Below are 72,089 nucleotides of genomic sequence, written 5' to 3' on the forward strand. Positions count from 1 at the left end.
TCCGCTGCTCTCAGCCTCCTCCGGAAGTGCATAAGAGGGTGAGGTGTCTGGATATTAGCCATCCAAGCGGCGTGGTTGCTTATGTCCCTGCCCATCTAATCTTAAATGACTGTTTCCTTTCTGGTTCACTGATCATGGCTCTACCATGATCCTTGGGACAATAAATACCAGTCTGGACTGCCTGGAGTGGAGACCCCTTCCTAACTTGCCAGCCCAGAAGCCTCCTATCTTCTCCCATCATTCATGAAGCTCATTCTTCTGGTTTTGGCTGTTTCACTGCCACTGGTGCAGGTCACCAAAGGTAACCCAGACCTCTCCCGTTGGGCAGTGGGTCAGGGAACCTAATGCCCTTTCAGGGAATGCTGAGGGCTCTAACAGCTTGGGCTGGGGCAGGCTCCCCAGAGACCTTTGGATGACCTCTCTAGCCAAGGAAAAGTTTGAGTTCTGGTACCAATCTTTCTAGTGTCATTTACTTGACCACCTTGAACCACTCTCTCTGGTTGGCTTAGAAGTTGAACAAGACCTTGGGGACAAGGACTTGGAGGAGAGAGACTTGACGTGGAGTACAGAGACAATGGGAGTTTTTCCAAAACATTCCTTTGGGGGATTTAAATTTTGATCTCTCATGGTCTCTGTGAAAATGGTTCTTGAATTTCTGATTATTTGAGGATTCTGATTCCACTCTTTTCATGCAGCCTCAGTTTATCAGGGCTTCTTTAGGTAGTAGGCTTCCCAGAACCACTGCTCCTAATTAGCTTGGCTGTTAAAACCAGTAAAAAGCCCCAGGATGCTATGGAGAAGCAAGTGTGATATTCTTGGAAGTTTTAGAGATACCCTAGAAGACTGGCCAATGTCCAGATGGGTGTATTTCAAGTTCCTGTCCTTTTTTATGGACATAGTCAGAAAGGGTTCTCAGAACAAAGGGAAAAGATAACTAGTTGACACTGGGCACCTGGGCACATTATAATCTGGGAGAGATGAAACCCTGGAGAGAGTGGGGGACCTCTTGCCTCATCCAAGGGAGCCCAGCCGGAAGAAGCAGCCTAGTAGGTCCCAGGCCACTAAATGGGGAGGACTTCGAGGTTGTGACTGGGGACACAAATGGGAAAAGAAAGGATAGTGACCTATAGTCTCTCCTAAACCTAGAAGACACCTCATGAGGTCTCACATGTCTCCTTATTTCCTTTACTACTTCTTGACTTTGGCCTCCTGCTTTCCCAGCCCTCTGCTTTATTTCATGACTAAGCTTGTTCCCCCCTCCTTTTAATTTCAGTCAAGAAGTGTTGGGGTACATTGGGAACATGCAGAATCACGTGTAAAGACAGCGAAGTATTCTACATATTATGCAATGCTGAGGCTAAGTGCTGTGTGGATCCGAAGTATGTACCTGTCGACACTAAGCCCTCAAACTCAACTGGAAGCCAGAGATGACCTTCTGCAGTCTGACAGCTCTTGTGCAACCTTGAGTCTAACATCTCTGGGTCCCGCAGTTCTTCTGTTAAATCATTCTTGGCTGTACCTCGTTTTTGTCCAGCAGATCCAGACAAAATAAATAAATAAGAAGGAAGAAAGGTGTATGGGGGCATTAAGAAGAACAGGATGGATCAGTGGGAGGTAATAATCTCAGTCTTGCACATAGCTCCTAGCCTGCTGGCCCGCTGCAGCTGGTCCCAGATGATATAAATAAAAGAAGTTCATTCTATCCATTTGATTCTTGATTTCTAGTCCAGTGCAACAGAACTTTCTGCAATGAGGGAAATGTTCCATATCTGTGTTGCCCTGTATAGTCACTGCAAGCCATGTGTGGCTAATGAGCCCTTGAAATGTGGCTAGTATGACTGGAAAACTAACTTTTTAATTTAATTTAATTTATATTTAAATTTACACAGCTAAATGTGGCTAGTGGTTATTGTATTGTAGGTTTATAGTCTAGAGCTATGAGGCTGAGACAGGCTATGAGGTTCAATATCTGGGTTTTTTGGGGGAGGTCAAGGTGGCAAGATAGACTGTGGGATGAACACAGGAACCCACTAGCCTGCCGCTTCTCTTTCTCTACTTTCACGCCAAAGGCCGCAGTGCTCCCCTGGTAATACCCGTGTCTCTGTCCTGTTAGAAACTCCAGGATGGTGGCTCATAAATTTTCTTGGAGAAAACTGGTATCAGACTCTGCATGGACTCCTGCTCCATCTCTATCTTTCCCCCCCAGTTGGGCCATGTCATATTGAACTGTTGGCTAGTCCTTTTCCAGGACAGCTCCTGAAAAGGGACAACAGGATTTCACCATCACCAGCCCCATGGCTTTGGTCATGAACCCACGTATTTCCAACCCTTGTTAGTTATCTGACTAATCAAAAAGAACTTGACTCTTTATCCTGAGTTGGAAAGTTTTGTTTGGAGTCACCCGCCTACTATCCAGTCCCTTCATATGAAAACACTGAACCCTGTAGCTTGACTTAGTCATTCCCAGCACACATTTTTGATGAAAACCTCCAGCCTTAAGGTCTAAGTATTGCTGAAGCAGTCAAAGGAAGAACATTAAACTCAGGATTAGAAGATCGGGGTTGATACGCGCTTGATCGCATATCAACTGCATGACCCTAGACAAGCCATTTAATCTTCTCTGCTTTATTTTCTCACCTGTAAAATGAGGATGTAGCTTACCCAGGGCACAGGGTTTTCATAAGGATTAAATGAAATAACACACAGGAAAGTGCTCAGTACAGAGTCTAGCACACATTCAATTCCTGAAAAAATGTAAGTTGGATCTAGATGGATCTCATTCCCTAATTTTCTCCCTTTAGACCCTGCCTGTAAAAAAAATTAGGAATCCCCTTCCCACTTTGCTCCAATTCCTAATTCCCAGAGTTAATTATTCTTAAAATTGAAATGAAGCCCTTGATCCCACTGCTTTTCCACTAATCATCTCAACCTCCTGATTCTGCCTCCCTCTTTACGCAGCCTGGACATCACGAGCCAGCCCCATAACAGTTCTCTTGCAGACACTCTGTTTCCATGCTCCACACGGCATACTGTCCATGTGGTAAAGTCCCAACCTGGTGGAATGCTTGCCTTCTCCATTTGTACACTTTAGCAGCCAATTATTCTTGGAGAAAATTATCTAACTGGCTTCACTGATTTCACTGAAATTCAGGGCCTCACCCCTCAAACAGCATTCCACACTGCCCAGCTAGTCTCCAAGAAGCTTGATTTCTCACTTTCTGAAAAGACTACTGCATGAGGTTTCCTCTCTCATTAATCTTCTACCGCTTCCCCTCTCTAAAATACCACTCCTTGCCTCGTATTTCAAAAACCAGAAACCATCAAAAACAAACCCATCTTCTCTTTACCAAGTCTACATACTCTTGCATCTGGTCCTACAACTCCTGCCTTCCTTTTGTTCACACAGGGGGAATGGTGCCTGCCCCAGAGCAACCAGCCCCTCCACTTGTCCACATGCCCTCGCCTCTCCTCTGCTCAAGGACTTTATCTTCAAGTACTTTTTCCACTTCTCTACTGGACCATTCTCCACTGGACCATTTTTATTATTATGTAAAGATGCTCTAGTACCTCCCATCTTAAAATCAAACATCCCTTAATTCCACATCCTTCTCTGGACAATGCCCCATTTCTTTGCAGTTCTTCAAAGAAAAAATTCTCAAAAGGTTGTCTGCCTTCATTCTCCCCATTTCTCATTCCCCATCATTTTTCAATTCAGTTCAATTTGGCTTTGACCTTGTCATTGAAACTTCTCTTATGTCACCAACTGTCTCCAACATTGCCAAACCCAATAGAGAACCCATTTTCCTCTTATTAATTTGCAAGCAGTATTTGACATAGGGCCACTATCTTTCATTATATACTTTCTTCCCTTGACTTCTAAATTATCAGACACTCATAGTTTTCTTCTGATTGGCAAGGCCACTCTTTTCCAGGTTCTATCCAAGCCCTTCCTTCCCTTTTTAATCACCAGGGCTTGTTTTTAGGCTCTTTGTGCTCTCTCTCTCTCTCTCTCTCTCTCTCTTTTTCTTCACTAGATGCTTTGAACAAATTCCTATCTCTAACCCCAGATTTTCTCAAACCTCTGATATATTTACCTTCTTAAGTGACATCTCCATTTGCATGCCTAATGTGTTCAGAATGGAACTCCCAGTGGAGACCTAACTTCCCCAGTCCTTGTTACTACTTTATTATTTTCCTTTTCAGAAAACAGTAACAACATGAACCCAGTTGCTCCAAACCTAGAAGTCATCTTTGGTTCCTTACTTTGCCTCATTCCATTCAGTCTATCAGCATGGCCTGTGGCTCTGCTTTCAAAGTACATCTCAGGCCCATCCACTTCTTTCCATCTAGTTCAAGCCACTGTCATCTCCATCTAAACTCTTACAATAGTCTCCTAGCTGGTTTCTCATAGAATCTTCTGAATAATTTCCCATGCAGCAGCCAAAAGGTAAATTGTGTTCTGTTGCTGCGCTGTCTAACACCTGACAATGGCTTCCTGTTTCACCAGGGGTAAAGTCTAGATTCTCTGCCATGACCTGTGAGTCCCTGCCCGGCCTGGCCGTGTTTACTTCTGTGGCATCTTTCTTCCTCCTTACACAGAGGTCACGCTAGCCTCCTTTCTGTTCACATCAACAGCCTCTTTCTTGCTTTGGCCTGTTGCTACATGCCATTCCTGCTGCCTAGGAGGGCTCTTCATCTGATATCTGTATGGTTGTTTTCTCCCATCCTCCAGGCCTTGATTTAAGTGTCACCCTCGATTATCACATCTAACAAAGTCCTTTATATCACTCTGCAACTTCTGTCTTAGCACTTCTCAAAAACCAGTAATTATTTAGTTCACTTACTTATTGGTTGTCCACCTGCCCAAAAGAATTTGGATTTCATGACAGCAGGGTCCTTATCAGCTCACCATCCCACCCTTGGTGCCGGGAGCAGAGTACGGATATAATGCAGACTTGCTAACTCCATGGATATTTACAGTCCAAGAAGGTTACTTTTCCTCCCAAGCAGGTCTCTTTTCCCAAATGCTCCCACTTCACCATTGTCTGAGACATAAGACTTTATGAAACATTTTTCCAACACTTTCTATCCTCCCACCCCATTTTTGTTAGAAAGGCTTAGGTGCAAGTAGGGCAGTTAGGCTGGATTGTCTCAGGAGGAGCAGGATGAAGACTTTTTGCTTTGAGGTCAAGAGAGGAGGTGTTAAGTCTCCACACAACTCCAAGAGGAGACAGGAGGTTGTTTCCAAGGGTGTTAGAGAAAGCACCCCGAGGCTACAGGTGCTGGGATGGAGTTGCCAGCATGGAAGACATCCACGGTGGAGAGAGCCACTATGGCTGTGGTCCTGGCAGAAACAACAAAGACCTCCATGGCTGGACCTGTGGGTGGTGGAGATATGGTGATGAGCAATTCTCCAGCTGCCCGGAATTACTCCATGAACAGCTGATGGAGTTCATCAGCAATGTCCTGAGCATGAGGAGCAAGAGCCGTAAGTATCATTGTTCTGCAATAAGGATCAGTTTCTTCCCTGCCTCATTTTTCAGAGCCATGGGGTCCTAGCAGGATCAAGTGGAGGAAAGCAGGAAGCCTCAATAACTGACATTAGACATCTCATCAACTTTGCATGTGGTATCTTGGAGGATAATTTAAAATAAATATAAATGAATATAGTATTTCCATTTCCTGAGGCTTGAGTGTGGTGGAGCACTGGTATGTGACTATGAATATTTCAATGAATTCTTGCCCTGGCTGGTGTGGCTCAGTAGATTGAGCCCTGGACTGTGAACCAAAGGGTCACAGGTTCGATTCCCAGTCAGGGCACATGCCTGGGTTGGGGTCAGGTCTCCAGTTAGGGGCATGCGAGAGGCAAAGACACATTGATGTTTCTCTCCTTCTCTTTCTCCCACTTTCCCCCTCTCTAAAAATAAATAAATACATAATCTTTCAGAAAAATTTCAAAGAATTTTAGGAGAAATACACTCATTAGCATCTATTTATAATTTTTTTTAAAAATTCCAATTATAGCTGACATTATAATATTATATTAGCTTCAGGTATACAACATAAGGATTAGACATTTACATACTTCACAAAGTGATCACTCTGATAAACCTAGTACCCATCTGACACCATCCATAGTCATTAAAATATTATTGACTATATTCCCTATGCTGTACTTCACATCCCTATGACTATTTTATAACTACCAATTTGTACTTAATCCCTTCACCTTTTGCACCCATCCCTGCATCCCCCCTTCTAGCTGGTGACCATCAACTGGATCTCTGTATCTATGAGTTTGTTTGTTTTGTTTATTTATTTTGCTTTTTAGATTCCACATATAAGTGACATCATATGGTATTTGTCTTTCTCTGTTTGACTTATTTCACTTAGTATAATATTCTCTAGGCCCACCCATGTTGTTGCAAATGGTAAGATTTCATTTCTTATGGTTGAGTAATATTCCATTTTATATATGTACCAGCTCTTCTTTATCCACTCATCTATCAATGGGCACTTAGGTTGCTTCCATATCTTGGCTATTATATATAAAAGCATCTATTTCATTCTTGGAACATTGCTTGAAACATGACACAGTTGAAGATATATTGATGTTGGGGTTTCTCTAGCATCCAGCTGTCTATAATTGCCTCACCACACTTTCATACAAGCTTGGCCTTTGTATCACCTTCCTCTGTGCCACAGGCCCTCACCTGGATACTTTTCCTACCTTACTGGGAAAGTGAAGAGATACATGAACGTATCAAAGTTAAAGAAGACTATAAAAGGTGGTGATATAATGGTACTCATTTCTTTCACCTTCTTGTTATATTATTAACCTCACAGGTTAGAGGGAAGAGTAAATAAGATAAAAATACTTTTCTGCCACTCAAACTGCTTCCCATGGTTTCTCTATACAAATGGCCTGTGTTGGCTCAAGCTGCAGAATTTCCTAAAATCTCTCAAATGTTCACAAACCCCAAACAAGCATCATCTGGCCTCAGCATGCCCCTTACTTCTTGCTAAGCAGCCCCAAGTCCAATACTAGTGACAACCATCTGCAGATCACTTTGTAGTTCATACCAGGTGACCCTGGGCAGGACACAGGCAGCAGCTGACCTTGGCTTCACCTCTCAAGAGACCCCAGAACCAACACACTGGGTGGCCAGCTTCAGATAATATCAGAGCACCACCCAACCACCTCTACAAATGACATACTAAAAGGGCAGAATCAGCAAGCACCAGAGCCCTACTACAGCAAATCCCACTCCATGGGGTGAGCCCCTAAAAAACAGCTCCTCCACTATAGTCATGGCTAATCTTCAACCAATCAGTTTGAGGGTCAGTCCCTGCCATTAAAGTGCCAATAGCAATCAAGGCTCAACTACAACAGGTGGGACACACAAGAAATATACCTGGAGCACCTAGCTCAGGTGACCAGGGAGACTGCCACTAGGCCCAATAGGACACCTACTACATAAGGCCACTCTACCAAGACTGGGAAATGTAGCAGTTCTACCTAATACATAAAAACAAACACAGGGAGGCAGCCAAAATGAGGAGACAAAGAAACACGTCCCAAATAAAAGAACAGAACAAAACCTCAGAAGAACTAAACAAAAAGGAGATAAGCAATCTACCAAATGCAGAGTTCAAAACACTGGTTATAAGGATTATTAGTAAACTCAGTGAGAACTACAACAGAGAGACAGGAAAAGTGAAAATGGAAGTATAAAACAGAAAAAAGAACCAGTTAGAAAAGAAGAATACCATAACTGAAATGAAAACTACACTAGAGGGAATCAATAATAGATTAGATGAAGTAGACAATTAAATCAGTGATTTGATAGATAAGCTAGCAGAAAACATCCAGTTAGAACAGCAAAAATAAATAATTTTTAAAAATGAGGATGGTTTAAGGGGCCTCTTGGGCAACATCAAGCATACCAAAATTTGCATCATAAGAATACCAGGAGAACAGAGGGAGCAAGGAATTAAAACCCTACTCAAAAAGATAATGACAGAAATTTTCCTTATCCTGGCAAAGGAAATATACATACAACCCCAGGAAGTTCACAGAGTTCCAAACAAGTCGAACCCAAAGAGGCCCCCACAAAGACACATCATAATTGAAATGTCAAGGGTTAAAACAGAGAGAATTGCTCTGGCTGGTGTGGTTAAGTGGACTGAATGGAGCCTGCGAACCAAAGGGTCACTGGTTAGATTCCCAGCCTAGGACACATGCCTGGGTTGCAGGCTTGGTCCCCAGTAGGGGGCACATGAGAAGCAACCATACATTGATGTTTCTTTCCCTCTTTTTCCCCCTCCCTTACCCTCTCCAAAAAAATTAAATAATTAAAATCTTAAAAAAAAAAGACAGAGAGTCTTAAAAGCAACGAGAGGCATTTAGTTACCTACAAGGGAGATCCCATAAGACTGTCAGCTGATTTTTCAGCAGAAACTTTGAAGGCCAGAAAGGATTGGTACTAAATATACAAAGTGATGAAAAGCAAGGACCTCAAACCAAGATTATTCTTCCCAGCAAAGCTATCATTTAGAATCTAAGGACAGGTAAAGAACTTCCCAGACAAAAAAAAGTAAAAGGAGTTCACCACCACAAAACCAGTATCATAAAAATGTTAAAGGGACTTTTTTAATAATAAGAAGAAAAAGAGATAAAAATATGAATAACAAAATGGTAATAACTATGTATCTATCAAAAATTACTTTAAATGTAAATGAATTAAATGCTCTAATAAAAAAACATAGGGTGGACTTCTGGTAAAGATGGTGGCTTAGCAAAACACCATGTGCCTCCTCGCATGTGTAACCACATAAAAATTACAACTAAAATATAGAACAACCATCACTCAGAACCATCAGAAAGTAAGTTGAATGGAAGTCTGACAGCTATGGAATTAAAGAAACCACATCCATCCAGGCTGGTATGAGGGGCAGAGATGCAGCACAGGCTGCATCCACAACCACATGTGGTGGATAAAAATTCAGGAGGGATATCTCAGGAGCAAGGAGTCCCAGCCCACACCAGGCCTCACAGTCCAGTGTTCCCGTGCTAGGAAGATAAGTCCCCATCATTTCTGGCTGCAAAAACCAGTGAAGGTTGAGTTGGTGGAAGAAATGCTTAAGTCCCAAGCAGTTGCTCATAAAGAACCCACACATGACTTACTTAGATTCACTCCCTCTGAGCTCCAACACCAGGGTAGCAGCTTGAAAGGTACCAGTGGCATACAGGGAGAAACCGAATTGTCTGGCATCAAGATGAGGGCTGGGGGACAGCTTTCTCCTAGACAGAAAGGTAGGCAAGGCACTTTTCTAAACTCTCCCCCAACAGAGCCACAGAGCCAGCAGGTGGGTGCTATATTTCCATCAACTGAGACTCGATCGACTTGGCTAACACTGTTTATCCTGTACTGAAGATCCCCAGAGACTCCATCCCACCCAACTTATGGGCCAACCCAAGCTGCTTTTACATATGAATGACTGGTCTTGGCTCATGCTTTACAACTTCCTAAATCCTCTCAAACAAGCAATGTTGGCTTCAGTGAGCCCCCAGCACCCATACTTCTTGCTAAGTGGCCTCAGACCTGTCACTAGTAACAAGCAGCCTAGATTCACAACTTGGCTTCACCTGGGAATCTCCAAGCCCAGCACAAGTAGCGGCCATCTCAGATTGCTTTATAGCTCAGGCAGGGTGGCCCTGGGCAGAACACATGTCAGGGCTGACCTTGGCCTGCACCACCTAGGAAACCCCAGAGTCTGTGCACCCAGTGGAAGCTACAGACCACATAGCAACACCACCACCCTGCCCTCATACAGCTGATCCTCCACAGAGGGTGGAGGTTGGTGGTCTGTGGTCACAGACAATCTTTCCAGCTGACTGGCCTGGGTAAATCCCTCCCATTGATCTGCCAACAGTAATTGAGGTTCAACTACAATAGGAGGGTGTACTCAGTCCACATGAAGGGTGCACCTAGAGTACCCAGGTTGGGTGATAGGAGAGGCTGTATCATTGGGCCCTCAGGACATCTACTACCTTAGGCCACACTACCAAGACATAGAGTCATAGCAGCTCTGCCTAATACATAGAAACAAACACAGGGAGGCTGCCAAAATGAGGAGACAAAGAAATATGGCCCAATGAAAGAACAGAGCAAAAGTCCAGAAAAAGTACTAAACAAAATGGAGAGAAGCAATTTATCAGATGCTGAGTTCAAAACACTGGTTATAAGGATGCCCAAGGAATTTAGTGAGGACCTCAACAGCATAAAAAAGATCCAGTCAGAAACAAAGGATACACTAATTAAAATAAAGAACAATTTACAGGAAACCAACAGTAGAGTGGATGAAGCCAAGAATCAAGTCAGTGATTTGGAGCATAAGGAAGCAAAAAACAATTCATCAGAACAACAAGAAGGAAAAAGAATCCAAAAAAAATGAGGATAGAGTAAGCAGCCTCTGGGACAACTTCAAGCATTCCAACATTTGCATTAATGTTATGTCAGAAGAAGAGAAAGAGCAAGAAACTGGAAATCTGTTTGAAGAAGTAATGAAAGAAAACTTCCCTAATTTGGGGAAGGAAATAGACATGCAAGTCCAGGAAGCACAGACAGTCCCATACCAGACGGATGCAAAGAGGCCCACTCCAAGACACACCCTAATTAAAATGCCAAAGGTCAAAGACAGAGAAAGGCAAATGTCACATGATTTCACTAATATGTGGAATCTAAAACAAATAAACAAACAAATTAATAGATACAGAAAATATTTTGGCGGTTGCCAGATGGGAAGGTGTTGGGAGAATATGTGAAAAAGGTGAAGGGATTAAGAAGTACACATGGGTAGTTATAAAATAGAGGATGTAAAGTATTGTATAGGCAATATAGTCAATAATGTAATAAGTATGCATGGTGTCAGGCACTTGATCTATCAGAGTGATCACTTTGTAAGTTATATAAATTTCTAATCACTCCATTGTACACCCGAAACTAATATAATATTGAATGTCAATTTTAAGTGAAAAATCAAAAAATTATTTCTAAAAAGTTATATGCATGAAATTGAATAAAATTTATTAAAAAATTTAAAAGCACCCGGCCTGTGTGAAACACACCTGGGAACTTGACAACTAGTTTCTGACCCCACTGTGGAATTCACACTGCAGAGAGTGAGTGGCCCCTTAAGAACTTAAAAATGCCACTGCACAGATTTCAAGGGGTGGGTGCCGCTGGTCTTAGAGAACTGGCCAGGTCTGGCTGTACCCATGTGGGAGGCACTACAAAGGCAGAGACTACAGTCTGTTCTGGTCTCGGCGGGTCTCAGGAGATATCACATAGTAACCAGGGTACAGCTTGGCTCTCAGGCCAAAGGCTGCCACTTTCCCTATCTCCTGGCCTCTTCTATCACTGTGGCTCCGGCTTACTGGCCACCTTGACAGCTCCTGCTCCCTGCTGCCTCTTCAGGCACTTCCCTTGCTTTAGGCCAGATCTCTCAGTGTATCAGAAAAATGACCATCAACTGTCACGTTCCAAAGTCATAGAATGTAGGGACTCGAGGGGAGCAAAGGAACTGAACTGGTCAGAACTCTCGGCCATGTGTGGCATTTGATGATCTAAGAACAAAAACACGTGCAACTATGGAGTAAAAAAATATGCAAACACATACCCATGCACTAATACATGTCTGCACTTAGCTACATGCAAGTATAAATATACTTACACATAGACATACAGGTACATACACAAAATACAAATAACACATGTACACAAAAACATACATAAGAAACACAAAATTTGAGCATGTACAGATATGCAAAAATTTGCACACATACAAATATAAACCCAGGCATGGAAACATAAGTGTGTCATGGCAATTTAAACCATCTTTTTCAATTTTTCCTTATCTCAGTCAAGGCCATTTCTCACTTCTTGGCCAATCTGTGTATGTAAGAATTTGCAAGGGGGCTTATGAAATATTGCTAAGACTTGTAATAAGGAAGGGCCTGAAATCTCCAGGCTTTTTCTGGTTTGTTGCAGTGATAACAGCAGGTACTTACATTGCAGTCACTGGGTGTCAGGCGGTGTTCTGAGCGCCTCATGCGGATTTACTCACTGGATCCCCCTGAACAACCCTAGGAAGTCAGCACTACTATCACTGCCCCCACCCCCACCCAATATAGCTGAGCAAACACTTTCAGAGTCCATTAAATTTTCCAGGGTAACAGGGGTAGGAGACTAACTTCAAAATACAGAATGTTGCCAACATTCTGCTATGTTGTGTCATTCGATGACGAGTCTGGCAGACCTGGATGATGTCGTCAAGGACGCATGGCTACTGCAGCCCTGGACTGAAGCAAACACCCGGCACCTCCATGGCACCTTGGGTAGTGCCCCCAAACTCCCCCGTCCTGATCAGCAACACTGCACACGGAGCAAGCCCTCACAAACACCTTGAGTGGGTGACTTTGACACAGAGAGGTTTATAGTGTTGCCCAAGTAGAATTCAAAACACAACACCACTCCACTCTGAAATAAACTTTCAGTTCTGTGAAATGATACAAAACATTCTTGTAAGCCGAAATTAAAATGGGTTCTTGGGATTTTCTGATTTTATTTTTGACCCATGCTTTGTTGAGGTCCTGGGCTCATGTTCAGGTGTCCTGTTGGGCCACCCAGTCCTAGTCACAGGGTTTGCCCTCTCGGGTCTGTGTCTGGCGATTCTCTCGTGTCACCCACAGCAGCTTTTCTAGACTGTCCGTTTTCTCCACCCCCACCCCCTGCCCCAGCAGAGGAACTCAGTTCCACATTCACTGGGACAGTAGAGGTCGAACTCACGTAAGGTTCCCATGAGTACATGGGAACTCCCCCCACAGTACAAAGAAATTGTAACTAAAGTGAATTGAGTGCTGGCTATCTGCCAGGCACTGTACTAAACACAGGACAGACACTTCGTTTTCACTTAAAGGTCATAAGAAATTGTGAGGCAGATATTATCGTTATCCCCCAAATTAAACTATTTGGCCGTGGTCACTGTCTCAATTTGAGTTCTTAGCAAAGGAGCCCTTTGGCAGCTCAGGGAATGCATAGCCAGGCTGAAAAAATGCGTTGGGAGGTGGGGTGGGAGGAGCCAGAGTGAGAAGTCACCCGAAGACCCAGTTTGGGGAGGATACAGCTGCCGCGGAACCCCACTGCTCGGGACCCTGAGCTCCACCCCTGCTGCCCGACTTCTCCGCTGCCCCTGGACACTGGACGCCGCTGTGGGCTCTTTTGCTGAAATAAATCCTCCCCCGTTCCTGCTTCCTGGAATCACAGGCACCTGATTCAAAAACCAGAATGGGGGCACCTGATTGGCTGAGCCTCTGCCAAGCCCTCACATTCCAGCTGCAACAGAGGGAGGAGAATAAGTATTTGGACTTAGGAGTTGGCACTGCCACTCCCCAAGGTGCTGTGGCGAGGGGACTTCCCGGAAACGGGAAGGTGGGCATGGATGGCAGACAGACAACAAAACAGATAAACATCTACAGCAGCCGCATAGGTAGCAGAGGCAGGATTTGAATTCAGGTCTTCTTGACGTAACAGTTTGAAGTTTTAAGGACAGCGCTATGCAGTCATTCTACAAAACTTTGCTCCTCTCAGAAGAAAACTCTCTCTGCTGAAGTCCCCTGTTCCCATTTAGTCCTTTGACTCCGCTCCCTTCTGCTTCCCTTGGATTTTTCTCTATCAACGACCCACTCCCTCTTTCATATTTTCAATATTTCTAATTATGCAGTGTATTTCTCCTCAGCTTCAATAGTGTTACATCTCTCACATCTTTACACACACATTTCCTCAGAACCTTCTCCTTGGTCTGACCCAGAGAGTCCTGGGTTTGAATCCTGACCCTCCCGGTGCCCCAGGCGCAGTCATTTCGCCTCCCTGAGCCACGGTTTCTGCTTAGTCGTGTGTATCTCCCTGTGCGGTTTAACCCCAGACGATGCTCAACAGATGGCCGATGGTATGATCATAAACACTACTTTCATCACAGCTGGGGGCGGGAATGGGTAGTGACTACAGACTGGTATGCGGGGTATTTGGGGGGGATGGAAATGTTCCAAGATTGGACTGTAGCGGAGGTGGTACAGCTCTGTGCTAAAACTCACTGCATTGTCCACTTCATGAGTGGGTTGTATGGCATTGAAATTATACTTCAGTAAAGCTGTTATAAAATAATGAAGGGCACAAGGCAGCGTTACTTCAGTCGTACCTCCCTTCTCTCTGTGGGGGCTCCTCACATTTTTCTAGGCAAGAAACCCTAGAGGCTTCATCAGATGGCCCTCCCCACGCAGCTGGGCCCCTGCTGCCCCAAGTCTGAAGAAACAGTCGGAGATAGAGTTGTGAGTGGAAGCGCCATAACGGGGAGCCAGTTGGACCTGGGTTCAAATCCTGGATTCCTCACGCGGTCCTCTGGGCAAAAGGTTAACTTCAGAACTTTAGTTTTCAAATCACTGCAATGGGGGAAAACTCTTTCTGGTTGTTGTGAGGGTGAAAGGAGACCACACCTGTGAAATACTTGTCACTAAACCTAGCAGAGAGTCAGCGCTCCTTAGCTGGCTACTGCGGCTACTCTCCCCAGCCTGGGGAGGGCTCTCCCCTGAGGGTTCCAGCTTTTAGCGATGCTGTTCTTCTCTGACATTCTTTACGTATGCTCTCTCAGCCACAAAGCAGGCACTGCAATCTCTCCCCCCTAGGGAAACAGCCTCCTTACTAATCTTCCCTCGCATGCCTCTGCCCCGGTAATGATCTTCAGCACTGGCAGTCAGAGTGATTTTTTCGAGGTTAAAAATACAAATTCTGACCACGCCACCATGGTCCTCTCTACAAGAACTCCCTGCTGCCAGTTTCTTACAGGATGGACTCCAAAGCCCCCAGTGTGGGCTGGCGGCGGCTCCTCCTCCCCTGAGGACCTGCTGTCTGCCTCACCTGCCTTGATGCCGCCCCTTCTGTCACAGATAGTCACAGCTGTTTACTGACCACTGTCCTGTCCTCCGTCTACGGAAGCCTGCTTTCTGCTCTCCTTTCTTCCCCCTGCCAGGACGCCCTCGAGCAGCGTGCTTCACCTGACTGAGACTCAGTTTTGTCATACGTCAGTCTAAGGTTTCCGATTTCTACTTCTGAGGACTGTTCTGAAGGTAATGATGGTAAATATGAGGCTGGCAATAATAACAATAATGAAGAGCAACGATAATAATAGTTAATAATTATTCAGCACCAACTATGTGTCAGGTACTAAGCGATTTACATAAGTGATCCCACTTTAGTAAATCGGGTACGGTTATGATTTGGATTTTATCATAGGAAGCTCAGAAAATTTGCCTTATTCAAGGTCAACAGGTACCAAGTGTCGGGGCCAACACTCAAGTCCAAATCTGTGTGATACCAAAACCTGTTCTCTAATCCGAGTATTTTACTATATATACTAGAATTTTCTCCTTTCTCTTCCCTCAAAGTCTCGTAAGTTCTGCCTGAGGCCCAGCCATTACTCAGCTTCTTCAGAGCTCAGCGGAAGGGGCACAGGTCACAGGCCTTGCCCGCACTCTGGAAGGACTCGTGTTGCCGCCCTGTTAGACCACTTCTCTTGGCCTTACCGAGTGTATGTTACTTATTCAGCCTACACATACTTACTAAGCACCTGCAATGTGCCAGGTGTGTCAGAGGTTTCTAGCTGTTCTTCTGTAGCTGTCTTCCCCTTCTCAGTAAGACAACCCCTGAATTTTAGCTAGCCATGGTTGCCCAGAATAAAGAAAATATTTCTGGCTTCTGTTGAATGGTGAAGCCGCTACACTAAGCTGCTTGCCCAGACTTTTACATAAAAAACAAGCCAGCCCTGGCCAGGCGACTCAGTTGGTTGAAGCATCGTCCTGTGCACCAAAAGGCTGCAAGTTTGATTTCTGGTCAGGGCACACACCTGGGTTGTGGGTTCAATCCCCAGTCGGGATGCACACGGGAGGCAGCTGATCAGTGTTTCTCTCTCACATCTGTGTTTCTCTCTCTTAAAAAACAATCAATAAACATATCCTCAGATGAGGAATTAAAAAAATTGACTATGGTAAATTTAAACAAAAAAAAAGAAACCAAAGTCTGCCTTTTGGAATTATTGTTTGGGGAAAGAATATTTGTTAAAATAGTTGAATTACTCTCCGAATTGTATTCCAACTACACTTAGCTACACCAGCCGATGTGATGGGCACTGGGGTTCCGATGAAAATTTCTGACATCCTAATGAGAAAGACAAAGGTTACACATGTAAAATCAAGTTTAGAAGGAACTGAGAAACCTGTGAAGGTCACAGCACCGTTGATGATGAGACTGGGGGACTGCAGGTGGGAGCACTGTTCGTTGTCCGGGGTATCAGGGAAAGCCTCTCCAAGCAGGCGACGTTTGGGGTGAGCCTGAGGGGTGAGCAGAAGCCAGCCATGGCAAGGTCTGCAGGAGAGACCTTGCAGAAGAACAAATTCCCTGACCTGCCAGTGAGATTGGCAAGTTCAAGGTTCAGAAACGATACATGTGTGTATCCTCCTGTTAAAAAAACTGAGGATGTTTTTGTTTTTTTAATTAAATGTTTCTTGACTTGTGTTTAAGTATCAATCAAATAATGTGCATATGGGTCTCAAAAAGCCAAACGGCTCTTATCAGGAGGGAAAGCCGCTTTGCCCGGGTGCTGGCCGGTTTCCCACATGCTCCCCTTGTGCTTTGTGGCCACATTGGCTACACGCTGTCCTGTGGCCTGGCTGATCTCATACAAATCCTCTCCCGCTATACTTCACTGCCCACGGCCCTGCCAATAAAAGCCAGGCTCATCCAGACTGCAGAGAGCTCTGTCTCTATCCCCGGCAACACAGCCACCTCCTCCTCCTGCGACCTGCCAGCCATGAAACCTCTATTCCTCCTGTTTCTCACCATTCTTCTGGCCACCGAACCGGTGGTGTCAGGTAACTCAGGTCTCCCAGGTGTCTGGGATCCCGGTCATGAACTCCTCTTCTTCCCTTTCCTCCTGGCTGCGGGCTGCAGGTGAAGCTCTGCCCCACTTCCTGTGGCTTTGGGAGGTTTTCCCATTATCACCCCGTGTCCACATCTCTCCCTGATGTTTTTCTGGCCAAGGTGGTGGGATGACAGATGTTCGGAGCATCTGGCACTTGAGGGCAGGATAGTATTCCGGTGGGATCTTGGGAGTGGGCTCAGGGGGACGTCTGGGTGCAGGTGGGGGACTTTTGGGGGCTTTGGGAGATTAGATTGAAGGCTGGGGTGAGTTGTGAGGAGGGAGAAAGACCTTAGGGTTGGCGTGAGGGAGGGAGGGTTTGGATGAGCCGGAGGTGAGGAGCTGGGATGCCCTGATGGTTTGGGGTGGGCTGGAGAGGGCACGGGGTTCTGGGTGAGTGAAGCTGGTGTTGGAGACTAGACTGGGGGTTGGCCTGAGGCTGGGAGTCGTGCCGGATGCTGCAGGGTGTCTATTAGAGGTGCAGTGTGGCGAGGGACTGCTGCTCAGAACTGAGGTTGGTAACTTGCTTGGATTTGGGTTTGGCTTGGAGATGGGGCTCAAGGGGCATTGAGCTGGGTAAGGCTGGGAGTTCTGATTAAGATTGGACTGGGTTTTGAGTTGGGATTAGGTGAATATGCGGTTAAGGGGAATTGGAGATTGGGTTGTAGCTGGAGCTGGGGCTTGTTGGGCTTAAGTTAGAGGGGGCCAGGCTACTGATGGAGAGGCGGCTCTGTTGAAGCGTGGTGAGTCCCCTTCATCCCCTTATATTATAGGGTGTTTTTGTCCTTCTCCCATTATTCCCATGCTCCATTAGGTTTGAGCGTCAATGGCAGTAATTGATCCCAAACTTAGAAGTAGAAGGTTGGGGACTAGGAAGACAGAAGGGTGGAATGTCTGAAAAAAGCTTTTTTAAAAACCTTGGTGTTCCCAGTTTTGGAACAATTGTCTCCATTCCTTCCCCTCTCAGATCTCTTCTCTCCTTTCCTGGGACTGGCTCCAGCATCGCAGACTCAACCTTCTCTCTGCCCTTCCCCCTGTCCTCCTGCTCCGTTTCTGCTTCCTCTTGCCCCCGCCTGCCTTGAGGGATACTAACACGGTTGTTCCTGTACTCAATAGTATCCTGTTGGATGAATGGACAGTGCCGGTTGGTGTGCAAAGATGATGAAGAGAACGTCTTACGCTGCCCAAATCGTAAACGGTGCTGTATCCTTAGCCGTTACTTAACAATGGAACCAGTAACAATTGATGGGATACTGCCCTGGACCACTCCTCGGCCTACTAGAAAACCGAAACGTAAGGGCAGACCTGGCCACAGAGTCGGAAGATAAATGGAAATCGTGGCTAGGAATGACTTTACTTCAAGTTTCTTAGTTTCCACATTCCACTAAAAGTCACAAATCTCTTTCTTGTGCCTGTCAATCATGGGAAATGACACTCCAGATGGATCGAGGGTGAGGAGAAGGCAGACAGGGGTTCGTGGGTAGTGGAGGGACATCCCCGAGGCTGGGCCACAGCAATGGAGTGATGATTACAGTCTTGAAGATTGTTCCTCATCTTCCAGCTGCAGGAAAGGCTATTGGGCCAGGAGTGGACTGAGGAGCACACGTGGAAAGCTGAGCCTGAGAGGCACAGCGGATGCCTGGGGGGGGGGGAAGGATCTCCTGGACTCGGAGAGTCGGTCTATCTTGGGGGCGAATGGACTAGGGGTGAGCAGGGACTGAGTAGAGCCCAAACCCTTGGATTTCTGGGTAAGTTGACTGAGATGCCTGTTGATGCTCGAGAGTGCACAGTCTCAAGGATCAGAAAGTTTCCAAGTACTACAAAAAGATAAAATACATGAATTTACTAATTTATAAATGTATATATTCTTCATTCTCTACATTCTTTCATGGTTTCATTCATTCGTTCACTCACCTCGGCTCTGCCACCCGCTGCTGTCAGACATGCGCGTTCATGGCTCAGGACGTCAGCTTCCCCGCGGGTAAAACCGGGATGAGAGACTCTGTCTCCGGGTGGGGTGGGGAGGAAATGAGAACACGTCGAGCCCAGTGCCCAGTGCCCAGTAAAGTCTCAGTAAATGCTGGCTGTTGCTCTTGTTCATCGATTTATCCAGGCATTTAAGGAATGTGCGCTATGCATCTTCCAATTGCGTTAGACTCAGAGGGCCATAGGAGCGAGTCTCACTGGAACTAAAAATTTTGCCTGGGAGAAGGCTCACCTATGGGGAATGATCAAGAATTCTAATTGGGAATATAGAGGATTCTAGAGGTATCTTCCCAGGCATTGTTATCTTAGACCCCATTCTCTAGGCTTTATGTAGCCGACACGAGAGAACAACGCTGTGTTCGTGCGGTGAGGTCGGAGAACGCGGTGTTCTGTGAAGCGTGGTTCTTGACGCAGAGGCAGATCAGAGGAGTTTGCTCTGACCGGTGCAGACAATTTGCCCTCAAGTCAGTGTGTCCACTCTCAGGCTCTGGGAAGAGAGACTCCTCCCCCTTCTTTAATCCTGATCTTCTCCTAGGCTTAGTCCCTTCCAGTGCGGCGAGGGGTTCATGGGGGCAGGGGAGATACTATGTTCACCTAGAAAGTGTGGCCTCATGACTTCATAGACTATGCTTTGAATAGCTGGGACCTGCAATTTCCTGCCCAAAGAATCCCTGTTCCTGCTTCCAGGGACTGCGAGGGCCTTTCACTCCCAGGCAGGAGAATGTCAGAGGCTGTGGCAGAGCTCGGATGCTCGGGCCGGAGTGTCCATGTCTGTGCGCGTGAACCTCTGCGCTGTGTGGGGAGAGCCGGGCATGGGTGAGAGGAGAGGCAGGCTGTGGGCTCAGCCAGCTGCCTCAGGCTTCCACGTTCCTGCGTGGAACTCTGAAGAATCCAAGAATCGTAAAGTCAGATCTGACGCTTCAGGTGATCATAAAAGGATATTCATAAAAGGCGATTAGGATACATTTTATTTATTCTGTTTGTTTGCTTGATTCACAACTGGTACATATTCAGACATATAATTTATGAGCCTCCATTTGGATTAGCCCAGGGCCCACAATGTTGGGGCTGTGCCAGGAGTTTGGATCCTGCTCTGGCTCACAACCCATCTCCAAACCCACTTCAGAGGCAAGAGATGCGTACCCTGTGCTTCGGTCTCAGGGCCGGTCTGTGCCTGGGGAATCCCAGGCTGTAGCCACCTGTGCCTGAGGCCCTGGGTGAGGCCAGAACACTTCGCAGGCTTCCCTGCCTCCAGAGTTTCTTTGCATTAGTTCCTATTGTCAGAGGGATTCTTTCTTGGAAATTCACCTGACCATGTTGCTCTCCACTTATCTCTCGTGACTGCTGCTTACAGGCTTTCTCTTCAGCTACTCCTCTTCACAGTCCTCCACCTTGTCTGCATCACCGGGCTCACCTCTGTGATGAAGTCCTTTTCCCCCTTCAAAGCCCAGCTGATGCCCATACTCATGAAAGACTTCACATAAGCTCGCTATTTTTAAAAAAGATTTTGTTTATTTATTTTTAGAGAAAGGGAGGGAAAAAGAGAGGGAGAGAAACATCAATGTGTGGTTCCCTCTCATGCGCCCCCTACTGGGGACCTGGGCTGCAACCCCAGCATGTGCCCTGACTAGGAATCAAACTGGCAACTGCTTGGTTCTCAGGCCACCACTCAATATACTGAGCCACACATGCCACGGTAAAGCAAACTACTTTTTAAAATTATAATAATAGTTCTCATTGACACTTACATATTGGGCACTGTGTGTGGTATTTGTAGGCCTGAAATTACTCCATTTTTACAACTGCCCTCTTGTTATCCCATCCTTATTGATGAAGCAGCTGAGATCTGGAGAGGTGGCATAATTAGCTAAGGTCACGCAACATTAAGGTAGAGCAGGGATTCAAAGTGAGTTCTGATTGGCTTCACAAAGTGTCACTCTTATGAAGGTGTGGCTCATATCAAGTTATTGTGTAATTATTTCAGGCACTGCCTGCTTCCCACTAATCTCCCAAACATACGCATGCCAGGCGTCTTATTTACGTCCACATGCCTGCTGTCAAGGGCAGTGCTTGGCACGGATGCGACTTAGTGAGTGTTTCCCGAGTGAATGAACACATGAATGAAGAGTTCACGCCTGAGAGCACGAGTGGACTGGGGTGTGGGCACAAATGGCTAATGTATCGGGTATGAAGCAGGGCGGGGTCTTTTCTGAGCCGCAGGGATCAGAGGACTGCTGCCTCAGGTATATTCGGCTCTGGCTCGCACTGCGAGGAAAGATGCAGAAGAGCTCCCGGGCCTTGCTCAAGTGGGTTCTCACTCATCCAGTAGTTTGCTCTTAAAAGACATTGATTTCATAGCATGGGAGGTGGGCCGAGGTGGTCTCAGGGTTCTCCAATACCTGAGGCCTGGTGTTACCCTCTCCTCACCAAGACCAAGACCAAGTTAACGCCCCGACCAAGTTAATTCATGTGAGGCCTCACCTATTCACTCGGCCAACAGCGTTTACCACAAGTCTCCCATGCTTTACACGGGGCACCCAGAGGCAGCTCTGGGGGTGAGAAAACGGTTTGGAACGCAACACTGAGACACGGTAAGTTTTCAGAAGATGATTATCCCTGTGCCTGAACCTCTGAACCTGGGATCTGGGCATATGAAATTTTTGAAATTCCCTCTGATTATTTCTTTGGGAGACAAGGTCCCATCCTCTGATTTCCCCACAGGACTTCCTTCATTCCTCATAGCCCTCAAACGCTGAGAAATTTTGATCTAGGCGACTTTCCTGTCTTCCCATGTCACAGATGGGGAGACCGAGGCCCAAGGAGGAAAAGTGACCTATGTTCATAAGCAGGTTCAAGGTCACGCGGAGATTAATAGGCAGGTCACGTCTGAGGGGAGACGTGAGATGGGATGGGGCCGATGTGGGTGATGACAGTGAGTGCTGATGCAGAGCAGCGTGGGCTCGACAGGGGGGCAGATGCTAGGTGCTGCAAAGCCCCTGATGAAAGCTTTGGTTGGGCACCTTTGAATGCCCTCTCTGTGGTGCTACGGCTTTTCTCCAGGGGGAAGGTTTGAAACAGGCTTGCCTGCCTGCTCTGCCATCTCAGCCATGAACTTCTACAAACTTCTCTTGGAAGCAAATCTCGCAGCGGCCTTCCTTCTCAGGGAAGACGGGAACGGACCTCACGTCCGGGGGACGTGGCAGGAAGGGTGGGGTGCTTGCTCCAGCCAGGCTTCCCCGAGTCTCTCTCTTCTTCCTCATAGGCTGAGGGCTGATGAAGGCGGGCAGAACACTGGCAGTAAATAGCACGCGCCTGTGGGTGAGAGGTTCAACTGACAGTTATAGAGGCATTGTGACCCCAAAGCAGGATGGACTGGGCACCTGTCCTGGACATTTCCTAGCATTTACACACAAGTCTGCCGGTGCAGCTAAAGCTCAGCTCAGCCTCTGTTCTGCACACCAGTTCCATTAATCTAAGTTACATTTGGTACTTAGATGAGGAAGTCATCTTCAATTCATGTCCAAGATCCACAGGAGTAAAAATATTTTCTCCTTATCTCTCCTCACCCTCACTTAGGCAAAACATGCTCTCTTTTCAAAATAAAAAGCAGTGAATCCCTTTCATTCAGTGCAAGAACTTAGGGCATCATTGCAAGTGTGCCTGGGTGCACAGGTACATTAGACTGTACATTAGGCATTAAGCCAATTTGGACACAGGAGACCCTATGTGCCCAGCACCAAGTACAAGCTCTGGCAAAGGTTGGGTGCTGATAACCATTTGTGGATGAATGTCAGGCTTTTGATTGCCAGGTTCAGAAGTTTGGGCTTAAGAGGTTGACCCAAGAGATAGGGGCTATTACAGTCCATGCAGAGGAAGAAAGAGTAGAAGAGACAATACAAAAATGTGTCCAAGTTTACACTATAGGTAAAGCCGGAGCTGGGATTTGAACCTAGGGTCTTGATTTCCAATCCTGTTCTATTAACCACTCTATAGCTCCTTAGAGTTATTTTATTTATTTGTATTTTAATTAATTGATTTGAGCTTTATTGACATATAAAAGTGTATGGCACTTAAAGTGGCCATTTTCATGATTTGATATATATATACATTGTGAAAATCCCCCTCTCTGGTTAATTAACACATCCATCACCTCACAAATGCATGTATTTCTTTTTGAAAAGAAGAATAAAGTTGGAGGAATCATTCTCACAGATTTCAAGATGTATTTAACTACAGTAATCAAGACAGGCTGGTATTGGTGGAAAGGCCAAGAAGACTAAAAATAGTCACACACAAGTACAACTCAAATTGCCCAAAGCAATTCAATGGGAGAAAGATATTCTTTTAAACAAGTGGTGCTGGAACCATCGGAATTTGTGGGCAAAACAAACAAACAAACAAAACACACATATAAACAAAAGACCACAAATACCTCAATCTAAACCTCAAAACTTATAAAAAATTAAATCAAAATGGACCAAAGATTTAAATCTTCTAAAAGAAAACATAGGAAAAAATTTTCAGGTGTAGGGCTAGGTGAAAAGTTCTTAGATATGAAAAGCATAATTCACAAAAAGAAAAAATCAATTAATTGGATTTAATCAAAATGTAAAACTTTCACTCTGAGAGAGGCCCTGTGAAAAGAGTAGGTGAAAAGACAAATTACAGACTGGGAGGAATATTTTCAAACCACTTATTCGACAAAGGACTTGTATGTAGACCACAGGAGCAACTCAGAACTCAACAGTAAAAAAAATCCAAATAGAAGAAAGTCATGAAAAGACATCTCATTGAAGAAGATACACAGATGGCAAATAAGCCCATGAAAAGATGTTCAATTAAAGAAATACAAATTAAGCCCTTGCTGGCGTAGCTCAGGGGATTGAGCGCGGGCTGCAAACCAAAGTGTCGCAGGTTCGATTCCCAGTCAGGGTACATGCCTGGGTTGCAGGCCATGACCCCCAGCAACTGCACATTGATGTCTCTCTCTCTCTCTCTCTGTCTCTCTGTCTCTCTGTCTCTCTCTCTCCCTCCCTTCCCTTTCTAAAAATAAATAAATAAATCTTTAAAAAAAAGAAGTACAAATTAAGGCTACAATGAGATGTGACCACATACTTATTAGAATAGCTAAGATTAAAAATAGTGACAGCACCAAATGTTGGCAAGGATGCGGAGAAACTGGATCTTTTATACATTGCTGGTGAGAATGTTAAATGATACAGCCACTCTGGAAAATAGATTGGCAATTTCCCTTTTTAAAAAACCAAAAATATACTCACCACACTACCCAGAAAATGCATTCTTGGGTATTGGTTCCAGAGCAATGAAAAATTTAGTTTCAAAACTGTAAATGAATGTTCATAGCAGCTTTGTTTATTCGTAAGGGATTCCTTTTTAAAACACACTATTTTTGTAGGCTGGTTTTAGGTTCACAGCGGGAGTGAGAAGAAGGCACAGAGCTTTCTCATGTGCTCTCTGCTCCCATGCGGCCTCCCCCATTATCGACATCCCCCACTGGAGCGTACATTTGTCACCATTGATAAATCTGCCCCAACACATCACAATCACCCAAAGCCCACAGTGTACATTGTGGCTTGCTCTTGGTGTTGTCCAGTCCCTGGGTTGGGACAAATGTATAATGACACGAATCCACAATTACAGTATCACAGAGAGTTTTTCCTGCCACCCAGACCCTCTGTGCCCTGCTTATTCATCTCTCCACGACCCCACCCCATGACAACAACTGACCTTTTTACTACCTCCATAGTTTCGCCTTTTCCAGAATGTTATAGAGTTGGAGTCATATAGTATGTGGCCTGTTCAGATTGGCTTCTTTCACTTAGTGGTTGCATTTAAGCTTCCTCCATGTCTGTTCATGACTTAATAGTTTATTTCTTTTTAAAAAGATTTTACTTATTTATTTTTGGAGAGAGGAAAGGAGGGAGAAAGAGAGGGAGAGAAACATCAATGTGTGGTTGTCTCTCTTGTGCCCCTTACTGGGGACCTGGCCAGAAACCCAGGCATGTGCCCTGGCTGGGAGTTGAAACTGCAACCCTTTGGTTTGCAGGCCGGCACTCAATCCAATGAGCCACACCAGCCAGGGCAGATAGCTTATTTCTTTTTAGTGCTGAATAAGATTCCATTGTATGAAGATACCAGACTTTATCCATTCACCTACTGAAGGACATCTTGGTGGCTTTCAAGTTTTGGGAATTAAGAGTAAAGCTACCATAAACACCTGTGTGTGGACTTTTGTGTGGACATCAGCTTCAAGTCCTTTGGGTAAATACCAAGGATGTAATTGTTGGTTTGTATGGTAAGAGTATGTTTAGTTTTGCAAGAAACCATCAAACCCTCTTCCAAAGTGCCTGTACAAACAATGTGTGCGAGTTCCAGTTGCTCCACAACCTTGCCCACACTTGGTGTTCGCAGCGTTCCAGGATTTGGCCATTCTAATAGGTGTGCAGTGGTGTGTCATTACTATTTTAGCCCTTTAGGTTTGACTATGCTCCCTGACTCCTCACATCTATATTATTGCTAAGTGGAAATTAAGTATTTGTTTGTTTTGTCTTTGTTTTTTTTTGTCCAGGCAAGCGTCAGATCCTTCGATGCATGGGTGACAAGGGAATCTGCAGAACTTCTTGCAAAAAGACCGAACATCCCTACCTCTATTGCAGAGATTATCGATCATGCTGCCTCCAGTCCTACATGAGGATAAACATGTTCAGCACAGAAGACGATAGTGACTGGAGGTGAGAGATCCACTGGCCAAAATGTCCTGAGCGCTGGTGATCACCGTCCTCACCCTGCTGTCCAAACCCCTCATTAAAGTCATGCACCTGACACTCTTGTCTTTCATCCATTTAACTCGAGGTGCAATTGAGCTTTGCATGATGAGACACCTGTTGCCTTCTGGGTCTAGTCCTATGAGAGAGAAATCTAGAAAAGGAGTGCTAAGAAAAGAAAGAATCTCCAAATCAGTGAAGATAGGGAGAGAATGGACTTGAGCCCCCTGGGGGCAGGTTGAGGGCTAGGCTAGGCAGAGCCTCGACTTCATCCATGCTCTGTGGGGCTTGGGGGCGGGCTAGAACTAGGGGTACATCCATGGGCCAGTGGGTGAAGGTCTTGCAGACAAATATGTCTTAGCTCATGGAAGAACTTCCTAACCAGCTGCTGTAAGAAAGAATAAGTTGTCCTCTCAAAGTGTCAAGTTAGGTGTTATTGGGGAAGGAACTGGAATATTGAATGCTGTTGTTCTTTTTGGTAATTATTAAGGTCTTCTAATTCCCGACAATCTAGGAAGCTTGTGCCCCCAATTACAACCAACAGTGGCTTTTTAAGGTAACATTCTAATTTTACTGTTTATGCCTTACTTCCACTAATATCTAACTTCTTTCTCCGTAGTTCCAAAGGAAAGTAGCTACACTTGCCAATTACTTCTCTTTATTTCTGTGCCTTCCCACGACTCAGTACAATGTGTTTTTGTGTTTATTGTTGTACTGAACGGGCTCTGGCCAAGGTCACCAAATGGGCTCCTTTTTGAAAGGTTCATGGGTATTGCTCCACTAATGTGTCACTCTGCTTCTCGGTAGCACTTTTGACCACAGTTCATTCCCCAGCTGAAAACCTTATCTTGGTTGGCTTCTGTGACTTCTTTGTTTTCTTCCTAACTTTTGGGCTGCGCCTTCTCCATCATCTTCCGGCATTCCTCTGCCATTCGCCTCATTGTATCCCCTAAAGTTTCTCTTCTCTTGTGAGAATAAAAACTCTTCCCATTCCTAGGAAAAGGCTGACAGTTCTATTGCCATGATAACAAGTAAAATGTTTTTAAGTCTTCCTTCTAGGTCAGCGACAACTCACTCCAGTACACACACTTCCGAAAACCAAATTGTCAGTGACGGCATTATGCCCTGAAAGTCATCCACTTGGCTCTGGGTCCCCCTCAGTGTACACCCTTCTAAGTTGTCCCCCACCCGCCTGCACATCTGTAACCAACAGTGCTCCCCTAAGATGCTTCTTCCCAAAGCCATGTAAGTTCAGCTCCTTGTTCTGCTCAGCGAGCCTAGGCCTGACCAGCATGGCTCTCTTTTGCTAAAGAAAGCAACCATTTCATCACTTTGATTTCAGACACCGACGGATAATTTTATCCTTTGACAATCGTCTTCTTTCTCGTTGCTTCGGTGCTGCCACCCACCCTCTCACAGCAACAAAGAAAACATATCATCTAGAGAAAAGTGTTGGTTCTGGACCTGTGTTTCTGGCAGAATGATGGTCTAAAAACCAAAATTAACCCTCCTACTGAAAATATTTAAAATAACTTACTTAAATTATACAAAAAACTTCTTAGGCAGCTTTGACCTTGTAAAAAGAGTAAAGAATATGATGGTCAAGGGAAACCAGGTGCTTTTGCGAAGGCAGTAACTGAAGCATTTGCTGAACCAAGTGAACTTGAGCTGTGGTTTCCGTGGCTTCGGCCAGGGGAGCGGGGGAAGGCGGGGGAGAGGAGAGAGTGCCTGGGGTCTGGACGGCTGAGTCTGACAGGAGAGTCCTGCATAAATTTCAGCCCTGGAAGGGCTACATAATCTATGTGACCATAAAACAGCTGCAACACTCCTCCTTCACCAGATGTTTCAAGGACAATTGCCTGGTCTTGAAACTTTGTACTCAGTACGTAGAAAAAACAACTCCACTAACAATTTAAAACCACAAGCTGGCTCTTACCTAGTCTCTTAGCCTGAACTTACAGTGTATAGATGGTCTGGGAGGAAAAAAACATACAGCTGACGATTTAGCTTAAAGTTGTCCCAAGCTAGAAGTGCCAGAGCTGTCTGACAGAAGTAAATGAAGAGGCAGATCTTGAAGTCAGGACTCGGTTAATTCACTCAGATGAAAATCCAAGCCAACGCGCAGCTCAGAGCCCTGAGTCACGAGCACACAAGGCAATGAGGCTCCGTGAATGAAGGCCGAGAGAAACTGCAGACCAGAGATTCAGACTTGCAGACTTCCAAAATTCAAGTGATCATCAGAGTAATTTTAATAATCAGCTGAAAAAATAAATTCATGAGATTTGAATTCCCCATCAACTGAGTATTATCGGACCCCTGTGGAGAAGCATTCCCGTGTTAGGTGGAAACGGCGTGCTCAAAACCGAGACTTCAGGTCTAGAATTTGACAGTGAGCAAGGAAAAGCCTTTCCGCAGAAGGAGGGGAGGTCTAGAGTATGGACCCGCAGTAATTCGTGGACAGTGATAGTGGGCTGGCTGGCGGGTCGGTCCGGGTCTCGGAAAGGGCAGGATGAGAGGACTCATAGCAATGAGGTACGTGGTGGTGCTCTGTGGATGCACCTCTCTGAAAAAGCATGGGCTGTGAAGATATTCAAGTCTAAAATTTAAAAAAGTGTTCAATTACAGTTGACATTCGATATTATTTTATGTTAGTTTTGGGCATACAGCATAGCCGTTAGACATTTCTAATTTATAAAGTAACCCTCTTGATAAGTCTAGTACCCACCTGATACCATAGAAAGTTAGTACAATAGTATTGACTACATTTCTTGTGCCGTGCTTTACACCCCCGTGACTATTTGGTAAAAAAGCAATTTGTACTTGATATGTTTATGCCATCAGAGAGACAAGTGAAGCTCTCAGTAACCAGATGGATGAGATGGCCCATCTCTCTCCCACAATTAAAAGGCCTACCTTTGGACATCTGTGTGTGATCAAGGCTTGCTCAAGGTCATGTGCCCATGAGGGCAGCCCTTCGACAGATTCTAGTCCAACCGGAAGCAACTGGGGCCAAAAGGAGGCCTCAGAGCTCATACCTGCGCCAGGCCATTTCCTACAGGGAGTAGTAATACAGGGCTTTGGAGCCAAAGCTCGTAGGGAAACGGATGCTTTCCCCTGAGGCGTATCCTGTTCTAAAGAAAGCTTTTAGCATTCTAGAAGCTACTCTCATAAATGCAAGGATTTAAAGATTTTATTTATTTACTTATTTATTTTTAGAGAGAAGGGAAGGGGTGGAGAGAGAGAGAGAAACATGGATGTGAGAGGGAAACACCTATATCGGCTGCGTCTCACAAGCCCCCTGGTGGGGACCCGGCCCACAGTCCAGGCCTGTGTCCCGACCTGGAATCAAAAGACCACCTTCTGGTTTATGGGAAGATGATCAACCCACTGAGCCACACTGGCCAGGGCTCATAAATGCAAGGATTTAAAATTTTGATTGTGACAATTTACACTGCCATCAAGAGGCAGGAATGACACCAGAGGTGCCTTTGGAATCCCAAACCACTTGTTAAGAAGACAGACGGACAAATGGAAAGATTAGTGCTGGAATACTTAACTAAGTGATTAAGGCTGTGTGTAGGGCACCAGCAACTGAGGGGCACGAAAACTGGGTTAAAATTTGTCATGGAAGTAATTGCACATTTCGAGAAAAGCACTGAGGAGTTTACCATTGGCAGTACTGGGAGTTTTTGAACTTCCTTACACAGCTGTTTGTTATCTAGAATCACACATTGATGGAGGGCAGAGTGTGTCGCTGCTGTATTTTCAGTACTTTGCACACCTGAGTCCATCACTTGGAGGACAGGTGGGTGACAGCTGAGAGGAAGTCATGAACTTTGATGAACTGGTGGGGTAGACATCTCAGTGTCCAGTACCTGGTCAGACTGCTCATTTTCTGTTTCCGAGAAGTCCACTTCCATGTCGGGATAAGTGGATGGTACCCTTACAATGAAATCCATAGGACTTGCTGGAAGATGACTTGCCTGTGTGGAAAAAGTCCTGGGCACTTCCTTGACAGGGCTCACTGGCTTGCGGTCTTTCTTCACCGGAACGCAGCAGACTTGACGATTTCCACATGGTGCTTTTAGCTCTTCGTCGACTCTGCAGTATTTCTTGCAGTGCCCCGCTTTTTGCCAGCATTTTTTTCCACCAAAGCCTGAATAACAAAGGGAAAGACCACTGGTTTTAGGTTACTGATGCCCTCCGTTTTATAAGCATGACTGTGTGCTCGGCATCCAGAACACCTCCGTGGGGTATAACTGGACCACGGCTGCGAGGCTGTCCAGCCCAGGGCTGGGAAAATACCGTCCCTGTTTCTAAAAGTATCTGCTCCCACCCTCCTAGCTGCCAAATTTTTAAATTGTCTGAAAGTGAGATGAATCTTACCATAAATGGAAAGAAACTTTCTAGCCCCAAGGGATGGGAGCTAATCATAATGAAGCTACCCACATAAGTTCATCTTGTCGTCAGTGTGATCGAGGTGTTGGCATTGGTCATACCCCACGTGATTAGATTTCTTTGAATATCTTCTACAGCAAAATATACATTAAAATGAGTACATAAAACATATCTGTATAGTTTAAAAATAAGAATAAAATGAATACCCATGTACCTGCATTCTAATTAAGAAGTAGAACATTACTAGGATCCGAGACTGGTGCAGGTATTCCCACCTGAGAGGTTTCATTTGCCCAGGTGCTAGGGCAGGGCTGCTTAGGCCAGTAATGTGCATATGAATCATGTAGAGTTCTTGTTAAAATGCAGATTCTGATTCAATAGGCGGGGTGGGGTGTGAGTTTCTGCCTTTCTAACAATTCTCTGGGTGACGCCAATACTTCTAGTCCGTGGACTACACTTTATGTAGAAAAGTTTTAGGACATTCAAAGGATTTGTCACTAAGTTCCATGTGATTCATATCATACATTCTGTTTTCCAATCAAATGCAATAAAATTAGAATGGAAAATTCCATGTACTTGAAAATTAAGTAAGAGGATAAAAAATAAAACTTAGATTAGAAGAGTAGCAAGAAAGTCAGAAATAATGAAGACAGAAGTAATGAACTCAGAAAGCTTCTGGAAAGACTAATTAAAAAGTGAAAAGTACAAATGCCATCCATAGTGAAATGGTGAAATAAAAAAGAAGATACACCATATTAAAAATAAATAACAGAAGAGTTATCAACAACTACACACAAATATAAGTAAAATGCTAGATGAAATGTATTCATTTCTAAAAATATCCCAGGGATGGAAAACACAAACTTAAGTAAATCAATAAGTGTTTGGAAATTAAAATGGTAGAAAGAAAAAAAACCCTCTTTTTCTGGAAAGCCTCAGTGCTGAAAGATTTTTAAAATTTTGGTAAATACCTATAACATACTCGTTACCATTTTCGAGCAAACAGTTCAGGGGCACTATACTCATCTACACTGTTATGCCACCCTGACCACCACCCACCCACAGATCTCTTTCCGTCTCATGCACGGAAACTCTGCCCACTAAAAACAGCCCTTCTCAGAGCCCTGGCAATCACCATGCTACTCTATGTCTCTAGGAACCTGACCATTCTAAGTGCCTCATATGAGTGGGATCATATAGCACCTGCCCTTTTGCACCTGTCTTATCTTACTTGGCATTAAGTCTTCATTGTTCATCCCCAAAGGCTAAATAACATTCTGTTGCATGTATGTACCACATTGGTTTATCCATTCATCACTCAATGGACCTTTAGGTTGCTTCCATTTTTGGCTATTGCAAACACTGCTGTTACCCTAGATGATTTTAAAGGTACGTTCTACTACTTTCACAGGTGATCCAAGAGCTATTATGCACAAAATGTTCCAGAAAATAGCCACAGGGACTGGGAGTGTGTGGAGGAAAGTTCTCTGGGTCCTTGTTTATGAGGCTGCTGTGTCTCTGTTCTAAAACCAAAAAATTATAAGTCCATTTTCTTTATAAATATAAAATTTAAATATCCTAAATAAAGAATTAGTCACCCAAATTCAACAGTGTATGAAAATACCTCATGATCAAGTAGGATTTAACTCTGAATATAGACTACCATCCAACATTAGAAAATCTTTTAATGAGATTCACCATCTTCATAAAATTAAGGAGATAAATGACAGAATTATGTTATTTAATGCAGAAAAATGATTTGGTAAACTTCAACACTAAACCCTAAACTCTAGGCAAAGTGGGAATGGCAGTAATTTCCTCAATTTGGTAAAGGTTACGTATCAAATTCTAGAGCCAACACTACTAATGGAGAAACTAACATCCAATGAGGTCAGGCAACAAAAATACTCTCTACTATTGCTATTGTTTGAAATAACAGTGGAGGACCTGGTCAGTGTTTAAAGGGAAAAAAAGAAAAGAAAACAAAAATATGAAGATCAGAAGGGAAGTGATAAATTGTCATCCATTCTAGCTGTTATGATTATAATAAAAAAAGAATTAACAAATTATTATTCAGTAGCACTTCTTGACATCCACAATAACTAACTAGGAAATATAATAAAATATATAGCATAGCTATTAAGTATCTAATTTAAACTAAGGATATGTAAGACTTCCATACAATATATTTTAAAATTCTAACAGAAACATGTGAGGTTGGGTGGAATGCCTTAATTATTATATAGATTCTCATTACCCTAAATTAATCCGCAAATTTAATACATTCCTAATCAAAATACAAATCAATTTTGGGGGACTTTATTATCTTATTTTAAAATTAATCATGAAGAATAAAAACCACTGATAACTAAGATTACCTTTAAAAAAAGCAAGACGAAGACTTATCCTCCCAGACACTGACAGAGTATAAAGCCACAGCATTACAAAGAATAAAGCATTGTCGCAAGAACAGAGAGACTAGTAGGGCAGCATAGACAGCTTGAGACAGAAGCGTGCTTAGGCGGAGAAGCTAGCATGCAATAACAATGGCACCGTGCGTCAATGGAGAGATTATTCAGCATGCAGTGTTGGGATGACTTGCTCACTCCATGAGGAAAATAACAGTGGATTTACACATTCCAGCTGGTGACTTGAAGATCTAAACTTGAAAGGCAAAGCTAAAAACTTAGGGAAAAATAATGTCAGAGATTTCCCGTGAGACGTAAGAATGGGGGCGAACTTCAACAAAGTCACCAAGGACAACTCACCGGGCAAACTACTGTTGAATTTGACTAGGCCAGAATTCAGTATTTTTGTTCGATGAAGGGCATGTCATGGGCAAAGTTCACAGACAGTTCATGACAGATTGGGGGATAATATGCCCAGTGACTAAAGCTGACTAAGGAATAATATAAAAAATAAAGAACTCCTAATACCAACAAGAAGGCATTACCTACTCAGTAGAAACCATGGGAAAAAGATATAAATAATCAATTAACAGAAGCAGAAAAAGTCACTTGCTTATTAATCATTCAACAAATAATTGTCATCATTTTGGGTCAAATAAACTCTTACAACAAATATTCGTTGAGTTTGACTATGTGCTGCATGCTGTCCAACATGCAGGAGGATACATCCATCATGAAAATAAACTCAACTGGCTGCTCTCTTGCAGATCTGTCTTTTTAGGAGACAAATATGAGACAGTAAGAAAAGAAAAGAAAACTTTCTTTATGTTCAGTACAGGCAGATGGAATGACAGCACAATGGAGAACCGTGAAGCAGGGAGGGGGGTGGACAAAGTCTATGGTGGGAAGGGAAGTGATAAAAGGTCTCACTGAGAAGGAAGGGAGTGAGCTGTGGGGTTAACCGGGGGAAGGGTGGACCAGACAGAGAAAGCTGCAGCTGCAAAGGCCCAGAGACAGGGTCTACCCCAAAGTTCCTGAACGGCTATGAGGTGGCTGTACAGTAAGTTAGGTGGAGAATGTTGGAGAAATGTAATGGAGGTTGAGATCGCAGAGGGTCTTGCAAGTCATTGAAGGGAAGCCATTCAGATATTTTGATCACAGGATTAGATGAAATGCACATCAAAACAATAGTATGATATTTCATCGCCATCATATTGGTAAAAATGCTGTGTGTTGGCAGGATTACAGTGATGTGGTGAGCCCTGGGCACTACAGGTGAGAGGTGTGATATCCCTGTCCCTACAAATGTCACTGATTTTTATTCTTCTTCCTGAAACGCAGGGGCTGTCTAAGATAAAACATGAAGGCTTTAGGCTTCATCATCTCAACTACTCCCTCCAAGGGGGTCACCCCAAATGTATATCTCCTACCAGAACACTCAGACTTGAAACCCCAGGACACGTAACATATCCTTAGCTACTGACATGCTCTGAGTCTCCACGATTCGTGGGTTGCTTTTACAAAATCGTGCACTTCCGTCTCTTTCCTAGTCTCAACACCCCCATCAGAACTGAAAGCAGACGCGAGCAACCCCACATAGACCGACAGAATTATTCCTGATTGTGTCTGGAATTGCAATGGAAAAATTTCTCAAAACCCCAACAGCCAGTGATTTCTACTGGCAATGTCCCGGAAGGCACATAAGGGAACTTCATGAAATACAATGTTTTACACTTACACTTCTCTTGGCCTTTTGACCTCAAGAAAACTATTCTATTTAAGTCTTTGTCCTAATATTTAAGGATGCTTATATAAGTATGTTCACTGATATGTTGTTTAAAAACTAGAACATTTTAAAATGACTGTACACTGAATTATCGTACAGTGGGATTTTACAAAGAATGAGGCAGATCTTACGTGATGACTTGGAAAGATGATCACAGAATATTAAGCGAAAGAAGAGTGTCATATAACCATTATAATGTGTTACTTTTTTATAAGACAGAAACACATAAATTCATTTGTATGACTTTGTTCATACACTGGAATGTATCTTGAGAGATACACAGTGCACTTTGAATAAGAAACTATCCAGGTCCACGTCAGCAGCAGTTTCAAAGGTCTGCCCATAACTTTAGATATGCTTTACAAAGAAGTAATTATTAAAACTCTAGACTTTCATTGCTAATTTTTCAGTGCACCTCTACAGATCTTCTCTGACCTGTTTGCCAAATTCCGGAATATGAAACAAGAGATCTCAGTTAAAGCTGTAACGGGACTTTTAGGACCAAGAAAACAGGAGGCGAGTGGGCTTTGGGAATCATTTTCCAGGGCTGACACGGCTGGCAAGAGAACTGAAGTGAAGCAAATTCTCACCTGTTTCCTTAGGTGCTAACTCGGAATTCAGACCAGGGCCAACTCTGGATGTTGGGTTTGCCCCTGTCTATTGAGGAAGGGCTTGTCCTATCCTTAGGCTATGCCTGCCAGGGGCATCGTCCCAAGGGGGAACCATGGAGCTGCCCAGGTTAAAGGGTACAGTACCACAGGGAAGTTTCCATGGGCCAGAACCCCTTCTACCTCCATTTCTGCAGCTTCCCAGCCTTCTAATTACCTGGGATCACTTGTGGTAGGAAGGCAAGGGCAGCAAGAGTCAGGAACAGGAGCCTCATGGTCCTCGGGAAGCGGGCGGCAACGGATCCGGGAGTCCAGAACACTTTGTCCCGTGTGCATCTGAAGTAGCGTTTTATTGGCTTCTCTGGGGTGGGGGCAGAGGGATTGGGTGCTGAACTGGACAGATACATAAAAGCTAAACCATGCGGAGCATTTGTCTACTGGCCGGCACATTGATGGAACATCTGATACAGGCACTAAAGGTCAAGCAGATGATTTTAAGTCACGGGCATTTAAGGTGTGTTTGGAGATGTGGAGAGGGAGGTCTTGTTTGCCAGGACATCTTCCCTGGTTTCCCCAGGCCTCTCATCAGGGTCCTGTCTTCTCTGCACACTGTCCCTGTCGCTCCAGCATAAGCCTGCTTTTCAACTGTCTATTCACGTGTCTGTTTACCGCCCCCGCCCCGGACGGTGAGGTTCCTGAGAATAAGGACTGTATCTCTCATTTTTGAAGCCCAATGCACAAAACATATTCTCAGGGAAGGTCTGTGGAAATAAAGGTCAGAACACATGCCAATCTACAATCTAATCTCTTACGTATGTGTCCACCAAGGGAAGCGATTTGCCAGAGATAATAAATAGAGAGCTGGTTTGCCGCAGAGTTGGAGGGAGATAATTTACAGCAGGAATCAAGGAGAGATTTTATCCGAAGTCAGTGCTCCCAACCCAAGGCAGCTCCCCAGTAACTAGGGACATCACTTGTGACATGGGGCACCCTGGAGGCCACTGGAGGCCTGGGGTGTCTGTGAAGGCCTTGCCATGCAGACCGGCCTGTGGGATGCACAGCTGTAATGTGACCTCCAGAGTCAGCCCCGCCCTGCCTAGTTTTCACCACATTTCCACCCTGAATCAACCCTTGCTTCCTTCTTTCTCATGGCTGAGTAATACTTCATTGTATATTTATACCACATTTTCCTTATCCATCAATTCTTTTCATTATTATTATTATTATTTTTTTAGAGGGAGAGAAGCATCAATGTGTGGTTGCCTCTCATGTGACCCCATCTGGGGACCAGGCCTGCAACCCAGGCGTGTGCCCTGACTGGGAACTGAACCAGCGACCCTTTGGTTCATAGGCTGGCACTCAATCTGACAGAGCCATACCAGCCAAGGCTATCCATCAATTCTTTGATGTTAGGTGGTTTCCATATGTTGGCTATTGTGGATAATGCTGTAATAAACATGGAAGTGCATATATCTCTTTGATATCCTGTTTTCATTTCTTTTGGGTATATTACCAGAAGTGAAATCATATATAATATGATCATATATGATCATATGCTGAATCATATATGATAGTTCTATTTTTAATTGTTTGAGGACCCTCCATCCTGCAATCCAATTGCCATTCCTGCTCCCAGTGCACAAGGGCTCCCTTTCCCCCACGTTCTCCACAACCCTTGTTATTTTTTGTCCTCTTGATAATAGCCACTCTAACACATGCGAGGTGATATCTTGCTGTAGTTTTTATTTGCATGCCCCTAATGATTAGTGAGGTTGAGCACCTTTTCATGTATGTGTTGACCATTTGTGTATCTTTGGGAAAATACCTATTCAAGTTCTTTGGCCATTTCTTAATTGGATTATTTATTTACATGCCATTGAATTGTATGAGTTCCTTATATGTTTTGGGTATTAACACAAAAACTCAAGGAGTTTTTTACTGTGAGTTTTCTCCTAGGAGTTTTATGGTTTCTCTTAAATTTAAGTCTTTAACCCATTTTGAGTTAATTGTGGTGAGCTTTGTAAGATAGGGGTCCCATTTAATTTTTCTGCGCATGGTTATTCAGTTTTCTCAGCACCATTTGTTGAAGAGACTATTGTTTCCCCATTGAGTATTCTTGGCTCCCTTGTCAAATATTAGTTGAATACACATGCGGGGGGTTAATTCTGGGCTGTCGATCCTGTTCTACTGGTCTACGTCAGACAGAAGTTTCCAGCCAAACATGAGTTCGTAATAAATGCAATGCGTTTACCTGAGGTGTCTTCTGTTTTATAAAAAAAAAAAAGCCCAAAAACCTCTTAAGTCTTGAAACCTACCGGTCAAAAGGTCAAAGAACTCCTGTGTTGAATCAGAAGACACGTATAAAACGAGGACCTTCCCAGAGGCTTCCCAAACTCTCTTTGGAAAGGCAAAGGCCCAGATGGAGAAAACAGTGTAACTAACAAGGGACACCAGCAAAGCAGGTGCAAAAGGAACGGAAAAGTGGTTTTCTTGGGTAAAGTAATTTGATCCTGGGTGTCACAAACATTTTTTTAGAATGTTTTCATGGGAAACACTGGAAAGTTTCTGGATTTCCTTCTAAATATTTAATTAGTTTTTCTCTTTTTTTTTAGAATTATAAATTGATGAGATGGGACACTGTGGTATTTTCAGTAATTTGGGCACGTCAAGGTCTTAATCCAGCCTCGTGAGGACAGCAGAGAGGAGGTCTCGTGGTCTGATGAACCCACGGAAAAGAGACTGGAGTTAGTCCCCAGACTGAGAAGCCCCCAGTTTTCCTGCTTCTCTCTAAATTCTTGCTGACCTCGTGATGATGACTGGAATATTCGCCCAACGATCTTTTTTTTTTTGGATAATTATTAGAATTTTGGGACATCCTGGTAGGTGCTTGGGTTGGTCCGTGTGGATGGGAATCTGTCTTGCCGGGAATGCAGCAGTAGTCCCCGTGTTTACATGGCCTCTTCATCTGCTCACTGGGTCTGCAGTCCTTCCTGCAGTGCCCTTTGATGAGCCAGCAGGACTTCCGGCCCCTGCAGACTGAAATGAGGGAAGAAAGGCAGTCTTCTCAACATAATGATGCTCATAATCATAACAATTAGGCCAACCCTACCTGTAAGCTTCACAACAACTCTGTGTTTATTAAGGAAGATTATAGAAGCCAAGCAAGGTTTGGTATAGACTATATTTCTAAGCATCTTACCATCAGTGCCAAAGGAACTTGCTGGATACAGCGGGAACTGAGGTTATTTGGTAAGAAGTCATGTGATTATGTGAAACTAGCTGAGCAAAGTGAGCTAACTGAATTGCCGTACCACAGGTATACGGGTCTCAACTTGAACTGGATGCACAAAAGTCACAAAAATGATTTTGCTAAGAGGCAACAATGAAACAAAGTCAATGTCTTAGTTGGAGTCCTCAGGAATACTCCCCTGGTAAGTCATTCCTGTTTCCCACACTTGAGCATGCGTCACAGTCCTCCAGAGGGCTTGTCAAGACACAGAGTGCCGGGCCCCATCTCTGGAGTTTCTGACTTAGTATGTCTGGGGTGGGACTGGGAAATTTGTATTTCTAAAAATGACAAGACCTTGATGAAAGAAATTGAAGAAGATATAAGTAAATGGAATGATATCCCATGTTCAGGGATCAGAAGAATTAATATTGTTACAATGTTCATGTTACTCTAAACCATTTATAGGTTCGGTGCAATCTCTATGAAAAGTCCAATGATGTTTTTCATAGAAATAGAAAAAACAATTCTAAAATCCCTATGGAGCCAAAAAAAAAGACCCCAAATAGCTAAAGTAGTCTTGAGAAAGAAGAACAAAGCTGGAGTCATCATGTTTTCTGATTTCAAATTATATTGCAAAGCTATAGTAATCAAAACAGTATGGTACTGACATAAAAACGGAAATATAGACCAAAGGAACACCATACTTTGAAATATGCACTGATTATTGATGTGCAACTAGGTGAATCATCGTAGAGGAAACTACTCATGTGACCAGCACTAGAAGACCCCTTCATGTCTTCCTACTGTCACTAATGTTCCTTCTCCCCTCCAAGGTAGTCCCGCCTTCACTGTAAAAAAGGCCTCAAATATCCACCCCTTCTTGGATCCACATCCTTTGCTGTATAATTTTACGATGCTCTCCATTATGGTTGAAGAGAGGTGCCCCACCATTTGACTCTGGCATATCCGTGCGACTTACTTGTTAGTAAATGTGATTCCTTGTTTAGGTCAAAGGTTATTTAACAGTATGTTGTTTAGTTTTGAAATATATGAATTCTTTGATATTCTTTTATGATTGATTTCTAATTTTATTGATTATGTTGGAAAATATCTTTATGATATTATTTGGCTTAATGTAGCTTTCTTTGCAGTCTTATTTGTGGGATACTTTTGTAAATTTTTTATTTGTGCTCAAAAGAATGCTTACTCTCTGTTGGGCATATAAATATCCTTATATGGATATCTATAACTCTATCTCTTTACCTACCTACCTACCATAGCTTAAGCTTATTCAATAGATTGGTCAGATCTCCAGTGTGTGGTTATTAATGAAGTGTTAAAATTAGGTTAAAGACCCTCAAACACTATTGCTAACTTCTCTATTTTGTCACTTGTTTTTCACCTTTGGAAGGTGAAATTGTAGGTGTTAATAGGTTCTTGCAGGTCAATTTTTTTTTACCAGTATATAACCCATCTCTTTGTTAAATATTATATTTTTGCTTCAAATTACTTTTTGTCACACATTAAGATGACTACTTCAGCTTTCTTTTAGTTTGTATTTGCCTACTATGGCACTTCATTATTTTAATGGTTTCATATCTTTTATATCAAGCATGTCTGTGTTTTTCTAAACAAGATATTGTTTTTTTCCTCATCTGAGAGCCAAAACCTTTACTTAGTAAGTTTAATCCATTTACATTAACTTATTAAAGTTATATTTGGACTTATTTCTGCTATCTTATTTTACATTTTGTAGTTATTGTAATTTTTAACTTACTACTTTTAATTAGATGAATATGGTTTTTTCTCATCGGGTTTAAAATGCACTCATTTTCCTTCTATTCTTATGCAATTAACCAATGTCCATGATAATCTATCTTTATTCTTATCTATTTTTAAACTCATCTGTAATTACATCTTCGTCCTGCAGGCAAGCCCCTCCGCAGTGTTCTCCTATTCCTCGGTCTCCCCTCCCCTGGGCCTGGCCAGCCCTCCTCAGTCATGCTGATTATCTGAAATTTCTGGGAATTAGGAAACGTATTTTCTCTTTGTCCCCTCCAGTCTAGTTTCTTTTGAGTCAATTACAAAATTATAAATTAATTGATAATTCTTACCTCTCATATCATTTCCAACATCCTTCTGGATCTTTTTTCTCTTATTTTAATTCTTCCAAGAGTGTTTTCAAAGTGTGTCTTTGTATAGCAAACCTTCTGAGGCCCTCTGTGTTTGAGAGTTTGTTATACTCTTCCTATAAATGGCAGTGTAAGTGGCTATAAAATTCTAGGTTCAGGGTTCTTTTCCTTCACTATTTATTTATTTTTTTTCATATCAGTGTTATAGTTGAGAAGTTGCCACAATCCTCATTCTTCTGGCTTTATGTAAAGAATATTCATTTGGTTTTCCTAAAGCTCCTTTGCCCTGAAAAACAAGTGATTTGTTCTGGCCATCTGGTCCAGAGGAGGCATAGAGCAAGTGCTAACGAAAAACAAAGTTAGACACTTAATCTACCTAGCAGACGGACCTCTAGGAATTTATTCAGGAATTTTTGTCCGTGGAAGTAAAAACATATGTGCAAAAAGTCAGTTGCAGTTTATTTTTGGTTTTATCAAAGATCTGGAAAGATTAGATTTACCCTTGGTAGGGATTAGATGTACAAATTATGATGCATTCACGTGATGAATAGTATGCGACTTTCAGAAGCACTGAGGTCAATTGTGAGGGTTCACAAGGAAGATGCCTTCCATGCGTTGTTGAATTAGAAAACAGTTTAGAACAACAGATAGTTACCTTTTTTCTTAAAAAACTATAGGCACATTCGTATTCCTCTGCATTTACCCATGCATAGGAAAAAGGTTTCAAACATCAGACAGGTGAAAGGAATGGTATCTCGTCTAAAAATTACTCAGGCTTTCATGAACAGTAATTTCAAAGCTCCTGGACACATATTTGTGCAGTCTTATTATAAATCATTAACAAAATCATAGACTTTTGTAGTTGGAAAGGAGCGGAAAGGACTCTGCGTTCTTCCACATGACTGCTCTGAAGATTGCCCCCCCCACCCCTACCCCCGCCAGACTAGGAGAACAGGGCCTTCATAGGAAGGAATAGCAGAGCTTCGGATCTAAGAAAGGTTCATGGACTCGAGATTTAGTGGAGATTGGAAAGACAGCTGAAGTCAGGCAGCTGCTCTGTTGGGTCCTGGGGAAACTACTGGGGCAAAGTGTCAAAGGTAATGTGGATGCTGAGGTCACACCTGAGTATGAGAAGGACTTCTTGGAAGATGCCCTGCCCTACTCCACGGCTCTAGGGGTCCTAGCCAGAAAAACTTTCCCAGTGCGGGGCCTCAGGTTTGTCCTGGGAGGAGTACATTCTGCTAAGGTCAAGCAGACTTCAGGCACCCCTAAAAACCCTGTCTGAATTGGCAGAAAGATATTAACCCTTCCATAGGCAGTTCCCCATCTTAGCTCTCTTTTCCTTCTTTTTTGGTTCTGGTTACCTGGCAACATCTGGAACAGGATGAAAAATATGGTAAGGGTCAGGAGCAAGAATTTCATGGTCTTTGAGAAGACTGTGGCAGATCCAGGAGTCCAGAACATTCTGCAGCGGGGCTCTGGACTCAGGTTTTTATTTACTTCCACGGGGCGGGGTTCAGGGGGTGGCTCAGAAACAAAGAGACTAAGGTATAAAGGGCCATTGATTCTTTGACCAGCAGCGTAAATTGGCTATTCACTGCTCAGAGCCGGTACTGGGTAAGCCGAGGGGAGGCTGCAGAATAGAAGAGCAAGGGAAAAGATCGTGGACGTATGTAAAGTGAGAATCACACCCCAGGAAGCCTTCCTAGTCTCCTACCCCACCCCTCTCCTGGGCGTGCTGCAGGCTTTCTGCTCACAGCCCCTCCCCCTCTCCCTAGTCCTCCTCACACTGCACTGGGGCCAACCGCAAACTTTTGAGGGCAGAAACTCTCTCTGTACTGGGTTTCCAGGGCCTGGGGTTTAAATGAAGAAAATAGTATTTTAGTGAAGTAAATAAACACATTTGCATACAATACATGACATCCTGGGGACTCTGACAGTCAGGATCGTTGGCATCCAGTAGGTCAGACTTCGCTCTTTTGGAGATGGAATGCCGAGATCTAGAGACAGGGATGATTCGCATCCTGGGCGGGATGCGGCGGGACCCTGTGAGATTTTATCATGCTACTCAGGACGGCATGCAATGTAAAACTTAGGAATTGCTCATTTCTGAAATTTCCCATTTAATATTTTCAGACTGCAGCTGACCACGGGTAACAAACCTGGGAAAGCAAAACCACAGATGGGGGAGTGGGGGACGGGCTACTGTAACGATTTTTTTCTGCCAGTGAACTGGGTTCTTTGGTATGTATGATCTGGGACAACACCCCTATTAAATAAAGCTTTTTTAGTCTCTTAAATTCCAATATTCTTATTCAATTTCTATTTACATGAACTAATAAAATCCCCTGTGTGATTGAGCATTTAATTAAATTCTCCTCATATTAGATTTTACATTATAAATTAATATTGTTGCTTTTTTATGATGCATCCATTTATGACTACACAGTTTCTTTGTAGATTGTGGCATTTAGTTATTTTTTTTAAAATCTTCAGCCCTGGCTGGTGTAGCTCAGTGGATTGAGCACGGGCTGGGAACCAAAGTGTCCCAGGTTCGATTCCTAGCCAGGGTACATGCCTGGGTTGCAGGCCATAACCCTCAGCAACCGCACATTGAAGTTTCTCTGTCTCTCTCTCTCTATCTCCCCCCCTTCCCTCTCTAAAAATAAATAAATAAAATAAAAAAAAAATCTTCGCTCAAGGATATGTGTATTGATTTTAGGGGTGGGGAGAGAAACATCTCTGTGAGACAGAAACATCGATTGGTTGCCTCCCATCAGCACCCCAACCAGGGGCTGCACCTGCAACCCGCCCTGAGCGGGCGGGTGTGTGTCCTGACTGGGGTCAGAACCCGCACACTTTTGATGGACAGGACAATGCTCCAGCCAGCTGAGCCACCCGGCCAGGGCTGTGCACTTTACTTTTATATAATATTTCACTTCGTCTTGACCTTGAATTCCACTTTAACTTTTGTGTTAATATATAAATTGTATCTAATAACTGCCTAGAAAAATCATCATCTAGAAAGTATCGTACTGTACCTCCAACTTCCAGAATTGCAGAAGAGAAGTCTGATACGAGTTTGATTCTCTTTCCTTGTTGGTATCTTGTATCTTTTGCCTGGAAGCTTCTGATGTTGCCTTTCTACCCTGGGAAAGCAGCTTCGTTTGTTTTGCCATCTAGGTCTAGGTGCGTGCTTCCTGCCACGAGTATGCCTGGGATCTGGCGGATTCTTTCAGTGTAGAAAAACTCACGTTTTTCTTCAGTGTTGAGAAACTTCCTTCTGTTATGTCTCTATAACTTTCACAGGTTACCCTGCTAATTTTTGAGCTAATTATTTGGAGAGACATCATGGAAGTGTTCTTTAAAATATATTTCCCTCTTGGAGTGTGCAGCAGCACTTATCTCGTGGAAGCGTTCCCCAGGTCACGGTTTTCCCTTCACTGTGTCTAGTTTTCCCCGTGAGATATCCCTTCCATGTCATCAGATAGATCATCAGTGTAGCTCTTCTCGTGACATCCTTTGTTTACTTCAATACAATTTTAAACTGACCATATTGCTTTGAGTTCTAGAGGTAGGGGGTGTGTGTGTGCGTGCGCGAGCACTTCATTTTTAGTTCCTTGAAGTCTTATGGCAAAAATTTAAATTTTATCTGATCCTTCTACCCATTGCACTTCAGTGAGAATGCAGTGGGCGTAAACTGTTTTCCTCTGCACAGGGTGTCCCTTCCGGGAGCTGCCTCCACAGGTGGACCTGCTAATCTCAGGACCAGCTCCCCAGGGCACTGGCGAGAGCTATGAGCGGTAAAGGGTGAACCAGTTTTCTGTGGGGAATTGGGATCTAAAGCTGAGAAAACACGCTGAGACTGGAGCTCATGTATCTTCACCCTAAAGGGACTGAGAAGCAAAACTGAGGCCTTCCCAGCTCCAAAGAGGGAGATGTGCTCTCTCACCTTGTCTCATACGGGAGGGAATTACTCAAATATAAGTCGGTGCCAACGGGGGGCATCCAAGACAGATGGATGGCCAGGACTACCCTTCATGCAATGCGTCAGAACCATTCAGACCCACGTCTGCCTGAGTCAGAGCTTTGGGTCTTAATTACCATGCTACACTTGCTGTGAAACACCATTCCTTTTAAAAGAGAATGTCCTCTGCGCTGTGCAGGAAATTTTTGCCTTGATGTAATCCCACTTATTTATCTTTGCTTTTGTTGCCTGTACTTTCGGTGTCAATTCCACAAAAATATCGCCAACGCGAATGTCAAGGAGTCTCCCCAGCCCCCCGCTCCGCAATGTTTTCTTCTAGGAGTGGCGGTCATCTCCTCCAGTCTTGACCAATTGGCTTCGGGAGTCAGCCCTGCTGGGGACCTTTCCTCTGGGGCACCCACTCTGCTTCTCTTGCTCCTTCTTTGAGGGGAAGTTTTAGGACTATGAGCCTTCCCTCCATTTCTCAAAGCCAGGCTGAGTGCTGAATGCCTCTGTTGTTTTCCCTAGTTCAGTTTTCCGAGTGCGCTTAGCACATCCTGCAGAGACCTGCGTGCCCTCTGTGGGGAAACAGGTGACGCCAGCCACAGAAGGGGGGCGGGGTGAGTGAAGTGCTGGCGGGCCACATGAGTGGCTGGCTGGGTTTGCGGGTCCTGTGTCCTACAAGCTTCAGAGCAGGCCCCTTGGTGGGGTCCATGAGTTGGAATCCATAGTCCTTTGTTGAGTCCTGTGCCCCAGTTGCTGTAAGCCTCACCCCTTTTCCTTGCGCGTAGCTGTCATCAGAGCAGTCAGTTGCGCCGATGCCCTCAGTGTTCTGGGTGGGACGAGAAGGAAGTGGACCTTTTGCGCAGGGTCCTGCACAGCTGGCCATGCTGTGCACTCGCCAGGCCGTCACTTTTCCCCGGGGAGAAACTGCAGACCCAGGTGGTTTCTGTCGGCACCGACCTGTGTTGCCTCGGGGAAAGGGTGATTCAAGTAATTTAAAGCTCCTCTTTTCTCCCCTTTCCATTGCACTTATTCTTTTAAAAAAAATGTTCTCTAATCTTCACCTAAGGATATGTTCATTGATTTTAAAGAGAGGAAACGAGAGAGCTAGAGAAACATTGGTGTGACAGAGAAACATTGCTTGCCTCTCATACATGCCCCAGCTGGGATCTAACCCAGAACTTCGTTGCACAGGATGAAGCTCCAGCCAACTGAACCACCTGGCCGGGGCACATCTACTCTTGTATTCTTTTTTCTTCAGTGGGGTGTCGGGACCCCTCTGCTGGTACAGCAAAGAAATGTATGTATGTATGTTAACTCATATATATGTACACATATGAGGGGGGACAAAAAACCCCCAGAATTTATTTATTAAAATTGTGTGTTTATTCTTACATATTTAAACTTCAGTCACCTTCAAAGTACTTTCCATTTGATGCAATAGACCTAGTGAGACATCTTTTCCACTGCTCCAAACAGCTTTTGAACTCATCAATTTTGATGCCTTTTAGTGCTTCTGGGGTGTTTTTCCCCCCATCCTCCACATCAGCAAAACATTTCCCTTTGAGGACTTTTTTCGTCTGGGGAAACAAAAACAAAATTGCTTGGGGCGAGATAGGGTGAACAGGGATGGGGGGGCACGGGAGTCAAGCCGTTTTTGGTCAAAAACTGCTGCACACTCAGTGCTGTGCGAACAGGTGTGCTCGTAAATCACCCATCACGAAACGGGCAAATGTGGTGAAAGAGTGTCCAGAAAAGAATTCACGGAGGCCGGATGCAGCCTCTCACAACACCAGCTGGGGCACTGAAACAGGTGGGTTCCTAGGACGCTCACCTCGTGGGAGAAACCTGCGCTACCAGGGGCCGCCCTCCAGAAGATAATTTGGGGGGGGGTTGTGTCCCCTCTCATACAACAAGTTTCTTCTTCTCTGAAGTGAGGCCATAATATGTATACCCCGTGGTTGTTATGGGAAATCTAATAAGAAAATAACTAAGCACTCTGTAGGAATGCTTTTGTTTTATTAACCATGTCAGAAATACACATCTCCACGGGGACTAACCTCATTAATTAAGCAGCAGTGCTTATGTGCAGTTCTTTTGCCTTTAAAGACCCCCCTCGTTTCCAGAGTTATTTAGGTTAGCCCTTAGCCCCGCATCTCCTTTCGTGAGGCGGTTTCACACGTTTGTAACACAGATTTGAGTCTTTTATGGCAGTCTGCATTCCATCCTGGGACCCCTTGATCTCCTGAGCAATTTAAAAAGTTTGTACATTTATTCGCATACTGTCTGGAACAACGCTATGGGTTTTGACAAATGCACAATGTTATGTACCAACTGTTACAGCATCACACAGAATAGTTTCAGCACCCTAAAAACCCTAAAAAGTACGCTTCACCTATCAGCCCTCTGTCCTCCCCCCAAATCCTTGGCAACAACAAATCTTTTTACTGTCTCTATAGTGTTTGCCTTTTCTGAAATGGCATATAATTAGAATCATATAGTATGTAGCCTTTTCGGACTGACTTTCACTAAATAAGATGCACTTAAAGATCACCCATGTCTTTTTGTTTTTAATTTATCTTCTACCTGTGTAGCTTTTTTTTTAAAGATTTTATTTATTTATTTTTAGAGAGGGAAGGGTGGGAGATAGAGATAGAGAGAGAGAGGGAGAGAGAGAAACATCAATGTGAGGTTGCTGGGGGTTCTGGCATGCAACCCAGGAATGTACCCTGGCTGGAAATCGAACCTGGACACTTTGGTTCCCAGCTCACCCATGTCTTTTCATGGATAATAGCTCACTTCTTTAATTGCTGAATGATATTCCATTCATCATTCTGCCACAATTCATCCATTTATTCGCTTCTTGTAGGGTCCAGCAGTTGTTTCAAGCCCAGCAGCTGCCTGTGGGCTTGGAGTAACTGAGCTTTAAGATGAAGCAGAAACTCTGGGCACCGGCTTTTGCTGTGACTTTCCTGAGGACAAGGTTGGACTTCTTCCGTGGTGGGAAGGATGGAGTCGGGACAGAGGGGACCCAGAGGCAACCTTCCACACAAGTAAACCAGGCCACACCATGGTCACCCATGCTTTCTGTGAGACCCATTTTTCTGGCGCTCTGGTCAGAGAGCCAGCTTCTCCCAATGGTGTTGCTGCTTGTACCTGCTGACTGGAAGCTGGGAAATGAAAGGGGGAGGAATCCCAGAGAAAATCACCTCGTTATAGGTCATTCCTTATATATCAGTGCTTATCTCCAATCCACCTACCATTTTTAAGTCTGTATTTTCCTCAAGTAGTCGCTTCTTGTATTTTTTCCAGTTATAGGTTTTAATCAGGGGAAGGGATAGGCTGTAGTGGACTTAGTTCAACTTGATTAGTACCCAAAGGCTCAATATTCTGTTTTGTTTTGTTTTGTTTTGTTCTATGTGCAAATTGTCATCACTTTGGCCGATGGGTGCCCTTCCAATGAATTCCTTTGTCCTTTTAATTTGAGCCCATTAAATGGTGTAAGTTTGCTTTCTAAAACACAAAATGATAACTCCATTTTATTCATGATATGAAGACTATATATTTTTTGTACTACAGGAAGGAGATTATGGGTATTTCCTTGTTTTCCACATGAGTGGAGAAAATAAATATTACAATGATTTTTCTGTTTCCTACGTCAACAAAGTTTTGAGAGACTTTTATCCCTGAAATTAGTAAATGACACCACACAACAACACATTGGCTGAACCAGGCAGAGAATGAAGCTGAGAACTATGAGCTGCCGAAAGAAAGGTAAGATTTACTTCCAGTTGGGTCTGAAAAACACATCAAAAGAAAACTTTCATCAAGAATCTATAAAGGCACTGGGAGATTTTTTAAAATGTGGTTGTAGCTGACTGTGGACTTCCGGCTCTTGCCCTAGGTCTGCTAGTGAGCTGTGGGTGGGGTTTTATTTGAGAAGGCATCAGCGATGTTCTCTGAGAAGGGAAGAATCTGTTGCTGTCCTCTCGCGACAAATGTCTGCAGGTCTGATGTTGAGGAGTATAGGATTTGCTTCCAGGCACAGGAATTCTCTTTGTTAAGAATGCACCTCTGCTGTTTGGGAACAAGGACTGGAGTACAGGAGATCCCAGAAACAAAACCTTGAACTTAAAAATGTTACCTGTCCTCAGTATCAGGGAACTGCTGCCCCCTGGAGGTCAAGTTTTGATTTGCAGGAATCCCCAAGCAGTTTAGTGTGTTTTCTTTACCAAATAGAGGTTTATTTTCTTCGAAAAATGAGGGTTGCTCTACAATCTCCAGCTTGCCCAAGAATTTATAGGTTGGTCTGTTGTGTGTGCCATTTCCCCTATGTGTGCGACCACATGAACTGAGAGTGGAGAATCCAAGTGGAACTGCACAGAAACTTCATATCTTTAGCGTGAACTTTTTTCTTTCCTTTTGATTCTTACAGGCCTCAGCCAGCTCCCTGACTCACTTGCCTCCTCCTCCCTGGCACGACCACTCCCTTAATTAAGCCCTCCGGATAATGAGGCTCTGCTTGGCAACACAACATCTTAGCAACAAAGCCTCAAGACCACAGAGACCGTTTCAATCAAACTAAAGATGACGCTCAGGTCTCCCTTATGCTTCAGCTCCAGGCCCAGAAAAGCAGCCAAACCAGAGGTAGTGATGCCATGGCCGACAGCAGGGCCAGATGCACTGAACAACCGCTCCCACCCTAGTGCTGACCAATCAGTCGGGACCACGACCCTGACCACGACCCTAACTCCCTGAGTCATTGTGATGAATGATTTCCCCCTATGTAATCCACCCCCCGGAAGCCCCTGGAGATTCAGGACTCTGAGCATTAGCTCACCTGTGGGCCACTTCCTAAGTGTGAAGCCTCACTTTTTGGGCTGCAGGCTCCTATTTGTGTCTTACCAGGCTTCCACACGTGCAGGCAAATGAACCTCTTTAGTCCAGTAACACAAGAGGATTTTGTCCTTGAGTCTTTGTCTTCCTGGTGCTTCCTGATGCTACAGAAGTACAGGATAGTTGCAGAAGCCACATACTTTGAATGCTGATGGAGACAGGACATGACTGAGGGAACAAAGGAGTTTCCTTTAAAAGTTGTCTATAGATGAAATAGGTGAGGCTGCCTATGGAGGTTATTGGACAGTGTAAAGGCTTTATAAAAGCCTCTAAAATTTTTTAGATGGGCTGATATAGATTAGGTTTCTGGGAGAGGTCAGCAACTGGATCAGGTATTAAATCTAGGTTTAGCATCATCGGCTTTAGCACAAGTGATGCCATTTTGGGCCCATGATTTTTCTCTTTAATGATAATAAACCATAGTACATTACAGAAAAAGAAATTTGGAAAAAAGAAGCTAAGGGCATCTTCTGCAAATTCAAGTCTAAGGTAAAGTGTCAGTGGCAAAAGAGAGGGGAACTGTGAAAGCAAAATATTTAACATTTGTTAAAAATTTGTCTCTGATTACATTTTAAACTCGCTTCTCCCTCCCCCTCTCAGTAATCATCAGGTTCCAGTGCTCGTCCTAGAGACTGTAAATCCTGCTCACTGCTGGTGAGATAAATTTCAACCAGATAAGGAGAAAACATTCCCTTCTTTCAAGAAGTCCACTAACAAAACAGAAAATATCCAGTTTGATACAACTATTCTCATGAAGATTAACGCTAACAAAGAATTTTTGTAGATCATCCAGACTTCCAAATTTGTTGCTATGTCCTGTAAAATTAACCTTGACTTCCAAGGGGTCTGTAATTCCAACTGGTTGCCACATTTATTATATTTGTACCATTTATCTTTTCTTAAGATAAAAAGCCAGAAAGGATCACCAGATCTTCCAACTCCTCTCATCAAATGAAACAGGCAAGTAAAATGACTCTACAAGTTTCTTACCTACACCAAAATTTGAATATATTTAAATTAGGAATGGCTATTGAGAAGAATTGATTTAATAGTATCATTTTATAAATATCTCATCTACTGGATTCCACCTTATCCTGTCTCTGAGGAAAAAAATGTACTTTGTTCAAGACTTCAGATAAATCTGCATTCCCACCCTTGTTCTCAGGAGCTCCCTGGCCTTGAGAAAGTTAACACCCCTCTCCGAACTTCCCTCTCCTATTTGTATCTGCCCCTGTTGTTGCTGAGACCAGAGCCTGGCACAAAATGCAGAGCATTATACTAAGTGAAATAAGCCAGGGGGTGAATAGAAATACCACATGATCTCACCTATAAGTGGAACCTAATCAACAAAACAAACAAGTGAGCAAAATACAACCAGAGACATCGAAATAAAGAACAAACTTACAGTTACCAGAGAGGAGAGGGGAGAGGGGCAATAGGGGAAGGGTCATCAGGGAACATGTATCAAAGACACATGGACAAAGCCAAAGGGGGTAGGTCCAAGGGTGGGAGGTTGGGATGGGTCGGGGTGGGGGGACGTGTGGGTTGAAAATGGAGACAACTGTACTTGAACAACAATAAATAAATTTAAAAAACGGTACTTGAGAAATAGTTATTGACCTTCCCACCTCCCCTTGTTCCTTCTTTTCCTTCTTCCTTCAACTTTAATTCCCACCTCCCTGCCTTCTCACTCCTGAAGTGCCTAGCAGAAGCCTGAATGCGTGAGAAGTGCTTTCTAACTTGACAGAAGGGTAGGGACAATTTACTATTTAAAATTACTCTTTTTGTGAATGGAAAAAGGGCTGTGTAATAAATTTGACAAGCCCAGTGACTAAAAGTAAGTTTTTAGGGTGATCTGATCATAAATTCTTCACTGGGCAGGTCACGGTGGCTATATATATATGCCCCAGGCTTATAAAAGGCTAGTCTTCGCCTTAAGCAACCCTGTTCATTGTTCTTGTGCATTTAGGCTAACACACCTTAAAACGACAATGTGGTCCTCTTTTCCAGGCCCCTCAGAGGTGTGACCCACCTCCAGGGAGCCCAAATCTTGTTCATTATCCTGAATTCCAACCATAATTTTCCCACCGTGCTTTCTCCCACCTTCATGTAATCTTTATGCGTTCTCCTTAATTCCAACTGTATAAAAAGAACTGCAACTACTTTGAATAAATTAAGTATTTATCCTGCCCCTCTAGTAGAAGCTGTATTTCTAGTAACCAAATAGCTCGAGTTGATAGGAAAAGTTCTGCTTTATGGAGTTGTATCCAGCAACTCCTAAAGAATTTAGGCCAGGGTTGTAACTTGTGTTAAAACCACTAAGTGCATGGTTGACACAGAATCAGACATTTGTAGAGGCAAGAGGAGCACCGTACACAATAGATTACTTTGAATATAGATGGGGAACACCAGCACCACTCAATAAAAAGATCAGGCAGCCATCACTTTAACTCAGTTGAGAATCTGAATATGAAGTGATATCCACATATTAAGCGAGCCCAGATGTGTTGCAATATAAAGAACCCAGAGTCACCGCTGGTGCAATTTGGTTAAAAATAATAACCTGTATCACTAAAATCATTAGAACTAACCTCCTATGTACATGGTACATGGGTGAACAAGCTGAAGAAAAACAGATGGAACAGAGCGTGGGCCACTGTAAGAATAACCGGTCCAACGTCTTCAACGACCAGTGCCTGACAAGTTGGCATATGCTAGACTGGCGGAGGTGAAGGGTTGTAAAACCACATACAGTGCTTCGTGCATGCAATGCTTTACAGAGTATTTTGCTCTATTATGAACAAATATGCATGATAAATTTGAAAAATACTTCAAAGCAAAACAATCCATCAAGAATAGCACTGGAAGCAATCCAAACCTGAGCAGTCCGTGAGCCGTGAAGACAAGGAAGGGCGCTGAGAGTTCCCACACTCACAGAGTATTAACACTGAGTTCTAGTTTGTTCTGCTCAGAATGGTCCTTGTTCACGCTCCTTTGCCCCAGCATAATTATTAATAATGCTCTCCTTCATTCTTGAATGTGTCCTGTTCATATTAATTATGCATGAATTATATGGTCACCTCAGATCTTGCAAGCTTTGAGGGAACAGTTAATTCCTGTCTTACACAAGTTGTTCCAGAAGAAAGAGGAAACGTAAAAGCTGCCCAGATGATTTTAGGCGGTTAGTGTTATCCTGATTTCAAACACAGATATGAACAATAAAGAACAGGAAACAATGGGCCACATCTCCTCTGTGTGTATGTGCCAAAATTCCACATTAAATTGTAAATAACTAAATTTAATAATGTGTTAAAAATATACTATGATCAATTAATGTATATTTTAAAATGTGAAGGTGCTATAATATCAGAATATCTAACAATGTAATTCTCTACATTAATAGAAAAAGAGGATTATAGAATTACCTTAGCACAATTTACAATAGCCAAGTGCTGGAAGCAACCTAAATGCCCATCAGTAAATGAGTGGATCAAAAAACTGTGGTACATTTACGCAATGGAATTCTATGCAGCAGAAAGAAAGAAGGGGTTCCTATCCTTTACGACAGCAGGGATGGAACCAAAGAGCATCACGCTAAGTGAAATAAGCCAAGCAGTAAGGGACAAATACCATATGATCTCACCTTTAACTGGAACATAATCAACAAAAGAAAAAGTCAACAAAATATAACCAGAGACACTGAAATTAAGAACAATCTAACAATAGGCAGAGGGGAGGGGGGAGGGGACAGTGGGGAGAAGGGTTTTCAGGAACTACTATAAAGGACACATGGACAAAACCAAGGGGGAGGGTGGAAGCAAGGGAGGGAGGTGGGTTTGGCTGGGGTTGGGGGAGTGGTGGGGAGGAAATGCAGACAACTGTAATTGAACAACAATAAAGTAACTAAAAATAATAAATAAAAATAAAAAAGAAAGAATTACCTTCAATAAACCAGAAACATTTTTTATAAATTTTACTAAAATTATAGTGAAATATCTTAAGAAATTAAGCAGAGAAGAGAACTTACCAAATATGCTAAGCATTAAGTGCCAAACTCTTGGCAAAAATGTTATGTATTTTCAAGGAACTTTGGATACATTTCCTTTAAAATCAGAAGGAAAACAAGGAGTCCCACTAATAAATGTTAATTGTAACAGCGGAGGTCCTGCCTGGTCCATGCTATTAGGAAAAACAAGAATTAAGGGCAAGGACTGAAAAGGCAGAGAAACAACTGTCATATGTGGAGAGGATAGCATCACTTACCTGGAGCAATCAATCACAGAACTAACTAATAAAATTCGAAAGAGGGTCCAACAAGTTTTCTGGATATAAGTTCCACTTAAAAGGATTAATAGCATTTGTCTATGTTACCAACAATTGAGTGAAAAACATAATGTAAAATAAGATCATTTCCATTAGCAAAGTCTTTAGACTTTATTCTATCACACATATAAAAGACTTCTAGAGAGAAAACTCTAACATACTAATAAAGGACAGAGATGCTGAGACATCCTTGCTCCAAGATCACAAGACTTAAAACACCCACCCCACCCAAATAGATTTATGAATTAACACAGTTCTAATACAAATTCCAAGTAGTTTATCAACACATAAAACACATTCTCTCCAAGAATGTGGCAAACTCAACACATTTTCTCCAAGATTTGATTGAATAGTAAAGATTCATGATTAGCTAAGTCACACTTGAGAATGAATAGGAAAGATTGTGTTCGGCCTTAAATATTGTTCCTCAAACCTGCACATTTTACACACATACAGGCTTGTATGTAAATACACAAATCCTACTCTTTTCATTGTATCACAAGTATTATCAAGATCTATACCAAGGTATGATATTACAAACATTTAATAATAAATATAGTAACATAAATTAATATGTAAGTCAGTATATGGATCAAATATTTTACATATCACCTTTTAGTTTCTAAGTAAACTTTATAATATTCAACACTTTACTATATAAGTTAGGAGGATGTACAGTCATCTCACATAATCATTCTAATAATTTCCAAATCATTTGTTAATTTTCATAAATTACTGATCTAGTCTTCTACGATGTTTCATGGGACTGTTACAGGGTTCATGTTGTTTTGGTTTGAGCTGTGGTTTGGAATAAGAAATTGCATCAACTCTTCTCAAAGGGCCCCTTTAAAAATGTTAGTCACCATGACCCTGGTGCTTTACTGAAGTTGGTGGGCGGCTGGTGGTGCCCTTCTGGTCCGTAGCTACACTCACGTGCTACGGGGCACGGACTTGGGGGCCCACACCAGGCCCCTGACGAACGCCGAACGCCGTCACTGCCCGTGATGCATGATCAGCACTCTCCTCTACGGCTCCCAGAAACTAGGTTTTCTTGGGGCAGCTGGGGCAGCTACTCACGCCCCTGCTGCTGTGTTCTCCACTTCCCTGGAACTGCTGGTCTCCTCTCTCTGTACCTGTGCCTGCTCTGTCACCGCTTTCTGCTGATTCCACTGTGTGAAGCCATGTTGTAACATGCTATCTCGATAGCTAGAGAATTTCTTTTCATCATTTGGTTGGTTCTGAGATATCTTAATATTTTGCAACTGATGTGGCCAATTTGATGTGCGCTGCCGACTACTAGCTCGCCCAGTGCCAATGCTGGCCTGAGTCCCACAGGTTACCACCCAGGTGCTTGCAAAAGCAGATAGCACTCACAGATATCTTGAAATTTTGTGGAGAGTTCAGAAAAATCCTGAGTTCTTCACGTTGAACAGACTCTGCTTTTCTAAATCCATCTCCATCAGACGTACCCACCGAGGCCAGCTATCCGTCCTCCTGAGCTTCTCCGTCTTTGGCCACATTTAATTTTCTGAGGAGCTGAAGACAACCTAGCTCCACAGTCTACTTTTCAGTTCATTTCTGACAGCTGCTCTTTTGAAGGGGGAACAGTTCTTGAGACCCAGTAGGTGCTCATTAATTGTTAGCAATCATCATCACTACCCTTATTATCCTCACAACAACCTGGGGAAGTAGGAATTCATTCTGACCTATATGTCTTTGTAGAAACTGAAAAGAATCTACGAGTAAACTATCAGAACTAACAAGGAAGTTTATTAACTTTTCTGGATACCAAGTCAACAATAATCAAAAAATGAAGTCACACCCTACAGGAGAAACAGGAAGGAGAGTGGCGGCGGCGGCTGCAGGTGGGTGGGGGGGTGGGGGGTGGGGAGATGTTGGTGAAAGGGCACAAACCTCCAGTTATAAGGTGAGTGCATTCTGGGGACCGAAGGTACAGCACGGTGATGACTGTTAATAACACTGTATCAGGTACTGGAAAGCTGCTCAGAGAATAGATCCTGTATGTTCTCACCATGGAAAAGAAACAGTGATGCTATGACAGCTTGGAGGAACTAGCTAATGCTACAGTGGCAATCATTTTGCAATGTAAGTGCAGCAAATGCACACATTGTGCAGTCCAAACTTACAGTGTTATATGTCATTATATCTCGATAGAGCTGTAGAAAAGTTATTAAGACCACCTAAGATAGTTTCTCCCTTTCTTATAAAAAGGATTTAAACAAATGCATCTGCATACTTGTCTCCTTGAATGGCAGGCACCTGTCTCACATATTTGTTCTACATCAGTAGAAGAGAAACTCACGTACTTAGTTATATTCATTCAATTTTCAGCAGTTTCAATCTGCAAATACCAGCTTTCAGCTTCCATGCATATGATGTGATCAATCTTTTTACATATGCTTAAGTCTTCCCATAGGGAGTACTATGCCCAACACCCGGTTGTTGTCAAAGTAGGTACAATCCTGTAGTCAGGACTAGTAAGTATATCCTGTAATCACTGAATAGCTACTTGTTTGGTTGTACAGGGGAGGACTCGTGACATTTCTTTAGATATGTTTTGTTGCAACAGTATTTTATTTCAAGCTTTCTGATTCCAAACTCTCAATTTAATTCTAATTTTGCTTCCACTGCTAAATCCTGTATTAGACAATGATTCCGTCTGTTTGCTTCTGAGTTGCATGTTTCTGCAATTGCCCCCGAGGTAGATGAAGTTGTTTTCAGTATTTCCATGTCATAAGAGTTTGCAGTTCCAGTCCCGGTTCTGATTTAGTACTAAATGTCTCTTTCAATTTGATCACGGCCATTTTCACCCCTTTGTAAAATATTTTCCAAAACAGTTAGGTCTATTGTATACCAGTAAAATCATGCCTATGAGCAGTGGTAACATTAAGAGATATAGTTCATTTAATTATCCTAGGGGCCTTAAATGTGAGAACTAAAGATTACAGGTTATAAAAAGGGTAAACTTATTTTTATAGAAAGATATATTTTGGACCTTTTGGAGAAACCAATCCCACCATTTGGGCTCAGATACTCTTTCTTATCTTTATATCCATCTTAAATTTTGTTAAACTAGGCTTCAATGGCTATAAAAGATAATGGCAGATGGAATCCCATGGAATATAATCTGAGTATAATTATAATCAACCTGATGAATTAACAGTTCCTTGCAATTGTTGAATTAAGTAACACAATGGGAAGTGCTATTTAAGATGATATTATTTAATATTTGGGTAATATTGATTTCAGTCTGTGGGAAGATTTGAACTTTTAGATTCCCTTTAAATTTAAACCACCCAATCAGTGGGTCTGCAGTGTTATAGACAAAGTGATCTCTTGAGGCTTTACTCCATATTCAGGAAAAACTTTAGTTGGTATAAAATTCATGAGGTTGAGATACTTATTTTTAAAAAAGGAGGAATAGCACTGAGTGGTATGGCTCAGTGGATTGAGTGCCAGCCTGTGAACCAAAGAAAGGGTCACTGGTTTGATTCCCACTCAGGGCACATGCTTGGGTTGCAGGCCAGGTCCCTAATGGGGGGCGCTTGAGAGACAACCACACATTGATGTTTTTCTATGTCCCTCCCTTCCCCTCTCTCTAAAAATAAATAAATAAAATCTTAAAAATAACAAAATTAAAAAAGAAAGGAGGAATAAAACTATAAGATCTATGTTTAACTGGTACAAATAAAAATTAAAATTATAATGATCAGGATTACTAAAAGAAAGTAGCAACCGTCTATCTCTGTTGAAGAGTCCATAAGAGACTCTTTCTTATCTTCACCTCGCATACACTTGTCAGTTACTTTCTGGAGACTATAACCTTCAGGTCCTTAATGGGAGTTACAACCCATTGAGTCATAGAGGCTGGTCTCACGTGTGAGGCATGTATCCAGCTGTGGCGCTTCTTCACTTTGATAGTGGTGTGAGTGGTGTGCGTTATTAACAATGTCTGATAGGCCCTCCCCAGCATGGTGACAGTCCAGCCTGCCCCTAGAAGACCTTAACGTTGACTTCATCTCCTAGACTGGCCACACGATGGTGTAATGAGCCCAAGGAAAGAAGCAAAGACTTTATAGCTATTTGCTAACGAATGTTTGGCAAATAAGGAGCTAGGCTTAGCTCCTAAATTCACAGAGCTTCCAAGCATTAACTCATGCTTGCTCAAAAAAATTGACCTCAGTTTTCATAGAACCAAGGTTAACTCCGTTGGTCACTGTAAGCCAGTGGTTTGATATAATTTAGTCAAAGAATTCTTTTGGGCAAGATTCATTCATTCCACTTGTCCAGAAAGCTGGGGATGATAAGGGATATGACAGGGTATTGGCATTTGTAAGGTTTTAGGGAGCCCCTGATTTACCATAGAAACAAAGTGACTTCCTCTATCAGCTTCTAGATGTCCGGGAATGACAAAGATTGGGATGATGTCACTCGGTACGGCTTTGGTCATTGTTTGAGCATCTGTGTTAGCCCGTGGGAATACTTCTGGCCATGCAGACATCATACATAACTTTACTAAACAGTATTTCTTACCTTCTGGTGGCAGAAACTTTATGTTGTTCATTTGCCACCAGATCCTAGGTAACGTGGGCCTCTGTGAGCTCCTCTGATGTACTTGGGTGCATCCTGTAAAGAAATTTTCTGACAAACAGCACATGTTTGTATCATTTGGTCCTTATAATGGAGTGATATGCTGCCAAGAGTTTTAGTATGTTTATTATGTCTGAGTGGTACTGCTGGTTAGGTGGCATGAAAAGCCATGCTTGCGCACAACTGGGGTACAGGAATAGTATCACTGGGTAACCCCCATATTCCTACGGCATTCTTGTAGCTCCTCTGGATGTACAGTTTCCCACTGAGGGGGGAGTTGCCTATGCCCAACACTGTGACTAGAAGTCCCCGGATGGAAGTAACGGGACTTCGATTTCCCCAGCCCAAAATTAAATCCATATTTTTGTGCATGTTCATTTCTTTTCAGATATTTCATCTTGATGTTCAGTAGGAGTTCTGCAATGAATTACATAAATAAATCTGTTTGGGAAATTGCAAGGACTCTAATAAATCACCAATTTCCATGTGGTATTTTAGTTCTTTTTTGTATTTGATGTAATTTAATGTTTTTAATGTGCAGTAAGGTTTCTTTAAAAATAATTTTCACTTTTCAATTACACATGCTATGCACTATTATATTAGTTTCAGGTGTACTATTTTAGTTCATTGGTGTTAGAAAGCCTCTGTCCATCCAAATCGGGTCTGTGGTATGCAGACCTCACACACACATTTACTGTCAGTAGAGACATTCCCTTCAAGGCTGGCAGCTAATTTAAAAGCTCTTGTAGTAGCTATGAGTGCTGCTGCTGAGCTGATTTTTATATTTGTGAGAACCTAAGACTCTAAAACCTCATGAGGACTATTATACTTTTATATAACATAATATAACATAATATGCTTTTATATCTCTTTGTGTGCCTCTCATACAAGATCCATTAGTGAGCTATTTTAAGTCAGCATTGGGAGTTAAAATACCAGATACAGCAGAGCCAGGTCAAGTATCTTTGGTAACTGTGAGGCAGTCATGTTCACTGCTTATTTAGGATCCGGCCATTGAATAGCTGGATTCAAGAAGTTACACTTGACCAGAACAACGTTAGTATTAGACAAACTCTGTACCCATTAAACACAAACTTGCCATTCCCGCTTCCTGCCCCCCTCTCCAGACCCAGGTAACAATCATTCCATTTTCCCTCTCTATGAGTTTAACTATTCTAGACACCTCCTATAAGTGAGAGGTTTATTTCACTTACCACAGAATCTTCAAGATTTTTTCATGTCATAGCATGTGTCAGAATTTTTTCCTTTTTAAGGTTGAATACTATTTTATTTCATGTATATATAATATTTTGTTTATCCCACCTTTTGACTATTGTGCATAATGTTACTATAAACATGAGAGTACAAACATTTGTTTGGACCCTTTCTTTCTTTCTAAAAATTTTTTTATTTATTTATATTTAGAGAGGGGAGAAGAGAGGGAGAAAGAGAAGGAGAGAACCATCAATGTGTGGTTGCTTCTTGAGCTCCCCCTACTGAGAACCTGGCCCACAACCCAGGCATGTGCCCTGACTAGGAACCAAACTGGCAACCCTTCGGTTTGCAGGCTGGTGCTCAATCCACTGAGCCATACCAGCCAGGGCTTTTTTTTTTTTAAGTATGTAACTAGAGGTGGAATTGCTAGATCACATGGTAATTCTGTATTTATTTTTTTGAGGAGCCACCATATTATTTTCCATAGGGCTGCACCATTTTACATTCCCATCAGCAGTGCACAAGGTTTCCATTTCGTCATTGCCAACATTTGCTATTTATTTACTTATTTTTTCAATAAAACCATCCTAATGGCTGTGAAGTGGTATCATTGTGGTTTGCGTTTCCCTAATATTCTGTGATTTTGAGAATCTTTTCATGTGCTCTTGACCATTTGTATATCATTTTTGGAGAATTATCTATGGAAGTTCTTTGCCTTTGGGGTTGTTATTTTCCTGGTGTTGAGTTGTAGGTGTTTTGTATATATTTTGGATATTAATTCCTTATGGCATATGTGCTTTGCAAATATTTTCTCTCACTTCATGGGTGGCCTCTTTACTTGTTTAGTAGTGTTTTTATGCAAAAATTTTAATTTTGATCAAGGCCAGCTTATTTATTTTTTCTTTTGCTTTTCTGTACTTCTGGTGTCATATCCAAAAAGTCATTGCCAAATCTAGTGCCATGAAATTTTCTTCCTATGTTTTCTCCTAAGAGTTTTATAGTTTTAGCTCTTATACTCAGACATTTTTAGACAATCAAATATGAGGTAATTTTTGCATATGGTAAAAGGTTGGGTACCAATTTAATTTTTTTGGCATGTAGATATCCATTTTCCCCAATACCGTTTATTGAAAAGACTGTTTTTCCCCTGTTGAGTGGTCTTGACACCCTTGTTGAAAATTGTTTGAATATATATGTGAGGATATATTTCTGGGCTCTCTATTTTATTCAATTGTTCTATATGCCTGTCTTTTAAATGTATTTGTAAATTAATTTTTAATTATAGTTGACATACAATATTATGTTAGTTTCAGGTGTACAACACAGTGATTTGACATCTAGATATCTTACAAAGTGATCACTACAATAAGTCTAATAACCATCTGTCACAGCATGTGTCTGTCTTTATGTTAGTACCACACTGTTTTGATTACCATAGTTATGTAGTAAGTTCTAAAATCAGGAAGTATGAGTCTTACAACTTTGTTCTCTTTTGAGATTATTTTGGCTATTAAGTTTCCCTTGGGATTCCATATGACTTATGATAAATTTTTCTATTTTTGCAAGAAAAGTTGCTGGGATTTTGATACAGATTGTATTGATATTTTTAAAATATTGTCTTCCAAAATAAATTGAAGAAGGTACAAATAAATGGGAGCTTATAGTGTGCTCATGGATAGAAAGAATTAACATCATTAAACTCTCCATACTACACAAAGCAATCTATAGATTCAAATCAATTCCTATCTAAGTGCCAATGATGTATTTCACAGAACTAGAACAAAAAATCCAAAAATGTAAAGGGAACCACAAAAGACCAGAAATAGCCACAGCAGTCTTGAGAAAGAAGAACAAAGTTGGAGGTGTCACTCAAACTGGACTACAAGATTATAGTGATGGAAAAAGTAGGGAACTGGCATAGAAACTGGCACATAAATCAATGGAACAGAATGGAGAGCCCAGAATAAACCCACATTCATATGGACAATTAATATTTGATAAAGGAAACAAAAACATAAAATAGGGTAAAGCTAGTTTATTCAATAAATTTTCTTGGTAAAATTGGACAGATACATGTAAAAAAGTTAAACTAAACCATCTTCTTATGCTATATATAAGGATAAACTCAAAATGGATTAAAGATTTAAATGTAAAATCTGAAATCATAAAACTAGAAGAAAACATAGGCAGTAAAATCTTGAACATTTCTCTTAGCAACATTTTTTTCTGATATATTTCCTTGAAACAAAAGAAAAAATAAATAAATGGGACAACAACAGAAAAAGGTTTTGCACAGCAAAAAAAAAATCAACAAAATGAAAAGACAGCTTACTGAATAAAAGGGGGTATTCACCAATGATACATCTGATAAAGGGTTAATATCCAAAATTTTTAAAGAACTCCTACAACTCAACACCCAAAAATCAAACAATCCAATTAAAAAGTGGGCAAAGGACTTAAGTGGGCACTTCTCCAAAGAGGACATACAGATGGTCAACAGACATATGAGAAGATGCTCAATGTCACTAATCATCAGAGAGGTGCAAATTAAAACCACAATGAGATATCACTTCACATCTGTCAGAATGGCGATCATCAATAAATCAGCAAATAACAAGTGTTGACAAGGATGTGGAGAAAAGGAACCTTCATGTACTCTTGATGGGATTGCAATTTGGTGCAAGTACAGTACTATGAAAAACTATCAAGTTTCCTTAAAAATTTAAAAAATAAAACTGCCTTATGATCCAGTGATTCCACTTCTGGGTATGTATCTGAAGAAACACAAAACACTAATTCAAAGGAATCTAGGCACCCTTGTGCTTATTGCAGCATTATCTGCAGTAGCCAAGATATGGCAGTAATGCAAGTGCCCATAAGTAGATGAGTGGATAAAGAAGTGGAATATTACTAAAACTTAAAAAAGAATGAAATCTTACCATTCGCAACAGCATGGATGGACCTAGAGGGCATTATGCTAAATGAAATAAGTCAGTCAGAGAAAGACAAATCCCATATAACTTCACTCATCTGTGAAATCTAAAGAGCAATATAAGTGAACAAATAAAACAGAATCAGACTTACAGATACAGAGAACAGACTGATGGTTGCCAGAGAGAAGGAGAGTTAGGAGACTGGGTAAAAATGGTGAAGGGGTTGAGAAATACAGATTGGTAGTCATGAAATAGTCCCACGGATGTAAAGCACAGCCTAGGGAATGTAGTCAATGATATTGTAACAACTATGGTGTCAGATGGGTACTGGCAATATTAGACAGAACACTTTGTAAAGTATATGGTTGTACACTTGGAATGACTACAAAATAATATTGAATGTAAACTGTAATTGAAAAATAAACAAAAAGTCTTGTCAGGAAAATCCCAACATACAATTCATCTTATTATAGTGTCTACTCAGGTCCTTTATCCATTTTAAAGTTGGATTTTTTTCTTTTTTCTATTGAATTATGTGATTTTCTTACACATTGTGGATATTAGCTTCCTATCAAATAGGTGGTTTGTAAATATTTTCTCACATTTTATAGGTTGCCTTTTCACTCCTGCTCTGCCTTTAGTTCAATGTCTAAAACTCTTTCTTTGCTGTTCCGGTGCTATAGTTGCTTACGGTGGGAGGGTTAGTCCAGTTCCATTTGCCTTGTGTGGCAAGATGTGGAAGTCCTAACCTAGACTTTCAATAAAAAAAAAAACCCATTTCATTTATTTCCTAATGCTCATTCAAAACACTGGACAACACCCACCCGTCTTGCACATGATTCATGAGAGTAAAAAGTCAATGTGGTGTCCTCTTAAAAAAAAATCATTTTATTCCTTTCTCGAGGGATGACTGCTTGATTCCTCAGACTGAATTTGTTGTCTTGAATAGCAATTAGTTTCTGATATTTAGCAATTTGATTATTTTTTGTTATCTTTCATTTTCTTTCCCTCCACTCACAGGAAGAATAAAAGAACCCTGAAGGCGTATGCTGTGAGACAAACATCACTTCTAATCCAAGCCCTGAATCTAATTACCACGCCATTCCCTTACGAGACGTGTGGCGTGGGAATGTCACACCATCTCTTCAAACTTTCTTGTGCTCATCTTGAAGGAGCAAATACCACTAACTTCCCAGCGTTGTAGTGAGTGTTTGCATCTATACTGTAGCATTTAGCCCAGAGACTGACATGTGATAGGTTCACAGTAAGTATGAGTTTCCATTACTTCTTCCTCATGCCTTTCCCTCCCTTCCTCCATTTATAGTTCCCCTTTGATTTTTCTTCCTCATCTTTGCTTTCACCATTGTCTTCTTTTTCTTAGTCTGTGATGCCTAGTACAGGGTTACTGTCAGAAGGATAAAGACTAATTTTAAAATATTTTTTATTTCTTAAATTACATATTCATTTTCTCATTGTTTGATTGATTGATCCACTGGTTCATTCATTCCAATGTGTTTCACACAATAGGCCAACAGGCTCTGATTTGCCTCTTCCCGGGCAGGAGGCCCACCTTGGCATGCTGGTGCTGGCAGGTCTCCCAAACATGTGAGACGTGTTATCCTCCTGCCTGGCTGATTCCGGGTGCGCCTCATCCTTCTTAGCTCACTGCACACAGCCCTGGCTCACGTCCAAAACCGACAAAGGCGGGGAGGGCACTGTCCTGCTGTACAATCTGTATTCGGTCCCCTGCTACACCGTCCTCCATGCTCTCAGGACATGTCAGTCATGAAGCCCTATTTAGTGACCATTTCCATCCTTCTGATCCTGCTCCATAAGACTCCAGGTAATTCAGGCCTCTCTCAAAAGCTCTGGGGTCTTACGTGTGCTATTGGTATCTGGGTGACTACACATACCTAAAGCCTTTCTTGTCTCAGATAAGTTGTGAATGCTAACCCCAAGGTCCATCTCATGTAAAGCTCTCCCTTGGTTCTGCTCTACCAAGACCAATTTAAGAGGCTTTTGTTTCCTGGGGTTGTGGAGTGGTGAAGCATAAGATATTTTAGGTAGTGCTGTTACTGGGATGGAAGCCTGATTCATGTACCAGGTGTGAGAGAGCTATCGGAGAAATCAACAGGAGTTTGGAGTTTGGAGAGTGAGTTTTGTGAGAAGAGACGTGGAGGGAGTGAGCAATGCTATTTATAAAATTGGGCTGGACTAATGTTTCCATGTAATTTGGAGAGGAAATGGTATTTTGGTTGAATGGAACTGAGGGTGGAGTTGGGTAGAACTGAGAGTTAGGGTAGATTAAAGTTTGTAGTTGGTCTATGTTTTGGCTGTGAATTAGGACTGAGTGGTGTGGCTAGTTTTATGCTTCTGTTCAGGTTTATAACAGCTTTAGGTGGTTATCAGGAGAGATAGGATTGGGAGTCCAGGTTAGAAATTTGGTTCAAGTAGGAGTCTTATTCCAGCAGAACATACGTGGGGTTTATCTGGGAAGTAGTTGGCTTAGCCCAGTTTTGGGGGTGAATAAGTTTGAATAAGACAGTCAAATTTATCATAGCAGAGCTGTGGCTATTGAAATGGGGGGAATGAATGCTGGATGAAAAATATCCAGTGATATTTTCAGATTCTTAAGAGTTTCTTTAGTGTGATTTTCAGGGACACTGAAAACAGTAGATATAACTATCAGTAGAGAGGATAAATGACATCTGAAGTCTGGAGTATCCTCAACGTCTCTGTCAAACCTTGGCACATACAGAGAGACATAGGAGCCGTCTCAGCCCAGCCCTATGGAAAACCAAAATTGTTTCTCCTTTTTGGGGACTGAGTTCAGAGTTACTGTGTCTAGTGTTTTCTCCTCCCCTTCCTTCTCCCTCTCCTTTTCCCCCTTTCCCACCTTCTTCCTCCTTCACATTCTCCTACACCTTATTTCTCACCCTGGCTCATCTTCTTTACTTGAGAGACAATTCTCCTGTCCAGGAAAGCTCAGTTCCCACATCAGAATGGTGGTAAAAACCGCAGGTGGGTTTGGAGAAAAAAAAACAAACACCACACACACAAAAGGAAGACAGCACTTAATGCTTCAAAAGTTGTACAACGTGTTGCTTCCTTAATAACTATTTAATATTTATGCCTGGCAGAATTTATGGGCAGGAACTGTTCTGGACAAACTTTTCTGGGACAATCAAAGTCATTTTTTCCTTCCATCACCCCAAACACATGCATATGAAATTAAACTCTTTGAAAGCCAAGACTCTGCCTTTTAAGTTTATGTATTCCTGGTATTTAACTGAGTGCTTGGCACAGAGTAGGTGTCAGGAAATGTTTACTGAATGAATGAATTTACAAATGACTTATGCCTGATAAATACACACAGGTAGGGAGAACCTTAGAAGCTGGATGGGAAAGGATCATGTTTGGGGTGCACGGATGGCAGAGCAATCATGGAGCACATTGATCATGTCTCTAAAGACTGATGTGAGGATACTTAGCCCTCCCCCCCAAGGTTATTACAAAGTACGACACACCTTATTAACCTCCTCCTGCACAAACACAGCTGAGACTTTTCTGACCTGGTGCAAACTCCCCCATTCCCATTCCTCCCATGGGGAGACTAGGCCAGAGGTCCAGAAGCTCAGAGGCAATGCCGGGGTTCAAAGGCAGATCTTCCCTGATTTCAATTGGAAGATGGAGGGATCATCAAAGGTGACATTAACTTGATATAAGTGTTATTGTTTGTTGTGACAAGAGGCAATATAAGGGTTGAGCAGCTACAGGAGTGAGAAGTCATAAATGTCTATGCCCTGGCTGGGTAGCTCAGTTGGTTAGAGCATCGCCCCCATACACTGAGGTCACGGGTCCAACCCCTGGCAGGGCATGTACAAGAATCAACCAATGAATGCATACATAAGTGGAACAACAAAATTGATGCTGCTCTTTCTCTCTCTCTATCTAAAAATCAATCAATAAATTTTTTTTAAAAAATGTTTATAACAAAACCCTTGTTTGTTAGTTTTTGTTTGTTCCGTCACCTTAAACAGAATCCTCCTGGGATGGTCTTGACCTGCTTTCCACGTGGAAAGAGTGAGGAAAAGGCAGCCTGCCTGATCCTTCTGCTCGGCATCTATGCTCCTATCGGTCTTCTAGTGTCTCCAAAGTCGGAATCTTGGGTGCTCAGCTTCCGTGCATTGTGTTCAGGAGAAAAGGAAAATCCTCCGGTTCAGATGTTAACCAGAAGAGCGCATGTGCCACTCCGGGGAGGCCCCCTGCGGCTCTCCCTTCCCTATAAGTAGGCAGGTTCATAAGTGGCGGTTCTCAAAAGAGAGACAGGTTCCGTGATGAGGGCGAGGGTCCGTGTAGGAAATGCAGTGGCACCACAATGCTGGGGTGTGAATGAAGGAGCACCACGGCTGGTCAACCAGCAGGCTGGCTGAGGTAGCCACTGAGTGCCCCCTCTGGACTGCAGTGCCAACTTGGTGGGTAGTTGGTACACATACCAGCACTGCAGGGCTGTAGGATGTCTGCTTCTGAAGCATTTCTTCTTTCTTTTCCGCCCCACTCTCTAACTCCCCTTACACTTGAAAAATGTTACTTTGTTTTGCCAAAAAATTAACAAAGTGGTTTTTTGTTGTTGTTTTACTTTTTTATTTTTTTGCCAGGCAGGAAATAACATCAAACTTGCTTTGGCCAGTGCTTACTAGTGTGGGTGGGCATTGAGACCTATCCATGCTTAGCACTGAGTACGTGGTGTGGCCCAGAGTGAGTGCTGGTAAATGGATGTGGAATAAGAGGATGGGTGGATGGTGGAGTGTTCTTGAATGCTCAGCTATGCATGGTGGACTATCTTTGAAAACTGTAGATGCCTCAATGCCTCTAGACATCACACAATGTGTCACTTCCTCCTAGACATTTTATCATGTAGAGAAGCAATGTGACATTGAGAGGAAACAGTTGGGGCTTAATATCATGTGGACCAGAAACTGAATCCTGGCTTGGTCAAGCATGAGCTACAGGAATATGGACAGAACACAGCCTCTCTGTGATCCTCGGTGTCTTCATCTGATGAATGGAAATAACAGCAGGCTTTTGCAAGGGTTCAGTGAGATATTATTTGTAAAATGCCTGGTACACAGAAGATGAGGGATATGTGGCTGTGATTGGTAGCATCATTTCCTTTCTAATGCCTCCTTTGTCTTTGAAAGTTCCAGTGGGTAGTTAATACTATAGATGACTAATATTTATAGAACACTGATGCGTGGGTCACCGGCCAGCAGTGATCACGAAACGCTGCGGATGGCTCGTCAAAACGCGAGAAAAACACACACAGAGATAACCAGGTCCTGTGGGGGAATAGGAACAGCAGGGCCACTCCTCTTGTGGGGAGCGCCTTGGCCACCCTCTCTCCTGGAGGGCGCTGCTTGGCCACCCTCCCTGGTGGGGAGAGCGCACTGCTCCCCCTCTGGAGAGGCTTTTTATTGGTTTCGTTTGCATAAGAATTCAGGTAAAAGCTCATTACTCATTGCTAGGAAGTGAGGATCAAACAATAGATAACAAGGAAGTCTGAGGGCCTATTTTGGGTCAGGGTCAAAGAGCTGTAAAACTTTGAGGAACAAACTAACTTCCTCCTTGGACCCTTCTCATTCAACTGAGAGCATTCTAAACAAAGAAGGTTTCACAGGGATTTACATGTTCTTTCTTAGGCCTGATCACCCGGGGAATCCACCCTTTTCAGCACAGAGCTGCACCACCCTGTCATTGTTTCAGGCTTAGGTGGAGCAAGGGAACTAAGGCAACCAAAAGATAAGGAGATTTTCTCCCAGACGATGAGGACTCTGGCTATGTCAAAGCCGAGGAGTGAGGGTCCACCACCCCCTTTTGCTATAGCCCCCAAAGTCCTTCTTTTGGGGGCCTCCCACGTGATCATGCCTGTCTTAGGTCGTTCCCCCCTTGGGGAATCTTACCCATCTTTGGCTAACTGACCAAGCTTTGGGGTTCAATTATGAATGAAGCAGCAGAAGCAGCACTCCTGCCAGGGAGATAAGCTTTTGTCTCCTTGTTGGCTTACGGTTCCAAGGGCATTCCCTTAGCCTTAGCCTAAGTGGGGGTTACAGCTTCTGATACCAGGCAGGGCAGTTCCCAACAGAATGCTGATTTGTCACTGGTGTATTTTCAGGGGATAAGCTTGTATACACACAGACATGTGTGGATGCCTGATACATAGCCATTAATGCTCACAACTGAGCTTTAGCCCTATGTAGAAAATGTGTGTAGAGATTTGTACAGTGAGCACTTATGGTACGTGTTTGCTCAAATGTTTTGAAGGACAAAGGTGATCCAGGGGCTTGAATACGCATGCATTCGCTGCCTCAGAGTAGTTCCCAGCTGCCTCTGGTGAGAGCTGTGCGTGGGAACACGTCTGTCAGTGGACTTGGGACAGGACCAACAGGCACTCACAAGGGCAGCCCTTGAAGCCCTAGGACCCCAGGAAGACATCCATATCAACAACATTGCCTAATATTTGGTTTTTATTACTTGTCTGAGCATATTATATATGCTAATTTTATCTTCGTCACAATGTCAAGAAGTTGGCTCAGTTATTATGCCCAGTGTGAGGATGAGGCAATGGTGGGCTGGAGAACTGAAGTGACTTGCTCAGGAATGAAGAGCTTTAATGACAGAGCCCAGATTTGAGCTGAGGTGGTTTTGACTCCAGATCCTGTGCTCTTAATGTTCTTCGGGTTTGTTCTCCTTAAATCATGCTTCCTCCCCACTATTTTCCTTGCTGCATAGAAGCTAAACATGGCTATATTTTTTCCAGGTGGCTTGTTCCGATCCTACTTTGGCGGGAGCCAGGAGCCTTGGGATCCGTGCCACCTTTACCATGGCATGTGCAGAAACACCTGCAGGAAGGAGGAAATTCAGCACCTAACCTGCCCCAATGACCAAAAGTGCTGCCTGAAACTTCCCGTGAAAGTAACCAGTTCTAACAATGTGAAAAAGAACTCCAGCCTGTCGGTTACAGACACTTAAAGCTACTTGGAAATCTGAGTATCACTGACCATACGCCCTCCTGGGGCGCCCTCCCCATAAAAATGCATTCCTTCTCATGTGTGTGTCTTTCCTCTGTGGGTAGTCATCGCTGGGTAGGGAAAGGTCAGGCTGGGAGCTGGAGAGCCACAGAGTTTAGGAAAGGGCACTGGCAAAAAAGAAAAAAAAAGGCAAAGCAAATGGGATGTTAGGATAGCTCAGTAGATGGTGAGGGTGCCAGGAGATGATGCTTCTGCTCTGCTTGGTGTGTGAGGAGGGCTGTGAGTTATTCTGGAAAGCACAGAGAGAAGGTGACAACTGGATCGAGTCTGGGTGATCCAGTGAGCGTGCAGAGGCGATCACTGAGTCCCTAGGGTCAATACTGTGGGATCAGGACAGGGACGCCAGGGTTGCCTTTGATATCCAGAGAGCTGTCCTGGTGCGTTTGGTATGACGTGGTGTCCGCAGGAAGAACCGGAACCAGGTGGGTGGATAAAACGGAGTGTGGAGATCTGTTGTGCAGATGAGGGCAACATTTTGTAAGTGGTAGAGCTGTTGGGAAGTAGAATAAACAGCCTTGTCCCTGTCCAGTTGTGAGGCTGGAGGACCATTTCTGGATGTGGGACGGAGGTGATGGTGGTCAGGGGCTTGGAACAGAAGCTGGACATTGTACTTCATAACCTTTAAAATCCTTTCATTCTTGAGAATTGAGGAGTATTGTTTTCTCACGCCAAACTTAGTGACCACTAATGCTTGACATGCTGTGGAATTTTCACAGTGTTATGAATACTCCTCTTCTGTGGCTAATGTCTTAGCTCTCCCCCTCTTCGGAGCCAAACTAACAGAACCAGTGTTCCCAGCTACGCCCTGCAAGTTCCACGTCCCCAGTTTCACCTCCTGCAAAAAGAAGTCTGGATTTAGCGCTTATCACTTCACCAAAATGGCCCTGGTTCGCTCACCAATGCCTTCATTGTTGAAAAACTTGAGTATTCTTTAGGTTTTCCCATTTACCTTGCCACTGGCTACTATTTTCACTGCATTGCTCTCAATCCTTCCTTTTTTTCCTCTATCCATTTTTTATCATTGTTCACTTACAGTTGTCCCCAATTCTCCCCTTAGTACCTCTTTTTTAAAAAGATTTTATTTAGTTATCTATTTATTTTTAGAAAGAGGGGAAGAGAGAAAGGAAGAGAGGGAGAGAAACATCTATGTGCAAGAGATTCATTGATCAGTTGCCTCTCATACACCCTCAACTGGGGTCCTGGCCAGCAACCCATGAACTGACTGGGAATCGAACCAGCAACCTTTTGGTTCGCAGGCTGGCATTCAATCCACTGAGCCGCACCAGCCAGGGCCAGTCCTTCTTAAAAATCTTTGTTTGCCTTCACTTCTGGTCTCTGGGTGTTCTTTGTTAGTCCCATTTGGGGTTTCTTCTGCCACTTACCCCATGATGTATGTTATCTTCCCTATTTCTTTTCTCTCTTTCTCACTATGGACATTCTACCTGCATTTCTCATTGTTAGACAAATGACAATCCCAGACTTAACTGATGGACAAGAGGTCACACACTCAATAAAAAGTCAATACAGTTGGATTTTTATTTCTGTGGAATTTAGAGGTCTGATGAAAAAACTGAATGATGTTTATATCTTTGTGATTCACGGACATTCAGATACCTTTGTCAGACAGGGGACAGAGGCCTGGTAGAAACCAGGTTTCAAGGAGAGTTGCAAAAATTTTCTGGCACAAGCAGCATAGTTAGACACATATTTTAATATTTGAAAGAAAGGGTTCAGCATTGTAGTTGAAATATATAGTATTTCTAGACTTCCTGTGTCAGCAGTATTTGTAGAGTGAAGGTGGTTGCGGCATGCTAGATTTCAAGCAGATTCCCATCTCCCTGGTTTCTACAAATCTTAGAAAGAAACACAACTACAGAGACAGAAGGGTTTGTTCCCTGCTTCCCACCACTGCTCAGAAGCTGTGTGATCTTGGGGAAGTTCTGTATTTATACATTCAACTCAGACTAGGTCCCAACTCACATATTAAATTACATATTTGTTATGTCCTCCTGGATTTCAGGCTCAAAATGTCCTAGACTGAATTCTAAATCTGTTTGCTTGCCTGAAAACCTTTGCCCTTCCGTTTCAGTAATTGACACTCACAATTTGTTCTGTTGCTCAATTCAGAAACCTAGAGTGAGTCATTCTCGATCCCCCCTCACCCCCCAGATTCATCTCAAGGCACCACGTCTAAGCCATTAACATGTGTGTTTAGGTCCAACTCTTAAACTGATCTCAATTTAATGATTTGAAATCAGCCTTTGCACAATTTTAAGTAGAGGATTCACTATTATTACAGTGTAATTCTCAACTAGTTAAGAAACCCTTCATGCTTTTTATTCCCTTGAATGTACATTTTGACTACTTTAGGAATTTCTAATGTCATTTCCCTTTCTTCTTCTCAAAAGCAATGTGATTTCCTTTGTTTTCAAGTGCATATTTGTCCATCTTAATTTTGTTATCCGTACTCCCACTAAACAGTGTCTTTGACATCTGCAGTTTTGTAAGGGCTCCCCCATTCTCACCAACATCAGTTTTTCTCCTATTTTCCTTCTCCAGTTTCACTTTTTCCACTGTTTATCAACACAAATCTTATAGGAGTTTTTTGAGGTATATTAAATTATAGAGGAAAGCATGTAATTTTGATGTTAAACAGTGGGGTGACGTGAGTCCCATCCCCTAGCTGATGG

The 72,089-nt window shown here is 42.9% G+C and overlaps 3 protein-coding genes across 3 annotated transcripts; all 3 read left to right on the forward strand.

Annotated features, from left to right (window-relative positions):
- Nucleotides 1–243: 243 nt before the first annotated feature.
- DEFB121 (defensin beta 121) lies at nt 244–1,431 on the forward strand. The gene is made up of 2 exons (XM_045833201.1): nt 244–301; nt 1,274–1,431. Exons 1-2 carry the CDS (start codon nt 244–246, stop codon nt 1,429–1,431), a joined length of 216 nt encoding a protein of 71 aa, XP_045689157.1.
- Nucleotides 1,432–16,890: 15,459 nt separating this feature from the next.
- Nucleotides 16,891–25,786, forward strand: LOC123815349 (beta-defensin 119-like). The gene is made up of 2 exons (XM_045833650.1): nt 16,891–16,984; nt 25,607–25,786. Exons 1-2 carry the CDS (start codon nt 16,924–16,926, stop codon nt 25,771–25,773), a joined length of 228 nt encoding a protein of 75 aa, XP_045689606.1. The 5' UTR covers nt 16,891–16,923; the 3' UTR covers nt 25,774–25,786.
- A 38,279-nt stretch (nt 25,787–64,065) lies between these two features.
- DEFB116 (defensin beta 116) lies at nt 64,066–69,414 on the forward strand. Its single transcript, XM_045833628.1, has 2 exons — nt 64,066–64,154; nt 69,129–69,414. Exons 1-2 carry the CDS (start codon nt 64,088–64,090, stop codon nt 69,338–69,340), a joined length of 279 nt encoding a protein of 92 aa, XP_045689584.1. The 5' UTR covers nt 64,066–64,087; the 3' UTR covers nt 69,341–69,414.
- Nucleotides 69,415–72,089: the final 2,675 nt, after the last annotated feature.

The sequence above is a fragment of the Phyllostomus hastatus genome, unplaced genomic scaffold (genome assembly GCF_019186645.2).
Source record: "Phyllostomus hastatus isolate PE091 unplaced genomic scaffold, TTU_PhHast_1.1 phas_contig_17, whole genome shotgun sequence".
Taxonomy (NCBI): domain Eukaryota; kingdom Metazoa; phylum Chordata; class Mammalia; order Chiroptera; family Phyllostomidae; genus Phyllostomus; species Phyllostomus hastatus.

What these genes read in the sequence shown, in the direction of transcription:
- DEFB121 (XM_045833201.1), top strand. Translation starts at nt 244, where the DNA reads ATGAAGCTCATTCTTCTGGTTTTGGCTGTTTCACTGCCACTGGTGCAG. An exon ending in ACTGGTGCAGGTCACCAAAG is followed by an intron (nt 302 to 1,273) that starts GTAACCCAGACC and finishes TTTTAATTTCAG; the next exon opens with TCAAGAAGTGTTGGGGTACA.
- LOC123815349 (XM_045833650.1), top strand. Translation starts at nt 16,924, where the DNA reads ATGAAACCTCTATTCCTCCTGTTTCTCACCATTCTTCTGGCCACCGAA. An exon ending in CACCGAACCGGTGGTGTCAG is followed by an intron (nt 16,985 to 25,606) that starts GTAACTCAGGTC and finishes TTTTTTGTCCAG; the next exon opens with GCAAGCGTCAGATCCTTCGA.
- DEFB116 (XM_045833628.1), top strand. Translation starts at nt 64,088, where the DNA reads ATGTCAGTCATGAAGCCCTATTTAGTGACCATTTCCATCCTTCTGATC. An exon ending in CCTGCTCCATAAGACTCCAG is followed by an intron (nt 64,155 to 69,128) that starts GTAATTCAGGCC and finishes TATTTTTTCCAG; the next exon opens with GTGGCTTGTTCCGATCCTAC.